This window comes from Cyprinodon tularosa, unplaced genomic scaffold (assembly GCF_016077235.1).
Source record: "Cyprinodon tularosa strain WSP-4 unplaced genomic scaffold, ASM1607723v1 ctg953, whole genome shotgun sequence".
In the NCBI taxonomy this organism is placed as follows: Eukaryota; Metazoa; Chordata; class Actinopteri; order Cyprinodontiformes; family Cyprinodontidae; genus Cyprinodon; species Cyprinodon tularosa.
The window spans coordinates 302,136-374,224 of record NW_024039733.1 but is presented as its reverse complement, the minus strand read 5'-3'; the positions used below and the strand labels follow the sequence as shown (position 1 = coordinate 374,224).

Sequence of the window (72,089 nt, the reverse complement as noted above, 5' to 3'; positions counted from 1 at the left end):
ATTAGTAAAAAATCTATTTAAAAGAATAGGTGCAACTATATACAGTGAACAAAAAGAATAATCAAAAATTGTTATTCGTTTACAGAAACACCAAAGAAAAAAAAAACCACAAAAAGAAACTCATTACAAACTAATATCAACAAAAATACTTTCCCTCTTAATTATCTACAGTGAAAAAATTAATGTTTATGCACAAAAATTAATCTAATTGTCCAGTCCTGAAAATATTTGCATTTACTAAGCAGTCCGGAAATGTCCTGAGAAAGGTGTTTGTCGATGCTTCTGAGTGTTTTCCTGTGATTTTCAAAAAGTCCTATGAACAGTTTCCAGCAATCCAGTGACTTATTTTCAAAAAGTTTGTAGTTCCTGCAAATGTATACTGAGTGTCATGCGAGATATAGGATAATATTGCTTAAGGTGTGCAGATGAAAAGAGTGTTGTCTTTTTTTCTGTGTTCCAAAAAGTCTTCTCCAGTCCCACTCTTTGTGTCCTCTGCTGAGGCCCGGTTCCAAACTTTCCATGATTTCGCCAATCTTGCCCGTAAAAAGAGTTATTCCACCTTTCTGTGTACCGTACAGGATATTGGACCCAGAAAACAGCTCAGACAGGTGAGTGGAATGCAACAGATTTTATTAATAATGAGAGGCACAGGGAGCGTGCAGGCGGCTCTCAGTCAGGAAATCCCCTGTGGTGGAGACAACAGGTTAGTGATCAGCAATAGGAGAACTAGAGAGGGACTGAGGCTGGATCACTAACCTGTTACTGGGTCTCAGAGTGGGCGACTGGCACCGTTTGGGGTCCGGGGCAGGAGTCCGTACGATGAAGGGGCTTGTGGAAGCGGTGGCCGTTGAGCGGCGGATGGTTAGCTGAGGACTGAGGCCGATGAGCTCCAGAGACAGTTCGTTTATTGATTCCAGAGATGGGGTCCAAGCGAAGGTACAGAGGGGCAATCCAGAAGAGAGGTCCAGGTCCGATCGAGGGTTCGTTTACTGGCAGGTTGAGAGAAGCAGAAGAGTTAGGCAGACTCGGTTACTCGCTGACTGAGTGGGGTTCAGGCTCAGAGGCAGGCAATCCAAGGCAGAACTGGTGCAAGGATTCAGAGGCAGAACTGGTTTGGATTCAGGGCAGGCTGTCAGGATCAGATAAGGGGTCTGGCAGGCTCGGAGAAAAAGGCAAAAACAGGTCAGGTAACAGGTAGGCAGGCAAAAATATAGAAAAGCTGGAAGGTACTCAATAGTTGGTTTGAGACGATCTGGCACTGGGAACAGATCCAAATGAGCTATATATAGAGGTGGGACCAATTAGTGATAATCGCAGGCAGGGTGGAGTGAGCAGGTGTGAGGAGTTGGAGATTAAGCCAGCACCAGTGCCGAAATCGTCACCTTTCTGATTCCTGATCCTCCACGGACGGGTTGGTCGTTGGATCGCCAACTTGAAGAGGGAGGATTTGCCATCGAACTTCTGGCCAGAGAAAAAACCCGTAATATGTAGCCAACATTTGGAAGAAGAATGTTTTCAAGATGACTTGGATAATAGCGCGTTGTGACAAACACCAGATACAGCACTGGGACTTGATCAACAGCCGATACCGCAGCGTGACGTCACTAACCAGTAGGTGGCAGTAGTGTTCTTTGACAAACATGGATGCCTCCAGTAAAGCACATTCACATGAAAATTACTCTGAATTAAAAACACTGATCATTTATTGAACAGGATGGAATCATTTCACATTTAAAGAACTTTCAGGAGTTAGAATTGATCGGACTTTTCCTTTCAACAATTCCTAATCCATGTTTATCACATTCTACCATTCCTGCTTTCTCACCACCGCCACCAATAATCTGATAAGATCACAACATAAGTGGTGCAGATGCCCAACTCTGTGTTTAACCCATAATCTGGGACACAGAGATGCATGACTGCAGCAACATGGGAACCCTGAGGATGCTTTGTTATTCACAAGCAGAGTGCTCCACTGAAACCATGAATTATGGATCTCATGAAGATGAATAATGAATCAGACTTAATGACCGTGGCTGGGGTAAGGTGTGCAGAGATGCAGAGGATTAGTCTAATCTGCCAAAATAAGATCTGCTTCTTTGTAAACACGTCTTTAGGATCTTTGTGTCTTTGGTCACACTCTGAATGCAGAAAGAACAGAATTAGATACTTTAGGTCCTGCAGGTGGTGCAATGGTTAAAACCCACGTATGGAGGAGGCCTTAGGCCTCGACGTGGCCGACCTGGGTTTGAACCCGGCCTGTGGTCCTTTGCCTCATGTCTCTCCCTCTTTCCTGTCATACTTTTATCTGTGTTTTTTCTACATTGATGGAATACAGAGAGAGAGAAAAATGAAAACACAAGACAAAAAGATTTAACCCTTTAGAGGGCAATAGTGTTGTTGGAATCCAGGACAATACCTCATTACCTTTGTAACATTAAGAAATATGGACTTTTTCATGGCAAAAATTAATGTCAATGTAATATATGTAATATATATATATATATATATATATATATATATATATATATATATATATATATATATATATATATATATATATTAAGAAAAATAACAAAAGTGCTTCTATAAGAAATTCATGAAAATCAAAGAAACACTTTTTTTTTGGTACAACATAACTTTGGTCAGAGCAATGAAATACACACATGTGCCGACTGAAGGTCGCTATAGATGTAGACCAACGTGGAGTTTAGTCAGAAAGCTGGTGGGTTAGTTTAGGTGGTCAGACCAGATCTGGAAGCACCAACAGATTCAGGCTTGGGTTTTATCTCTCTCATGTTTGGATCCAGGACGTACAGACCGTCCTGCTTCAGTTCCTACGGGTTCATAGAGGAAGCGTGTATGATGCTACGTTCAGACTGCACGCTACTGAAGTTGCAGAAGCAGCCGGTTTACAATCAAAGTCTATGGTTAAGGCACATGGCATTGAACACAGGAGCAGCAGACACATCTGGACTCACTTTACTGGACGGCTGACCTTAATGTGGACATCAGAAATGAAGCAGCAGGAGCTTTATTGCTGCTTCCATGGCGTGCGGTCTGGACGTAGCATTATTCTGCATGTTTGCTGGAAACAACAGACGGATCCTTTGTTTAATTGTCTCAGGTCTGAGATGCGCAGGCTTAAGACAGCAGGTTGTTTTGGAATATAAAAGCTTTTTAAACTTTTAGAGTTAGAGAAAAAGTGCAAAAAAACTGACTATAATAATTTTATTGCCAAACAAACACAACATCATCTGATGAACTGCATGCACCTGGTAGCCAAACAAGTTCTCCAGTCAAGTCAAACTCCTCATTCAAGCTGCAGCTTGTTGCTCAGTGTTTGTCATTGTTTATTGTTTGTTGTTTATTGGCTTCAGTTCTCACACACTTTAATGCTTTAATACTAACCTATTATGCTCACGTTATTACAGGGCTCCCTGCTCTGATGTAACAGAGTTTAGTTTCAGTTCTGGTTTTATTCAGGTGACTGGATGAGAATGTGGAAACACTGGAGGAGCTGCAATGATATAAGAGGGAATGGAGACCTCCTACTGGCCAAAATATTCAAACTGCTTCAGATTTTCTTTCTCAGGATTTTATATGACTGATCAAGAAAAACAGTTCTTACTCCTAAATATTATCCAGGGTTACCAAGTGTCTTCAGATGTGATTTAGCTGGTAGCTGGAGACCACCACTGTGTGATTTTATAGTTCTAGATGTTCTGTGAAGGCCTTAGATCGGGGGTAACCAATTAAAAATCAATAACCAGTAAAGGTCCGTCTGTTACTTTAAACAGAATTTAACCCTAAAATAAAATGAGGTGTTTATGCGTCCATGTTATACTTTGACTTTTTAAAAAAAATAATATATAAAAAACAACATTTTAAAATCTAAATAGTTTTTAAAGTAGAGAACAACAATCTTTCAGTTTGGTTTATAGATAATTTCCTGATTCCCATATTTTCTCAAACCCCTGAACTGATGGTTTGTTATTTTCTTTCTTTTTTCTGTCTTAATGTTGGCAGTGGGCTTTAGGCTGCCCTGCAAGGCTTTAAACCTGGGTTTAACCGGAGACTAAGCCATTCTCAAGCACATATCAAGGAGCTCATTTTGAGCCTGGATCCAGATTTATTGTTGATTCTGTTCATGGTGGAGAATCCTGCTTCACAGCAGCAGGTTGAGCCAAACATCCTCTAAATGTGCTGGGTCATCTTTGAGCACGCCATTTCACTTTTCTTTCACCAGTTCACCGCAGTTCTTCCAGCAGTCCACACTTTCTCTGCTCTCTTTTTCTCATGGTCTTCTCCTTCTTTCCCATCGCCCGGCTTGCCACAGGTTTGCCTGCTGTGTCTAAAAGTAGCAGCAGCAGCAACCCAGACTGACAGCTCATTGGCTCATTTGGATCACGTGCAGCCTGGAGCCGGACGCTCCCCAGGGCTTTACCGTATTAACAGGAGAAGAGGGGCAGGTGAAGTTAGACACAGTCGTTGGACAACATGTGGTAATTTGTAAATGGTTTGAACCCGGTTGTGTTAGGACTCCAGTCTGTGTGGTCTGTGTGTTTGTCTTCCTTCCTCCACCAGGAGTTCTGATTCTCCTCCTCACACACCTGCAAGGGGTTTCCTCGTTAACGGAGTGTTCTTAAGCTGCTGACTGCCACTACCTCGACGCCAGAGTGTTGCCAGTTTTAGGTACTCTAGCCAAGCTGAGTTTTGCTGAGTCAAACTGAGTTTTTGTCAACCTGAGTCTTAAAATGTTTTTTTGTCTTCGGCAGGAAATCATCCTGCAAACTGGATTTTTCGGACCTTCTCTCCCTGGAAGGATCAACTGAGCTGAGGAAACAAACCAGAGGTTTGGATCCACTTTTCCCTGAGGAATCGTTTGAGCTTCACACTGAGCAAGGGATTCATCTGCACAACAGTCCGTTCAAGTACCGCAGGAAATCTGAGTGGCAGTCAGTCTTTCTCCGTTCATCTACAAGCAACTGCATTCTGGTTATCCCTGTCCACCGTTTGAGACAAACACCGGAACACATTCCTCACCTAGTGGAGTCTAAGAGTCAACCTAATCTCTGGAAATGTGAGTCTGCCAACCTTTTCTCCTCTTCAAGTTCGAGAATTAATTCTCCCACTGAACCTGAACTAACCGCAGTGTCTTCCCCTCACCTTTCATTTCCGGTTGAGCAGTGTTCAGAGCAACACTGGAATCTCCACCAAACTTCTCAATAAACCTGTTAAACTCTTTCCCTGGTCTCTCTGGACCGGTTTATCTGCATGCGGGTCCGAGCTCTTGATAAAATCATGACAGGTTGGGTCCGGATTAGCCAGCAGGTGGGTCCAGATCCAGACCGCGGTCCGCTAATCTGTGACCTCTGCTTTAGACGTTTGCAAGAAAACTTTACTAAACAATTCAGTCTGAAGACCTGCAGAGAACAGACCGGCCTGTCATCTGAAATCAATGTTCCAACTCTAGACTCTCGCTCCAATGTTCAGCATGTGAACGGAGAGAAAGCTGAATTCAAACCTGAAACTTTTTAAAGGTCATAAATCAGATGAGAAATCTATAACTGGAGAGGAGCTGCAGAGATCCACGTAGAATAAGAAAAACTATGAAGGGCAACTAGAATGTTCTCACTGGAGGGAAAAGGAGAAAGGTCCGACTCTGTTCCAGGAGAATCGTAGGGGTTGTTCAAAGATCATTGATTTTTTTTTTTTTTTTATAATTATATTTATTGGTTTTTAACGTTTTAACAAACAAACAAATACAATACAAGACAAGAACAAAAGAACAATCCAGCTCTTAAAGTTAGATACCTATATACGAGCATATGCGTACACATACACACATATACATACCGACCAAAGAGAAAAGAAGGGAGAAAAAAAAGGACAGCAATGGAAAACAAATGGTCCGAACCAGAACATTTCAGATTTTTACAATTCGGACATCCTCAAATTATAAATCCTCTCCGAAGAAGAACCGAGGTTTCAAATCCTACATAAGAAATAAAAGGTTCCCAACCTTTATAGAAGTTATTTTCTTTATCGTGCAGTTTGCTCATCAAATAGTCCAAAGATATATAGTCCAGTACTATATTTAGCCATTGTGATTTACTTGGTGCCTTGTCAGAAATCCAATTCAGTACCACACAGTTTCTTGCACAAAAAAGATCATTGATCTAAGGGGAAAACTTTTCTACGAAGAAAAAAATCTCTGATACTAATATTTGTGGTATTCAGTGGATAAAATAAGTATTGAAAATGCCAACCTTTTTCCCAGTAAATATATTTCTAGAGGTGCCATTGACATTTTCACCAGATGTTGGTAACAATCACTACAAATCCACACATACAGAGAAATCAAACCATAGATGTTCAGAAATGTTTAATAGAGTGGAATGGCACAGGGAAGAAGTATTGAACACACTTACTGAAATGTATTTATGGCAATGACAGCTTCAAGACGCCTCCTGTATGGAGAAATGACTGGCATGCATTGTTCAGGTGTGAGTTTGGCCCATTCCTCCATACAGTCTGGAAGCTTTCGGGTGCCTCTTCAATGAACTCTGACCTTTAGTTCTTTCCATAGATTTTGTATTGGGTTCCAGTCAGCTATTAGCTGGGCCGTTCTAGCAGCTTTATTTTCTTGGCTGTGTGTTTGGGGTTCTTGTCTTGCTGAAATGTCCATCCATGTTTAATCTTCATCATCCTGGTAGATGGCAACAGATTTTTATCAAGAATATCTGTACATTTTTCCAGTCATCCATCCTCCAGTTATTTGCTAGAACCATCTGCTGAAAAACAGCCCCATACCATGATGGTCCCGCCTCCAAACTTCACTGTTGCTATGGTGATTTAGGGGCGATGTGCAGTGCCCTTTGACCTCCAAACATGATGCGTATTGTGGCATCCAATGTTCCCGGTATTTCACAGGCTTGTCTAAATGTTGTGCAGCAAACTTTAAATGAGCTTCGACATGTTTTTCCTTCAGCAGTGGAGTCTTATGGGGTGAGCTTACATAGAGGCTACGGTGGCTGAGTGCATTACTGATGGTTTTCTTTAAAACAATTGCTATATCCAGGACTTTCTGAAGCTCTCCACGTGTTCTTTGGCTCTTGGAAAACTCTTCTGATAATTCTTTTCCCTCCTCTGTCAGAAATCTTGTGAGGATCACCTGGTCGTGGTCGATTAATAGTGAAATGAAGCTCTTTCTACTTCCGGATTATGGCTCCATCAGAGCTCACTGGAACATCCAGAAGTTTAGAAATCCTTCTGCAAGGCCATCATTCGGGACTAAACCAGCTGATATTAATGTGCACTGATAAAGCCCAGGATTGCTTTCTAGTTACTGAGACATTAAGGCTGGTGTCTTGGCTTTCCGTCCTTTCTTCACGTGTTTAAAACTTTTCCCCTGTGCCATTTATCTTTATTACACATTTCTGGACATCTATGGTTAGATTTCTCTGTATGTGTGGATTCCATGGATTCTTACCGACATCTGGTGAAAATGTCAATAGCACCTTTAGAAATATATTAAGAAAAATGGTGGCGGGTTCAATACTTATTTAACCCGCTGTAATGATTTTTCTGAGGATTTAAAGAGTGAAAGTAGAGAGAAAGTAAAAGAGAGCCAGTCTGGCTGGGAAACTCTGCGGGTCAGGACGTCTTCCTGCAGGTGATCCATCAGTGGAACCGAGCTCTTAGACTCATAGAGGAAGCTCACAGATTCGGGATGCTGACCAAAAAAACAATACCCTTCATCACCATGGTAACCAACCAGCATAGAAGAGCCAGGAAAACAGTCACATGGATACCGTGTGAAAAACAAGAAACTCTGAAAATGGACTTAGTTACTCATAAAAAACACTTTACCTCCTTTTGGTTGAACTGAAGATTTTTCAATTTGCTTGAATTAAAGATTAAACCGTTTATGCAGCTTGTCTGAGTCTGAACAAGCAACTTATTTTAGAAATATTTAATTTTCATGTTATTTACCAGCATTAAAGAAAAGGTGATTCGGAGAAATCTGCTCATGATGCTTTTAGTTACGCCCAACAAGCAGAAGAAAAAAGAGGAATTTTAAAATCTGGGTAAAAACGAGTCATTGAATGCTTCATATTAGATTTTTTTTTATTCATCAGTAATATGAATGTAGTTTAGTTTATTTATGCAGTTTTAATTCCCAGTGAGCAGTTTGATCCAATAATAATGACATAATAAGGCCAGTTAAATATATTATAGTCTGATCCTAGTTTTAAAAATTTAACTCAGGCTCAGTTGATTATTTAAATTAGTGAAAAGTTTACTGTCTCCCAGCATATTAGTTTTATTTTAACTTGATTCCATAAGTCTGTTGTCTCCCACCTAGAAATGGTATTGCAGATGATCTATGCAGCCATTGCTGTCCACCTGCATGAACAGCAGCACTGCATGGAACGCTGAAAGGCTGCAGAATGCGTTAGCCTGGCTTAGATGCAAATAAACTACAGAAAGCTTTCATCATACATCATAACGTCCTAGTCAAAGCCCAAACCTTAATGGTGGTCCTTCTCGATTATGCTTAAAACATAACCTAATAAAATGTAGACTCAGAAGTGCTAAACTGAAGTCAGATTTTTTGTCATTAAACATTTTGAAAGCTCTGTATGTTTTTCCTTCTGGCGCACCAACATGCTTTACTTCTCTGTGAAAGGAAATATGACCAGATAATGGATTCAGACTCCTGTTGATCTGGATGGAGCAAGGGATCCGGTTTTCTATAGAACCAAAACATGCTGATTAACTGGGCCATCACACAGTTTGATCGGTTAAAACATTAATTTCACTTAAATTCAGTTTATTTCTGTAGCGCTAATATTCACAACACATCATGTCAAGGAGACGATGCAGTGCAATTGGTTATAACTTTCTGTCAATGAAAACCAGTTGATTTCATCGAGTCATTGACTTGTAAGACATGCTCTTCCTGGATGAGCTCATGGTCAACGACTTGCACTTTGTCGTTGACTCTTCAGCAATCCCTCACACCAAGCATGCAATCAGCAACAGTGGTGATGAAGCTACTATGATGAGAAAAAGCACCAAGAGAAGAACGTTAGAGATTAAAGTAATAGATTCTGCAGAATGGGAAAATAGAGGCAGAATGAAGCAGACTGATGGAAAAGGGGCCCCTATGTGCCATTGAAGTTAGAATAAATAAACAAATAAATAATAAATTAATAAATATTTAGGTAAAAAATATAGAGTTCATAAATACATACAGTTCTAGTAATAAAGGTTAAATATTAAAGCATAATTTTATGTGTTTCTTGTATATTGTTTGTTTGATACGTGGGAACGAGTCTTAATTACGGGGGGAACCAAAAGCTTGTGGCGGCGGCGGGTTGACGGAGTGTTACCTTTAAGGGTCGGTACCTTTGGATCTGTAATGTGGTTCTGGATCAAACTATCAGGCAGACACCGCGCTGATTCCTCTGCCTAAGCACCAGTGATAAGGACATTGGATAAAGGACTGAAGATTCTAACTTTCTCTCAAAGCGGCCAATGAGGTACATTTTAGTTTAATTTACTGCTTACTTTGTTTGACCGTTAAGATGTAACGCGAAGAATTTCTGTTGAGTCATATATTGTATGGCTGCTTTTTTTCTTTGTTGTCTTTACGGGGAAATAATTAGTTTTGTTTGCTTTTCTTTCTGTAGGTTTTAACAGTTCTCACGGCACACTATCATGCTTCTGGTGTGATTAAAGCCAGTAACTAAAAGAACGACTTGGTTTACTGATTTGGACTTGAGAGGGAATTACACTATGTCCTCCAGCAGTCTAAGGCTATAGCAGCAGAACTATAGAGATAGCTCAGGATAACCTGACTATTTTGGATGAGCTATAAGAAAGGTAGAGCCAAGGAGAAAAGATGCCTCAGTCACACTTTGATTCTTATTTCAGGGTTTTTCTGTGTGGGCTGTATGTTCATGGTGATGACTCATGATCCCGTCCTCTGTGCGGCTCATGGAAGACCATTAATCAGCCTTTAAACAACCGATCAGCTTTTGCTGAAGCTGAAGTATTGGAGATAAATCTCGGCACCTGTGGGACAGTTGATCATCAAACACTGGAGACATAGACAGCATAGTAGTAACACAGGATTATTCCCTTTATCTTTTTTGTTCTGCTTAGACCCCTGAATGCTGAAGTCCATTTCCTTTTACCGTTCATGAGAAGCCGGAGCTGAGAGATTCAAAGCTAAAACACTAACAAACACTAACAGTATTATCTATGTGTTTTCTCCTGGAAGAAAAACCAACCATCCAGGGAGAACATGAACACTTCCCCACAGGACTGCATGAAAAGCTGCACTGCTGAGTGTTGAAGAACGACATCTCTGCTTCATGGATATGATCGACACTTTCTAGCTGCAGAGGAAAACTTGGTCAGACTCTGTGAGCTAAAGGGTTTACAGAACAGGAACAAGAACAAAGTCTTTCTACCTGCCTCATTATCTTCAGTTTTAAAAGTTTTTTTTTAAACCAATGACTGATTTACATCAGGAAGTTCCTGCGAGGGAGCAGCTGCACCGGTGTTCGACTTAGCTGAGTTACAAAGCAGGGAATGTGGATGGCTTTTAGCAGGCAGAGCCCTGCTGTCCTACTGAGCTGGATCCTCGTATCCGTCTGTCCAGACGAAGCAGGCGGTCCTGGATACTGTGGTTAACGTCTCATTCTGGGGAGACACAGACATCTCAGAAATCCCTCTCTCCTGTGGGGCATTGGGAGATGCTACGGCTGCAGCTTCAATCCTTAGTGCTGCTATCACAGACATCCCAGGTCACCTGGAAGTTCCAGGAGTCTCCCTGATATAGAGAGTTGTTCACTGATGGCTGCCAGTCGGATAAATTATCCTGGATTTTAGACTCTGCGAGGTGGTGTCTTTTAATGCGAGTGAGAGCGAGCAGGCAATACAATAATTCATGCATCATGTGAGGATTAGAACTGCTGTGATTGAGCAGACAGCAAGAGAACGCAGGGTGAGAGGGGGAGGCTGCTGGTGAATCCTGTGCAGCGTTTCTGTCCAAAGCGATGCTCTGATCAACCAGCGTTCCAGGCGACTGGTTGATCAGAGAGCTGATTGGATCAGTCCCATAAGTTTCTCTGGTTCCTCTCTGACAGTCACCTAGTTACCACTCAAAGCTGTGCATCCTGGGAAACGGCAGAGGTTCAATCCCACAGTAAAAAATTAAAATATAGGACTGATTTTACAGCAGAATATACTAAAGTATATCCGCGTCTAGTGAAGGTGAGGAACAGTGGCGGATCTAGACCAAATGTACCAGGGGGCCAGGAGGGGGCCAGCGTGTTTTCATGGGGGCCCAGAAAAGCATGAAATAAAAAACAGGGCAAGAGATTCAAATATATGAAGAGAGCTGCATGAAGGGAAATTTATTTTCAATGAGGTTCTATAAAAATTCTATTTCTTATGAGGTCAATATATATTTATAATTTAGGAATTTTACGTTTTTGACTTGAATTATGTTAAAACTAATACCGTTTTTTGTACAATTTGAATTAGAACTCAAGAAAAAATGTTAAATTGATCAGTAAAAATTAAAGCATTTTTAAAAATTTGTTGTGAAAAAAAAAACATTTGACAGATGAAAACTGGGATCTTATCTCAGAACCACTGAAGCTATCACCTTATTGGTTTAGAATAATTAGTAAATCAGAATTTGTAAAGAAACAATGAAAACAATGAAATAGATCCAAAGGACCCATCAGTAACCATGTCTGTTCCAGCCCAGATCATCATTAGAATTTCTGGCCCCCGTTGGCCCCTGTCTAGAACCGGCCATGGTGAGGAATGATGACATCATGGCGAGGTGCACTGTATGCTGAAGTCCATCAAAAACAGAAAACACAACCGATGTTCAAGGCTACAAGATTGGAAGTATTGAAAATAAAAGACCAATATTGTTCTGATTAGTGTTTAAGAAATTACTGTTAGTTAATAAACTGTTGATGAAAAGCTGAATTTCCCTGAAATGAGTTTTTGGATCTTGGGATTTCTGCTATCAGGCATCAACCAGAGACCCCTGAACAAGAGAAACACTATTTCCTCTCTATTTTCTCTGTATTGCATCCAGATACGGATAAGGTTGCGTCTACAAACAGTGGAGAAGTAAGGTCCACCTGCTAAACATTCCACCTTTTATCAGATAATTGATCTGATGGAAGGAAACAGGAAAACAGTTTTATGACTCAAAGTCATGAAACGGGACAGATGGACCCAGAATTCAAGGCGAGTCAGACAATGGGAAGGTTCAAAATGTTTAATAACAGAAAAATAAGAAAACAGAACGGGACAGGGGCTGCAGGAGGAGGCCGGCGCAGCGCCCAATCACTGACGCTCTGGTTTAACTGTTCAGTCATTCTCTCCAAGGAAGGCAGGATCCAGCCGATGGACTGCCAAAGCAGAATCCTAACCCGTTCAATCTGTCCCTGATGCAGAAACCCCAGTGAGCAGGCAGGAGACCCATCCAGATCAGAATAACAGTTCAGAACCGGACGGTTCTGAAATCCAGGAGTCCGTAGCCCGACCAGGGGTTCCGCTCCAAACAGGAACAGACAGATCCAGGGTTCCAGGAATCCTCAGAGCGTTCAGCAGGTTTAGAGTTCTATGAGTCCAGCAGCGAGCTCAGACAGACACACTCAGATGGAGACAGGCTCAGTGGTAGAGAGGGAAATAGACATGGTACCAGGATAAATGCCGAACTTTAAACTGGTCACTACCTTAGAGACAGGCTTATGGGAATTAAAACTGAACTTCCGCTTTCCGAGCCAAAACCCTGAGGGCTCAGTGGAGAAGAGCTGCAGCACGACCAGGAGACAGGAGACGAACACCAAACCCTCCTAATCCACTGGGCTCCGAGACTCAGGACAAGAACCAGGAACTTAACCCTCATAAATAACTGACATGAAAACATAACACGGATAAACTAAGAATACAGGAATAAACAAGGAATAGACTAACAATGATCTCTCCCTGATAGCTGGGCTGAACCGTGTATTTATAGCAGAGGGAGCAGGTGAATACGATAAATGATAATTAGAGAACGGGGGAGGAAAAGCAGGTGAATGAAGTGAGTGATCAGATCAGCTACCAGGGCTGCGATCATGACGCTCAGCCACACAATGCAGGATGAGGACTCTACAGAGTCCCCTGAGACCATCAAACTAAGCGGCCTTCTTAGAACCTCAGGAACATCCTGAGCCGTCCTAAAGTAAAGCGTGTGAACCAGTGTTGGGCGGCGGAGACATCAGATATGTGCCTCAGAGAAAAAACCTTAAAAAACCATCCGTAACCAAGAATTAGTTTAACTGTATAAACAGAGCCCCTTTTTCAGCCAGAAGGACGATAATAAAGCTAGCAAACATCATCAGTGTGAGACTAAAACAGCTACGGATACAGCCAGAAGAAAAAAATTATTACACTGATGATAAAATGATGGGATGTTGCTCAACTTAATGTGTGTAAACTATTATTTTGACCATATTGATGCTATTAAATAAAACTACTTATTATTCAGAAACATCAATAAATCTGAAAATTTAGGACTGAGGAAGTTTGAGGTCTCAAACAATGACCTCCAGCATAGATTCAATTCTATTCTATTCTTTTTTTTTTTACAGAACTGTATTTTTCAGAGTTTCTAAATATGCAGAAAATAACTGGATCAAAATAAACTCAAATCGAATTTCCAGCAAGAAATTATAGATTTTTATACAGAGGAAAACACACAATAAGCAGCGATCTATTTTATGTGGAGGATCAGGAAAAACTTATTCAGGGAGCATATTTAGCTGCTATGTTGGATTATGCATGCTTTGCAAGCTGCTTGCCGCTCCCTTTCATCCTTAGTCATGCTTTGGATGTTCCACTTGAGGAGACGCCAGCAAGGGGGCGAGAACACAGAGCCCACTAATGCAACACAAAGCAGCAACGGAGAATATGGCAGCAGGGATGAGCAGAGAAAATTAATGCAACCTCCTCAATGTGGGGGAGACAGGAGTATGACCCAGATACGGACACAGCCTCGAGGAAGAGGGACAAAAAGAAGGAATCGGAGGTCTTCCAGGTCCAGTTCTGCAGGTGCAGAGAAGAGACACGTCGAGATGCTTCAGCCTGTCATGAGGCTGCAAACCATCACAGAGGGGGTTCACTAACTGCGACCTACAGCGGAATAAATGGTCTCCTGCAGGTGCATTCTGGTTTGATTACATGTTAGTGCAGTTTTTCTGGATTCCTTCCAGCAGAGGCAGTTTAGCCGTCTATGTGGGAATAGGTAACAGCTGCAAGCAAGATCGAAACATTTCAAGGTATCATCATTAAGACTTCCTCTGTGCAGAAAAACTGAGCTGAATTCATCTAAACAATGCGTGTCTGTCCCTTTAAAGGCACACTATGCAACATTTTTCAGTTAATTAATGTGTTCCATAACGTTTTGGATGATTAAATGAGTCATTTCAGGTTGAACAAAGGTTTTCTCGGCCGCCCTGGTCGTCTGTGGGGGAAATACTGCACTTGCAACTGCAGGAGCACCGACCCGCACCCACAGGCTCAGAAGTCTCGTGAGAGTCAGTCTTGCTTTACGGCGAGAACTGCTACACCCCCCAGTTAAAAGCATTCTCGTTGCTAGCACAGTGGCGATCCTTGTGCAGTTATGCTACGTTCACGCAGCAAAAGCAGCAAAATCGTGTCTGCTGCTTCATTTTTGCTGCTTGAACCAGTTAGTTCTGACGCTCTGGCTGTGCGGTGCAAAAGTGTGTCTGAGGCGCGTTGGGCGGAGCTTCACTATCCTTTCTCTGCCTTGCAGCTATATTTGCTGTGATCATTTGGAATAAAGTAGTTTTAATATGTGTTTAAGTGAGAAAATACACCTGAAAAAGTAATCAGTGCCGTCAGTTCATTCAGATTATTATCCTGCCTTCAATATTTTTTCTGTCGGAGCCGCTCAGACCCCCACATACCAGCGGTGCGCCGACAGCAGGAATCCCTTCATCAGCAGCCTCTGGCCGGGTCGCCTCCTCGCGGTTCACCGCGGCAGCTGGTAGGTGTTTTTCATCTAAATAATCCAAACTGCATATTCTGCCGGCAGATTTCTGCATTTTAAGTTAATTTAGGCATCAATAAACTGTTTAAGAGGAGAGATCATAGCCTCTGATCATCAGCGCTGTCTCTCTCTCCCTGCTTCAGCTGCTCAGACGCGCTGCGCCTGCTGCTCAGAACGCGCCGCGGGACCTTTTGCTGCGCCTTGACGCGCGTCAACCATTGACTTAGCATGTAAACTCGCTGCTTCTGTCGTGCCAGCTGCGTCCAGTGTGAACGCAGCATTAGTCATTCGTTGCGTTCGCCTGTCTGCTAAGCTCAAAACAACCGCGCCTGGCTTGACGGAGAAACCAGGAGAACAGCTGTGCATATTTACGACAGTGCACTTTTACTTTCGCCCTCTGGGGGGAGCCTCGCTGGAAAATCAACACCGGTTGCATAGTGTACCTTTAAAGACCAAAGGCATCTAGTTCTACTTAATCCATCCAAAAATTGATCAGTTTTAGAGTTAGTCAAGCTCTTCTGATCAGGTCAGTCACAGCGCGTTAAAGTGATCAGTTAAAGGAAAAGTCTGGTCAGCGAGGAATAATCAATGGATCATTATTTATACCTAAAACTAATACGTTTGTGGTGATTTAATGAATTTAATGTTAATCAGTAAAATAATGTAAATAATTTTCATCATGATCCCTGAGTCTGGGAGCGGCCATTTTAGCCCAAATATAGTAGCCCCTCCCTCCTGCCATCTTCCAGCAGTGCAGTGGCGGCTGGTGAAAAATATTTTTGGTGGGGCTGATATAGCCTAGTGTATGTCTCCAACTAATCCGGAATAAGAATTCAAATAAACAATTGGACAATACATACAATTTAACAGTAATGATTTAATTTACTATATAATAACTAACAGTGATGATTTGGGTCACTGTGACGGGGTTCTTTGGCCTCCAAGAATCCAGGCTCAGTCGGGTTACCGGTGTTGGTGATTTATTGAGCTCAAAAACTCAAAACAGGGTGCAAAAGAAACTAAACATAAGATCCTCTGGGCCTCAGCCTCCCTCCAGTTACCAGCAATGTAACAAAGAAACAGAAAACAAAAATTGCCGCTTTTCTTCCCACAGCCCTCATTAAATAGTTTAAGCCCCTCCCCTCAGGCTCTCTTATTTCTGATTTCTTCTCATGAATCAGTTTTGTCCATATATTACCTCCACAAACAATTGATGTACAAAAACAAATAATTTTTACAACTTAATTCTTTTACACAGATTCATTGACTTATTCAATTACACCAAACTGGGTTTGAACCCAGCAAAGACGCAGCCAGACTCAAGATGACAAGTCCCCGTAGCATAAACACGTACACACCCACACCCCCCACATACCCACACAAATACACACACACACACACACACATACACACACACACACACACACACACGGCTAACCCCACTGAAATATTAAGTGTGCACCCTCAATACGCAGCAGGTAACCAGGACAGCTTGTGTGTTTTAAGTTCATGGAGCTACTCAGTGGCGGTTCTAGACCAAATGTACCAGGGGGGCCAGGAGGGGGCCAGCGTGTTTTCATGGGGGCCCAGAAAAGCATGAAATAAAAAAACAGGCCAAGGGATTCAAATAAGTTAAGATAGCTGCATGAAGTCAAATTTCTATTCAATTAGGTTTAATTAAAATTCTAAATGTCTTAATAGATCAATATACATTCAGAATTTAGGAATTTTACTTTTTTTTAACTTAATTTAAGTTGAATCACAGTTTTCTATAAAATCTAAATTAGAATTTAAGAAAAACTGTTAAAATTAGCTGTAAAAAGTAGAGTATTTTTTTACATTTGTTTTGGGGAAAAAATTTAGCAGATGAAAACTGGGATCCTATCTCAATACCACTTATGATATATTTAAACAGTTAATACAACAGAATTAGTAAAGAAAACAATAAAATAGATCCAAAGGATCTATTGACCAATTTCTTTAAGTATTACGTCTTCAGTACAGGGGCCAGGACTTGATCTACAGGGGCCCTGGCCCCCGTTGGCCCCTGTCTAGAACCGCCCATGGAGCTACTGGTCTCAGCGCGAGCGGATTGGTCCTCACAAACACAGTATAACAGGAATGTGTGTGTCGTGCGAAAAGTTAGAGAGGTTGTTTTAAGCGACGAGGTGGATTCGTCACAGTCACAATAACCATGACATGAAATGTTCATATCCTACAACAGGGATGTTCTTCTGGCAAACGGGTAGATAAATAAGGATCTCACCGAATTTGGTGGAAGCTGCATCTCGGCTCGTTACATTCGCCATCTTCCCTTTAATTGTCTGCACCTGCGCTTGGGTGCAGAAGCCTGTTAAAGCGCAGTATTTTCAGCGCCCCAAGACCATAAAGTTCCGAGACGCTGATTGGCCATTAAATTCACCTAGCAATAGTACATGATTGACAGATTCTCTGCAAATGTGGGTCAGTCTGATAAGCGCCCCCAGAACAGAGACGGTAGGAGTCTGTCTGTGGAAATCCACAAATTAATGACAGTAGATAGGGAAATGTAGTTTATATAATTTGTTTTGCTTATAGGTACACAGTCTAGAGAGTAAAACTGACATTTATGAGTTAATTTCTAAAAATATATTTTACGTTTCTCTCTTCTTATCAGGGAGGGCGGTGCCCCAGCGCCCCCTATGGGCCGGCCGCCACTGCAGCAGTGACGTCACGGTGCGGTAAGCCTAGCGCCATTCTCCCCGCTTTGCAAGCAAAATCAATGGGAACTACTAGACACATCTGCAATCAACAACAATTATTGAAGATTTCCAGAGGACTTCACCATTGAAATTCACCAGAGCTATAGTGAAACTGACAATGCCCACGTGCATGGCAGCTGGATGCTGGAATACATCGGGTAAAAGTGAAAAAAAGAGTTATTCCACCTTTCTGATTCCTGATACTCCACGGACGGGTTGGTCGTTGGATCGCCAACTTGAAGAGGGAGGGTTTGCCATCGAGGCAACTCTTAAAGGCAGTACTACTGTAGACCTTGTTGCTATATATTTTTATTATATTCAGTGGTAGAAATCTAGAACTAATACTCATGTTTAGTTTACATTTCTGAAGTAGTTTTTTGAAGAAGACAGAATCAGGGAAGTAAACAATGGAGAACAACATGGAAGGAAGCCAGGTTATAGTCAGTGAGCTTTATTGTTTCTCTCTATTATCGAATGTAAACAGAGTTTAGAAGAATGTTTTCAAGATGACTTGGATAATAGAGCGTTGTGACAAACACCAGATACAGCACTGGGACTTGATCAACAGCCGATACCGCACCGTGACGTCACTAACCAGCAGGTGGCAGTAGTGTTCTTTGACAAACATGGATGCCTCCAGTAAAGCACATTCACATGAAAATTACTCTGAATTAAAAACATTTATTGAACAGGATGGAATCATTTCAGATTTAAAGAACTTTCAGAAGTTTTTATTCTGAATATGAGCGACTTTTCCTTTAATGGTTTATGGAGGGGTGGTGCTGTGTGAATGTGTAGCGTTGGGTTCCAGTCTGACTCTGAGCTCATTTCCACTTTTCCATTTTCACTGCTTTAATGTTGGTAAAAAAACGATGATGGGTAAAGGATGAACAAAAGGGGAGGAGAGCGAGGGATGCAAAGGTTTCCCCCAGAGAGACGAAGGAACAACTCCTCTTTAGAGGGGATGGAGCTGGGGGGGGGGGTCAAAGAGGGGTTAGCACCCCTGAGCCTGCGATGGAGGAGGGGGGGCAGTGTTATCTGCAGCGTCACGGTCTAAAGCTCCTTTCCATTAATGAATGAGGGACGCGTGGCCCAGCATGCTGTAGGCAGCTGCTGCAGTTTGACAGATGCTCCAGTCAGGATGGGGGGGGGACAGCAGCTCTCTGCTTTGACTCACTGTGACTCTGATCTGCTTTTATTAGTGCAGGTCGTCCTGCAGGCTCCTTTAGCTTTTTGAGGTAAATGATTTTCCAGAAATGAAAACTGATGCCTGCCTGGTTTGGCAGCCTGTTGGTGACGCTCATTGATGACATCACTCTGATGTTGATCCAGAGGCATTAGAAATTAAACAAGAAAGAAAACAAAAGGCTTTACTGTGCACTGATGATCAAATCCTAAAAGAAAATCGCAGCGGTTCAATTGAAAGGTCGTTGCACATTGATCTGCAGCATAAACAGAACTAAATTTAAGAACCTCGTTTGAAACTGTCTTAGAAAATGTTCTGAACGCTGAGAGAAGCTGAAGGGGCTAAAAACTGAAGGGGTATTGCTTCAACCCCCAACTGGTTTTACTTTCCTCTGAGTTCAACCAAAGAGCCTGTTTATGTGGTGCTGCCATCAAGTGGACGTTCGTCTTATTACCTCCCATCAATGGTGTGTCTGCTTAGTCTTTGACTTAGACAAACTTTATAGTTATTTTGTCTCCGCAGAGTGTATATACAATGACATTTTTTCATACAGCTTTCTGACAGTGGTTGAGCAGCAGCTTAGCAGTGAGAACGAACATTTCCGTTTCATAAATTGCAGCAGCGATCAAATGTACACAGCGTGGAAGAAAACATGGAAAGTTTAGAGCAGTGCAAAAATAAATAAATATATATGGTGCCGTATAGTGCAAGCATGATGTTATCAGTGTGAGGCAGAGTCTCGATTGATGACTTGATTTAGAGTTTTTCAACAGTTCCAGTCTTTGCAGCGAATCCTCATTTTAGGTCAGGAAGCAGCAACAGCTGTGTGACCCTTTATGCAGACGATTTCCCCCTCTATTTAGTCTGAGAAAATTCTGCTTCTATCTTTGATTCATTATTGTTCAGATGACAAAGTGAGTTCTTCAAGATTTTACACCTTCAAAATCCGCTCCTCTACCTAAAAACATCTGCTAATTTGTCGTCTGTGTGGGTTTATAAGCAGAAGTCAGAGGCTCACCCTCACAACAAGGCTGGTCTGGGAATGTAAACCAGGGCCTGCATGGACGTGAGAGCCGAGGAGAAGGCGCCATGGCTACAGCTGGAAACAGCTGCAGCTGCTGAACTGTTGGTTGTTTACCGAGAAGCTTCTCCAGTCCTGGAAGTTCACCAAACTACCCACTTCCACCCACCGCTGGATGATGATGCTGGATTTAGTGACTGAACAAACAGAAAAGGAATCGATCACTGTTGTTTTGAAGATAACTCTTCCACAGGGACCAGAGGCGCCTGCTGTGATAAGGTACTCTTTGGTTGGGTGGTATAGATTAGGATGATTCCTGTTCTGTTCAATATTTCACAGATCTTCTGCTCGGTCCAGAGGAGGAGCAGATAAGCAGTGCAGCATCTCCACTACAGCATCTGTGAAACCAAAACACCAACCTGTTATTACGTTGTTCATCTTCATGTTAAACCGGGCAATCCAACACTGCAGTGTTAATTTCATCAAGCAGGAAGATTAAGTAAATATTTCGTCACCGCCCCTTTTTCCCGTGACGATGACGACACGATGACGCACAAAAATTGTTTCCAGTAAAAAAAAATATGACAAAAATAAAAAATTATTTTTGTTAACGAGACAAAGACCAGACGAAATTTTCAAGCAATGGACGAATGGACATTAATAAATGTAATTGTTTATAATTAATTTGTAATTATTAATATAAGTGTTTCTTGAACTTCATAGAAGATTACTCATAGTTACCCTGTTTGTCCCACAGCGCCTCGTGCCGCTCAGTCAGTACTAGCAGAGGGCTAATACTCCTAGAATCACTGGTAGTAGCTAACCGTGGCTAGCTCAACCTCGCAGTCTTTGCTTGGGGCTCGGATAGCGGTGTACGGTTTGTTGGAAGAGCTGGGTGAAAACAACGCCTGGATGTATGGAGCCATTTTGTTTACAACGCAAAGAAAAACACAGGAGGAAGGACGCCACCAAAGAGTCGGCGGATTCAAAATGGCGGGGAAGAACACAACGAATCTCAAGCGACATCTGAGGAGCCAACATGCTGCCATATGGAAGAAGGTAAGGAATGGGGGGGCCTGTAGTAGCAGGAACAGGTGTGTGTGTGTGCCTTCCTGTATCTGTCTGTCTCTCTGTCATAGAGGAAAGATGTTCTACTGATACTCTGGATATTAATCGTTTAAATTTCTTCCTCCCAACTAGATTCCTGACACAGTGACGCCAGAGCCAGATCAGAGGTTGGGGAAAGAAGGGAAGTCTGTTTGAGGATGAAGACTTTGTTAATATAATGGAACAAGCTGACAAAAGGTTCAATGTGTGCAGAGGGATAAATGTTAAAATGAGAATCAGTGTCTGGATCATTCTATTATTTACAGTGTTGACTAAAAGGACTAAAATAGCATAAAATATGACTAAGACTAAAACTAAATCAGGAAGGCAATGACTAAATACGACCAAGACTAAAATTTATTTTTTTCATTGTCATGTGACTAAGACTAAAGAAAAAAATCTGACAACATTAACACTGATACACTGTGCGTTTTTTTCAATCATTGCACTGAGCTACAGTTCACAGCTCAAGATGTTCTCCCGCTGTACGTCCCGACGCTCGGATACGATCTACCTGCTCTCACTGTACGTCTAAAAACCAGGTGGGACTCAGCTCCGCAGTGAGATGGCGCTACTGGGACTCGTCTATCTGAAGCCAAACCAGTAGCCGAGGAACATGAAGCTCACTAGAGTGAAACGCGCTGCCTTGGATATTTGGGCAATTTAGTGCTGAAAGCCCTAAAAAGAAAAGGAGACGACGTATTTGGACAAAGACATGGCTGAGCTAACGTGGCTACTACGGTCTGACAGTTTACAGAAAGAACTCCATTTCACTCATTGCCCCCCCGCCATGCTGCTGGGTTTTCCTCTGAGAGGAAGAAGAAGAATCCTCGTTTGCCCACTGAGCGATTTGCCCACGACCACCTTACGACAGCCGAATGAATTTCAAACATGTTTGATTTTCTCCCGACCTTCTGATTCCTGATGGAGGGGGGTCGTTGGAGGCTGATCTCCCCTCGTTACCCCCTGTACACCACGCACCATCAGGATGAAAGTCGGCCCGATGAAAAGTTCTTGCACGTTCAAGAATGGACGACAAATCGTACAGTGTACACCATGCTTCATGTATTTGGCGTTAGTAAGAACTGCATCACATGATAGTATGAACATCATACTACTGGGTAGTATAGGCTTTAGGATTTCTAATAAATACTCTGAATGGAGCTTACCTTATGTGGATTAAAATCCAAACATTTCCACACTTACTCTGAATACCAAAGAAGGAGAGCTGATCTTCATGTATAATACGTGTAGAACAGGAACATGAAGCGGCGCTTGATCCATCTTAAATTCACTGATTCACAGCAAAGTTCTGCCTCTCACCTGGAAGCAGTGAGCTGAGTGAAGCAATGAAGGTCTCAAAGGTCATCAGTCATGTCACACAAAGCAAGAACCGACCCACTGCTTCATAATTATCCCGTTGAGTTAGCAGTGTGCGTCAAAGCCTCGGTGTTGGAGGCAACATCACTAGTTTGAAGCAGGCTGAGCTCCTTTCAAACCATCATCCTGAAATGGAAAGGATGGACCAACTGGAAATCTACCAAGACGAGGCCGTCCACCTGAACTTACAGGACGACCAAGGAGAGCACTGATCAGAGGTTCAGCCATGAGGTCCATGGTGACTCTGGACCAACTGCAGAGATCTGCAGCTCATTTGGGAGAGCCTGTTTACAGGACAACTATTCTCTGCACAATTGTTGCCTTTATGCAAGATAGGCAGGAAGAAAGCCGCTGATAAAAGAAAACCACAGAAATTCCCGCCTCCAGAAGCCATGGAGGAGACACAGCTGACATGTAGAAGAAGGACCTTTGGTCAGAAAGTGGTGAAGAACCAGTCTGAACACAGCATGGAGGTGGTGGCATCATAGTCTGGAGTTCTTCTCTTCAGCGGGGAAGATGGTCAGAGTGGATGTGAAGGTCGATGGAAACAAATGAAAACTTGTCAGGCAGGAAAACATGAAGAACAGAACATGTTCCTGTTTTAGAACGGCCCAGTCAAAGTTCAGACCAAGGCTCTGTGGCAAGATCTGAAAGGCTGCTGTTTACAAACGTTCTTCATCTAATCTGATTAACCTTAAACTGTTTGGCAAAGAAGAAAGGACAGAAATGTCCATCTAGAGGGTTAAAGCGGGTAGAGATGTAGCAGGTTTAACTAAGTATTGACTTGGTGGAGCTACGGGGGGCTGAATACTTTAGTTCAATGCCATGTCTGTTATTTATTAGTAAAAAATGATTTCAATCATTTTTAACTTTCAGTTGTATGAAACACCGTGTCTTTCACATTAGAGCCCAATAAAATGTTTATTTGTGTTTTAATATGAGAAAATGAGGAAAAGCTCTGAAAACTTTTACATGAAAGTCCAAACAAGAGAGAAAGAGCAGGTGCTTCAGTCTGTGAACACATCCGTCCTCTTCCCTGTAGCAAAGCTGCCCACAGCATGACGCTGCCACTGCCATGTTTGATCATGGGTTTGGTTTGAGGTTGACCTTCAAGCTAAGGTCATAAATCGTGTGTTTTAATGGTTCCCTCAACATGGCCAACAAACTGCGCTTCTTCTCTCCACTCCTCCAGATCTATGGTGAACATTGTGAAGCATTCTGAACACAAACAGAAGCTAAGCTGCTTCCTGTGTTTCTGTTCAGGAGTTTTAATCTCCTCCTGGAGGACCTGCCTGTAGGGTGGAGCCATGGGGCAGAAATCAGCCTGGAAACACGGAGCTGCAACTTAAAGTGTCATGAAGCGTAGGAACATTCTGTCCCTTAAGGTTTATTCAGTGCCGGTTCATTGATGTCATTTTATTGACTTGTTAACTTATAATGCTCATACTGCCCACTAGTGGTGTGGAAGGAAAGTAGTTTCAACTCTTGAATGGAGACCCACTGTTCTGCAGATGAATATTTGTTTAATAATTCTTTTGTGTTTATTAGAATTACAAAAATGTTGAGTTTTCTTGAATCTTTTGTTTCAGTAAACCCTGATATGCTTGATGTTCCAGTGATAACTTAATCAGATCTGATTCTCTCCATGAAAAGATGCTTCAAAGGCAGACTGATGTTGAATCTGTTTTGTCGCAGAAAGAACTGATCTGAAAGGACAAACCTTCGTAATCCATCCAACGTGAAAACTATACGATGTGAAGCTCAACCAGCTAGAGAGATAATAGTAATCAAGGTATTTTTTGCTGGCTTTGACATAAGATCTCTGTCAGGAAAAAAATTTTTAATCAATGACTTAATTACTCACGAAAATCTTCATTTGTTTGTTTCTAACAGAGACATGGCTAGATGCAAATAATTAGATGTTGATATTATTGGAGACCACACCTCCAAATTACTATTTTTCCCTCAGAACAGATTATCTAAAAAAGGAGGCCGACAGACAAACGATTATGTCATGAAACGAGGACAGATGGACCCAGTATTCAGGAGAGACAGTCAGTAGGAAAGTTCAAAAGGTTTATTAAAATAAAAACAAAACAAAAGCGGAGCTGTGGCTCGCGGACACTGCAGGCGGGGGGCGGGGCACCACCCAATCTCAGACACTCTGGTTTAACAGTCCAGACCACGAGTGTCACCAGTGCTGCAGTCCCAGAGGTGATGCTGGAAGCTGATCCTGGTCAGGGATCCAGAACAGACAGAAACAGGCAGGATCCAGATCAGGCAGGAACAGAACAGGTGGCAGGATCCAGACTTCCAGGCATCCACAGGCTCCCAGGAGGGTTCAGAGTCTTACTGGGACCAGAAGCATGACCAGGTGGTCACGCACAGGAGCAGACAGGATCAGGTGCAGACAGGCAGGCACAGTGGAAGAGGGTAGCCGAGACAGGACGTAGGAACCGGAACTTACAGCAGGACTTTAAACTGGTCTCCACCCTGGAGCCAGGCTTACTGGATAAAAACTGAACCTCCCCCCATAATGAGCCAAAAACCCAGAGGACTCCGCAGGGGAGGAACAGTGGACAATCAGGAGACGAGACAAACAGTAAAACCCTCTTTCCACTGGCTGCTAGGATCCAGGACATGAACCATAAAGTAAAACTGAAAAGAAAGACTGACAGAAAGACAAGTAATGATCTGGCCCTGAATGCTCAGGCTGAAATGAATATAGACCACAGGAAACAGGTGAGAGGAATAATAAATAAATTATAATTGAGGCAGGGAGGGAAGAGGGCAGGTAAGAGGAATTATTAACCTCTTACACCCTAAGGGGGTATAAATAAATTTCTGCCTGACAAAAACACACAAAAGTAAATCACTTATAGCCTCAAAGCTATTAGATTTAAGAAGAAACTTTTGGTACCTCTGTAAAGGTAAGATGTCATAGAATGGTTTTCTGGTGTCAGCACCATTGTAGCTTTGACCCTGCCTGAAATATTAGGGACAAAATACAAAATATTTTGCATTTTTTGAACCTCGCCAAAATTTTCTTTGAAATAAACATTGCAAAACACTACCAAAATATTATTTATAGCACAAAAAAGTAGTACAGACTTTCAAATCTAAATGTTGTGTAAAAATATACCAAATTTGGACTCAATCAGATGAATCGTATTTATTTTAGAATGGTATTAGTGAGAAATTTCTTAGGCGGAGAGGCCATTTTGGCACATTTATCCATAAATGTCACCAAACTGTGCCAAATATGTTTTTTACATCAATACTGGGGGTTTGTTAAAATTACGAGGTCATGTAGCAGCTGGACCCACCGGTGGGTCCGTAGGGTTCAAGGGGCTAATTAGGGGAGAGCAAACAGGCCAGATCATGACAGATTAGGCAATACTAGGCTGCTGCCTAGGGCCCCAAGTTCCTGGGGGCCCCATAAAACTCTGATTCCATGTATGGTTAATACAACTATTCCTTATTTGTGCAGATTAACTATGTTTTTCATAAAAATCCTTTGGCTAAAATACTTAATATTATCAGAACGCTGATAATATTAAGTGTGTCTCAGTGCAGCTCTTCTTCTGGCCAAATTTATTAGTCCAACCACCTCTCTCTTTCGGAATTAAATTTAGATCCGATCGGACCGAATTGGATTAGAATCTTCAGTCTGACATGTTTACATGAAACATTTTTGATCTGATCAGGTCTTCAATCCGATTAGTTGTGTCCATGTAAACGTAGCTACTGTCAAACCGGAACTGGAAAGTGAGGGTAAGACACTGCGGTTAGTTCAGGCTCAGTGGGAAATTAGATTCTTTGACTTGATGAGGAGGGATAGGTTGCAGACTCACGTTTCCAGAAAAAGGTGTCTTTTATTGAATCCAGTCAGTGTGGGATGTTCCAGTGATTGTCTTGTTGATGGAGGGCGGACAGGGTTTACCCAGACCGCGGTTGTTCCTTGGTGAACGGAGAAACTGACTGCCACTTAGATTTCCTGCGGTACTTGAACGGGCCATTGTGAAGATGAATCCCCTGCTCAGAGAGAAGCCCAAGACAATCCTGGGGAGAAAGGTTGATCCAAACCACAAACCTGAATCCTCAGCTCAGTTTGCTTCTCAGAAGATCCTTCCAGGGGAGAGAAGGTCCGAAACATCCAGTTTGCAGGATGACTTCCTGCCGAGAGGCAAAGACAAAAAGCAGCGAGGTTAAAACTCAGGTAAACAAAAACTCAGATTGACTCAGCAAACTCAGCTTGGCTAGAGTACCCAAACTGGCAAACACTCTGGCGTGGCGGTAGTGGCAGTCAGCAGCTTAAGAACACTCTGCAGGTAATGAGGCAACGAGCTGCAGGTGTGCAGGAAGGCCCAATGAGGACGGGGCACCACCTGGTGGAATAGGAAAGGAAACACAAAAACAGACCACACAAACTGGATTCCTGACAGCAACAATCTTTCAGTCTAATTTGCTGATTAGTCTGCAAATAGTTACAACTCTTTAACATTTAACCCTTAGTTTCCCTCATCCAAATTGCAAAACTAGAAAACCTCTTCTGCTTCTATGTCGTTGTTTGGTCCACTCTATAAAGCCTTGAACTCAACACTAACTCCCACATTTTGAATTGAAAGAGCTTCCTGGACGCGAAGCAAAAGGTCTTCAAACCTGGAAACAAAGTCCAGTGGATTGATTTTTAACTTTTTTGGTGATGTTCTTTTCTCTACTTCATTAATTCGTTCCTGGAACCCGGATGCTTTAATTAACCAGCCAGACCTTAAACGTCTCTGAAACCTTATCTCAGACCTTTCCATGTTCATGATGTTTGGTCATAACCGCTGTATTTAAACTGAGAAACAATACTGACTCCTTCACCAGAGTTTAAAGTTTAATTTTGGACTAAACTGACCTAGAGAGAGAAAAAGGAAGAGCTTCATGGTAATGAGATGCAGACCCAGCAGGTAGTTGGTCTGAAAGCCCAGAGGGCCCACTTTCCCAGGCTGCAGGGAGCAAAGGTCTTTCCACATCCTGTTTGCACGATGGAGCCTTGATGGTGCTGACTCTGAGGAGGAGCATGTTTACAGAGATTCCCCAGACAGCCCCTGTGTTTTCCTCCGTAAAACAAACTCATTAGTATGTGAGGTGATCAACCGCTCCAGAATCCACCGGATCCTTCTGATCGCCCCATTTTAGCCTCATTCTGGAAACAGCAACACGTCTGTTAGTGTAAAGAAAGAACTGAGCTGACAGCTTTAGGCCCCGTCCACACGAAGTCAAAACGAACACGAAACGCTAATATTTTCCAGAACGTTTGTCGTAAAGACGGAGACGTAAAATAAATGTGATCGTCCACACCAATGCATGAAAACGCTGCAAAATGTATGCCAGGCCTGTAAGTGGCGCTGTGGTGCCAAAGCAAAAATAAGCGACGAAATGTTGGGCATGCGCAGTAATATTTATACATGGTTGCCCTGCGGGTCCATTTTGGTGGTTCAGTCAAATTCAGGTGCTGAACTATGTGGTCGATATTGCTCTGTTCTTCCTGGAGATATTCCAGAAGAAGAAGATTCTGTTGTAAGCCCGACAGCAGGGTGAGTAGCATGAGCAGCAACCATTCAACACAGTACGGCGCCATTGTTGCTGTGATACTGTGTCGCGCATGCGTGTGTAGAGGCGACGCTATGACGCATGCGTGTAAAAAAAAAAACGGTTAGAGCTTAAAGATGGAAACGCGAAAACGGCGTTTCGAAATCTTCCCACTCTGAAGGCTGAATAAAAAAAAGATTGTTTACAGACCCCCGAAACGCCGGCTTCGTGTGGATGAGAGGCTGGTTTGGTGAAAAATTAGTGCGTTTAGGCCAGGGTTTGACTTCGTGTGGACGGGGCCATAGACTCAGGATCCACCAGACCAGAGGACCTCTGAACCCATAGATTAATATTCATCATCTACCATTAATGGTTTCCAGCTAATCCTGGACACCGGACTGGGATTAAGGGATTAAAAACTGGTCTTGTTTTAGCATTTAGGGTTAAGGTGTCAGGAAATTAGCTTTAGTTTTAAGTGGACATTCTGTCAATGATGAACCTGTTTGGTTCTGTTTTATTTTATAATTCATGCCCTTCATAACTGTGAGACGCTGCAAATATGGAAGAGTTGGTGCTGAGAGCAAAACAAAACTTTCTGGACTACAGAACACCCCTAACATGGTGTTGGCAGCATCATGCTGAGGGGCAGGGTTGGTGTAGAAATGGGCGGAGCTAAGGGGAACATGCAGTGGTCCTCAAACAGCCACACAGACCCACAATGCAAAGCTTATCCATGTGTTGGAACGGCCTAGTCAAAGTCCAGACCTAAATCTGAGGTAGAACCAGTTGGAAGATTATAAAATCACAGATTTCTGTGATGAGCTCAGAGTCCAGTCTAAGTGAAGAAGGACAAAGACCTCCAGAATCAGAACCGGGCGTAGTACCATAAACCGTCCGGCATCTGAAAGGTCTGCAGGATTACCAGCCTGACGACCTTCCCCCAGGAATCAGGCGAACCTGTAGAACCGGAACCAGAACCAGAACAGGTCTGGTAATGGACTGCTGCAACAAACCCTAACTGGATTTTTCATTCTAACAGAAAAGTTGGTTTGTTTTCATGTCCAGAGTCACTGGGAGTTATTGGCCAGTAGAACCAGCAGCTGTTTGATGTTTGACCTGTTTTTTTTTGGGGGGGGGGGGGGGGGGTATGTCCTTATTTAACCTCTGCTGGCTGCCTTGGTGAGATAACGGCAGCTCTCTGCCAGTCAGCCTAATGGAGGTGCTGGGAGGAACATATCTTTTTATCCCCCCCCCCTGACCCCGTGTTCGAGCGCCATGAGTGGAAGGAGGAGGGAGATGAAAGTCTGTCCTGGTTTTGGTTCCATTCTGCTGTCAAATTAAGCTCCTTCTCTGGTTTGCCAGTCAGCTCACATGTTCTCTGTTGTTTGTTTGCCCAAATCTCCCCCCCCCGGTCTAAGCTCCATCCCTCTCCCAGCCTCCCTCCCTCTTCCTTTCATACAGCGCTGTCGCCCGCCCACCAGTTGATTCCTGCTCAGTGTTAGAAGGTGACGGGAGAGGAGGCTGAAAAGGACGTTTCCTTCTGCGTCTGTGAATCCACCATCACTGTGAGTATCTCACTTTAGCTGCTCAGACCAACAGATGGACAGGAACTTAAGGGATAACACCAGGAATAGACACCCCACCACCACCCGCACCCACTTTCTTTCCAGAAGGGGGGGGGGCGGGGGGGGCGTGCAGGACAGATAGGATCACAGATTGACCTGAGAGATTTCTAGAAAAACCTCAGTGAGAGAAGGAGGGATATGCACCGAAGACAAACTGGGCATGCAGAGTCAGAACATAATGGCAGGGAGGTTTCTGTCCATGTAGGGAAAAAACAGCTGAGCAGAAATGTAAACATGAAGGCTGATTGGTTGGACAAACATTTCTGTCCTGTCAGAGTTCTGCTGGAAAAACTGGACAGAGCAAAGATTGAATCACTTCTGCAACAATCAGGAGGGCGGATCATAAAGTGGATTTAATCAAACCAGCTTTAAACAAAAGTCAGAAATTAGGAACAACTGCTGCAAATCAGAGTTCGATGAAATGCAGAAACACTCTTTAAGAAGACATCGGTCTGATGGACACCTGCTGGAAAAAACTGTGAGGCAGAAGGAATAATCGGGAATAATCCAGACAGGAAAAGTCAGAGCACCTGGAGCGCTGCCTGAGATAAGGCAGACAGGATCTACATGCCTGCTGAGAGCGTCTGGTGGACATCACTGTCTGGTGGACATCACTGTCCACATCAAAGCCTCAGCTTCTCCTTCCAGCAGCAAGGATGGAGGAAAGTGGAAGAAGATCCACAGATTAAAAGGGAAATATAAACCCAAACCTGAGGCTGGGTGTAGATTACAGTTTCATGTGTGATTAACAGAGTCAGACGAGTAAAGAAGGGATTTGGTCGTCAGCCAGGACACCTTTCTATGAGACGCCTGCGTCACGGCTGTGAAAAAACAACATGGCGTCCGGCAGACCTGAAGAGAGACGGCAGACTACAGAAGTTTATAGTGAATGAATAATAAAAGTAAAGTCAGTCTTTCTGACCTGAAGTCTTTACCTTCATTCACTGCAGGTTTATGGTTCTACAATAACAAAAACCACCTTAAAAAAATTTATTCATATTTTGATTTACTGTTAAACTCTGGTCAGCGAGGAATAATCAATAGATCATTATTTATACCTAAAACTAATATGGTTTCAATGATTTAATGAATTTAGTGTTAATCAGTAAAAAAACTAAAAACAATAATTTTCTTCACGATCCCTGAGTCTGGGAGCGGCCATTTTCCCCCAAATATAGTAGCCCCTCCCTCCTGCCATCTTCCAGCAGTGACGTCACGGTGCGGTAAGCCTAGCGCCATTCTCCCCGCTTTCCAAGCTAAATCAATGGGAACTACTAGACACATCTGCAATCAACAACAATTATTGAAGATTTCCAGAGGACTTCACCATTGAAATTCACCAGAGCTATAGTGAAACTGACAATGCCCACGTGCATGGCAGCTGGATGCTGGAATACATCGGGTAAAAGTGAAAAAAAGAGTTATTCCACCTTTCTGATTCCTGATCCTCCACGGACGGGTTGGTCGTTGGATCGCCAACTTGAAGAGGGAGGATTTGCCATCGAACTTCTGGCCAGAGAAAAAACCCGTAATATGTAGCCGACATTTGGAAGAAGAATGTTTTCAAGATGACTTGGATAATAGCGCGTTGTGACAAACACCAGATACAGCACTGGGACTTGATCAACAGCCGATACCGCACCGTGACAATGTCACTAACCAGTAGGTGGCAGTAGTGTTCTTTGACAAACATGGATGCCTCCAGTAAAGCACATTCACATGAAAATTACTCTGAATTAAAAACACTGATCATTTATTGAACAGGATGGAATCATTTCAGATTTAAAGAACTTTCAGAAGTTTGAATTCTGAATATGAGCGACTTTTCCTTTAAAACAACAATACTGTTACATGATAAACAGCAAGGTACAGTGCAACATTACTTTATTTCACTTTCGTTACAAAAAAATGACTGTAATACAAAAAACATTTAGTTTCAAGTAGAATTAAAAAATATATATATATACAATTTCTATCAGAAATATACCTGTAAAATTTTTAAATTGTAGAAAAAATTCAAATATTTTCCAAGTTATTATCTAATCATATATTCAAAAGAGGGAGAAACAGCACCCCCACCCAGCAGCGGTTAGCGGTATTACACCAAACTATTACAAAGAAAGAAAAATCTTAAACTTGAATGCCATATACTGAAGTAGTTGGAATGCCCCATAAATGTTCAAATATGCTTAGATTCACATCAAACCTGGTAATATTGATTAATATCAAAGGATAAATAACTGTTCCAAATTTGGCTTGGATTGCTATAAAACTTTTAGAAAAACAACAATTTCACTTTAACACAACATAGGATCATCTCTTGTGATTTTGGTGCAGATCTGATTATTAATGAGGAAATGAGAGCCAATCGTATTTTCATGGCGAGACGGCTCACTTCGCCGTGGCGCCACGGCAACACCATTTGACTAAAGCTATCTGTGCTTTAAACGAAGTTAGGACAACATGTCATCTGTCAGCTGACACAGTTTTAGGTTGATGAGGTCAATTAGGACAGAGAGGGACCATTCCTAGTAAAAAAAGTGACTTCCTGATCTCAGGGGGCGTGGCTTCAATAATGTCAAACTTTTACTATACAGTTTTGTCGGGAACCCAGAGAGGATTAATACTACCGAGTTTGGTGTCATTTCAGTTTCATATGTAAAAGTTATTGTGTTTCGAAAATCTTGGCGAGTACGCCAACGTCGAGGCCTGGCCACACCCCTTTAAAATGCTCCGAAACTCAAACAGTTAATAAGTTTAGATCTGACATGCCTTATCTGCATACATGCCAAGTTTAAAGCCGATGGCTCACCGTCTCTAGGAGGAGTTCGCGAAAGTTCAACGTCAACAAAATTGAAAGATTGCCAAAATGGCGCTTACAGTAATATTGACCCTAGAACTTACCTGGTCAGGATCAGGTGTTCCTCAGTAACCTCAGAGTGTCTCCGCCCTCATTAAAGATAATCATGTTATGTCATTTCCTGATTTATTCAGCAGAGTTTAGCTGAGTTTTCTACGAACAGTTAAAATAAAATCACTAGTCTTTCTTTTTCTTTTCATTTTATCTGTTATATTGATCCAGTCGTTTAAAGTTGGTTCGTCTTGTGATTACGATCTATTTAGTTGGTTTCATTCTCTCATTCTTTGTCTTATTATTCCTTTACTGCAGCAAACTCTGGTTCAACCTTCATGATTCCAAATAAGCAGAGATTGGCAGCTTCCTCTGGTTTCTATGTGTGTCAGAGGGAGCATCTGACAAATTAAAGTTAGAAGAATTAGAAATGATGTTCACAGTTATAAACATGATCCGCTGGTGTTTCAGATGCTGCGTCTGACCTCAGGTCGCCTGGGAAGTCTCCTAGCCAGGCGTCCCACAGCATGTCTGACCTCCAGCAGCAGGGCGAGGATGCTGAGCCAGCAGAGCCACGGTACAAGAACAACTGACATTCCTTAATGGATGGTTTTATAATCATTAACAGAGCCGGTTTAAAAGAAACAAACCGATTTTTGTTCGACACTTTTCTGCCGAAATCCAGAGAATTTAGAGAATTCAGAGAAACAGGCAGCCAGAGATCATAGAAAACACTTTTCATCAGGATCAGTTCATCTTTCAGGCTGTTTTAGTGGCGCCTCGTAAGAAAACAATAAACTAATCTAGAACTATTTCAATCAGTTTATTCATGTTGAACATTTTAAGTCATATTTGAGATTACTGCACATATCAGCAATTCATATTAAAACCTGTTAAATAAAAAAATTAAAAAACTGAAAAGAATTACAAAAAAGTTAAAATCAATCCCCTGGACTTTGTTTCCAAGTCTGAAGACGTTTCTCTTCCATCCAGGAAGATTTTTCAATCCAAAATGTCAGAAGTAGCGTTTAGTTCCAGGTTTTATCCAGCAGCCCAACAAACTTTTTGGGACTGACTCTGGATGACTGAGAATCTTCAGCAGCACTAAAAACAATCATTGGATGTTTGCGTGGACAACCAGCAGGGGGCACTGTTGGTCCATTTAAACGAATCACCATCATCCTGGTTTGATTTGTAGGGTAGATGAGTGTAATAGTAATAATAATAATCCTTTCCTGCTGTCCTCCAGAGGTGTCAGAGACGGTGGACATGTCCCGGCCGATGTACTACGACAGGCTGGACAGTCCTCTGCCTGACAAACCCTACAAAGATGTTCTGAGTGATGCTGAGCAGAGCCTGAAGCAGAAGGAGAAGGGGCCCTGGGCTGAGCTGACCAATGAGGAGAAGGTTGCCTGTAAGTTGGTCCAACTCTCAAACAAACATTTTCATAGAGACTTTTAACTTTTATTGGCAGTTTAAATCTGTCCAGATGCAGAAAGTAGAAACCTTTCTATCCAGGAGCCCCTGAGGTTCTGAGGTTGCTCCTGAGACGCCTTCAGCCACCCAGAGAAAGTCTTTTTCTCTGAGCGATTTGGGGGATTTTATTTGAAAAACTAACCTAAAGTTTTCTTTTGCATCATAAATGAGGAAAGATTCACGGTTTGATAAATAAATCAGATCATTTGCAGAAGCTCTACGCTGCAGGAGATCTTAGGTATGAATGGGGGGGGGCATTTCTATAGCTCCAACATGGAGGGCATTATGCAGCATATCAATAAATTACTAAGAATCTGGTTTAATGTCATTTATATCACAGTTCTGAGGGCTTAAAGAGGATGCTTGGGTAGCTGAATAGGAAATATTAATGAAAATCTAAAAAGTTTTGGTTCCCAGTAGGGCTGAAACCATCGCATTAATGTGCGTGATCAATTGTTGAAATAATTGTCGACTAATTTAGTAATCACCTTACTTTAATCCATACTTGCATGCCGTTCAGTTGCAGCTTTGCCTTCACTGCTTACATCAACATGTCCGTCCTGTGATTGGGTAATGGGCTGCAGTCCAGCAGAAATGGAAAAACAATCTCATTCCCTTAAAGCAGGAGAAATCAGCCTCCTGCTGGACGAACCAAAATCCAGACATCTGGCCACCCAAGGTATGAAAGAAGCAGATATTTGAGCCCAGCTTCAGTTTGTGGATTTAGGTTTAGACTTTGACTAGGCCATCCCAAAAACATGGATTAGTGTGATCTGGGAGGAGAACCTCTGCATCCCTCAGATGTTCATCCTTCTGTCGGCTGCTCCTGGGGCGTCATGGTGCCGATTGTTCACTAACGAACCCCCCCCCCCCCCCCCCCCCCCCCACCCCCCACAGGTTGCTCACTGGATTTATTTAGGGCTGTGAGAGTAAAGGGGACTTATTATGCATGAGCTCAAAGTCTGTAGGCGGAACCCAACAACATCTGAAACCTGAAAGGGGTTTGAAGAACCTGAAGAAAACCCTCAGAGAAAACTGAACCATGGAAGATTCCTCATTTAGGTTTACTAATAGTTTCCTCTCTCAGGTTTTCTTTAATTGTTTATTTGAAAGTAAAACCTGAAGGCAGAGGTTGACCAACCCCCCCTCCCCTCTCTGCAGTGTACCGCCTGATGTTCTCCCAGACCTACGCAGAGATGAAGGCGCCTACAGGAGAGTGGAAGACTGTGGTGGGTGGGATCTTCATGTTCCTGGGCTTCACCGGCCTGGTGGTCTGGTGGCAGAGGATCTACGGTAAGAGAATCGTGTTTGTCATGTGTGGCAGTGAGAGGAGCGGAGTGGATGACAGTCTGGGTGTTTTTCCAGTCTACCCTCCCCATCCCAGGACCGTGGATGAGGACTGGCAGGCCATGCAGCTGCAGAGGATGCTGGACATGAGGATCAACCCTGTGCAGGGCTTCTCGGCCAAGTGGGACTACGAGAGGAACCAGTGGAAATGAAAGGAGGGAGCGACTGGCTGAGTTCAGCCTGTTATCTCCCTTCATGGCTGCAGCCGTCCTCATGTAATCATATAATGATCATACAGTGATAATAAAGCTTCATCAGAACTCTGTTTATCCTGTTTTGATATAAGGAGCAGAAGCTGATCAGTGAACAGACATTTCTTTCTGCAGCTCAGAAATGTTCTGTTTCTGCATGTCTTCTCATTGTGTATGTGTGAGTTCTCTCTGGGTACTCCTGCTTCCTCCCACAGTCCTAAAATATGACCCTTAGCCTAATCCATCTCTGAGTCTGGCTGCCTGGCTGTTTGTCCTCTTGGTTTGTTTGCATTCCTTGCTGCTGAGTCACCAGAGAGACAGGGACAGGTCAGAGTTATTTCAAAAGTTAAAATCAATCCTCTGGACTTTGTTTCCAAGTTTGAAGACGTTTCTCTTCCATCCAGGAAGAGTTTTCAATCCAAAATGTCAGAAATAGCGTTTAGTTCCAGGTTTTATCCAGCAGCCCAACAAAGCCTGGTTTTAGTTTAGAAAACATGCAAATAGAAACGGATGAACGGGTCCCCCCCTTTGGAATGGGGGTCGTTAGAGGGAATAGTTGGCCTGGCTCAATAGGTGAACTCTTCTGTTCCCCTATAAGGGGTTGGGGCTGCGATGATAGCGGGAAGGAATCAACTGTATTCGCTGCATTGTAGCTGAAGGCTCCACTGCAGCTTCCAGATGTGTAAAACACCGTGATATTCAGAGGATGAATGATGGAGTGTCTGTCTGAGGACTCGAATGATCAAATTGATCTAAATCAAGGTTGTTTTTCCACAGGAAATCCTTCCACAGAAGAAATGACATCACTTCTGATTCGACGCCTAAAGAGGAAAATGACTCTTTATGGCTGTTCTGTAGAAATGACCTCATGAAGGTTGAGGATCTGCTAGAGGCTCAGATGGAGTAAAATCATCCTTCCTTTGTTTTTACCTTAAACCTGTTTCCTCTCATCATCTAAACCTCCTTCTGTCTTATTGGAGATTCTATCATCAATCTGGTTTAAACTGATTGACAGTCACTGTTTAGCAGTTTGGATTTGACTTTATGTGTTCGCTCAGAGGTTTACAGACACGTCCTGTTCCCTTCAGACAGAAGCAGAACGCCCTGATGGTTTAAAGGTTTCTAACTTTTTATTTCTAAATGTTTATTTCACCTAAACTGCTTCAGAAGCCAGAGAGGAGATTCATGCACCTCCAGGACCTGAACTGATCCATGTGTTTAGAGGGGGGAGCGAGGGAACGTCTGGGAGGAGAAAAACTAGAGATCTGATGAAGGTTTCTGCTTACAGAGCTTCATCAGAGCTGAAGGGCCCTCAGACGGGTCGGGGCCCCTCTGAGGGGTCAGGGCCCAACGCTGACGCATCTGGCTGTAAACTGAAGGATCTGAGGAAGTCCAGTCTGCTCCGCCCCTTCCTGTAGACGCCGCCGTCTCCTCCACTGATCTCTATTTATTCCCTGCATTGCTGATTGCTCTTTGGCAGTACGGGGTTAAAGTGAAGCCACCAGCCGCCATATTGGTACTCCCTAGTTAGACCGGTCTCAATGTAAACAATCTGTACTCTACAGCATCAAACAACCATGTTCTCATTTTCAGCTAAAGACTTTTAAAATAAAGATAAATTCATCAGTTTAACACAGACTGGCTGTTTCACAGCATCAGTAGATTAACTTTAACTTAGAATAAAACAATCGGCCAATCACATTGCAGAGTCACTATGACGTCCATTAATCATGTAATATAACATGGTGTTAAGTAACAAAGTACAAATACTTCATTACTGTACTAAAGTACACTTTTTAGGTATCTATACTTTACTTCATTACTTCATTTCTTCCTCCTTCTTCTTCTACTCATTCCATTTTCACACCAGTATCTGTTCTTTCTATTCCTTACATTTTTAAATCAATCGTTACTCGTTACTCTTGGCTTCGGTTTAATGTTTCTAAATCTTTATTTCCCGTCATGAGCTCCATCCAATGCAGATCATTGGCTCCACCCACATCTAGTGAAAACTAGTGTGATTGGATGAGTCATAGAAGGCAAACACTCATTGGTTAGCTAAAGGAAATCATCAGAAGCCAGCAGGTGTTCTTCAAACTGCTAACGTGAATTGTCTATGCCATGCTACAATGTGGGATTCAGAAAAAGATGCTGAAATGTCTGAAAGGTCGGACACAGGCGAGAGCGTATCGGGAGACGGAGACCAACCAGACCTCCCTCATCCTCGGCCCTATCTCAGAGGATTATAGAAATAGAGCTTTCAGTTCATATAGCGGCATCTGGATGGTTTTATTAAAGGTTACTTTATAGTTTTATACTTTCAGTAGTTTTTGGAGCACATACTTTTTCACTTTTTCTTGAGTAAAGAGGTCAAGTTGATAGTTAAACTTTTACCAGAGTGTTTTTAAACTGCATGATCTATACTTCTACTGAAGTAACAAATGTGGGAACTTTTGACACCGCTGCATTTTATACAATAAATTAATGTGTTAATGGAGCATAATAATACAGATGTGGCAAAAAAACCTAAGTTGATATATTGGTCAAATGTTTTTTCAATCAATATAACCTGTAATATCTTTCAGCTCATTAATTTTTCTAATGAGAAATAAACCAAACTCTCCAAAAACGACAGAATCAGTCATTTAATTAAGAATGACTACATTAACATTTCCCAGTGAATTACTTTCTATTTTCTAACCTCAGACCCAATGTCAGTGTCTAACTCAGTCAGTGTCTTCCAGTCAGTCTGAGATAGCCAGACTAATGTTAGTCTGCAGACTAAACTATAGGATCCATCGGCAATAGATGGATTTATTGCTTAGTTCATCCACTGACTGGGAAATTACCAGTGGAACGTCTTCCTGCAGACAGAAAACTGCTGGTTTTAGCAGCCAGATGCTGCACAGGGGGGGGGGGGGGATTTTTCTGCATGTCTCTGTGGGAGCAGGGAGTACCAACATGGCGGACGGCGGCTACACTTATTTAGAGCAATCATCAATCCAGGGAATAAATAGTGATTAGTGGTCTGTGCTCCAGTCTGGTTTCCAGGACGACGAAGCTGCTCCTCAGCTTCAGCCAACAGGTTGATGTTTTCAATTCAGTTTATTTATATAGCGCCAAATTCACAACACGTCATCTCACTTTACAGTTCAACCAGATCATACAGTCCAATTGATCGTCCATCGGCTGCTTTTCCATCTAAGGAAAAGCAGCCGATGGACTCAACAGTCTCTCTCTTCTTTCAGTGGGATGAACTTCAGCAGGAACCAGTCTGGATCTCTCCACCAGTTCAGGCAGGAGGAATGGAGCAAACTCCCGGTAAACTGGGAGACGATGTTGATGGAAAAATGAGACATTTTATCAGATCAGTGGAAAAAGCATCAAGTCTGCAGGAATGACAAAGAAAACTGGATCTCCTTTAAAGACGCTTTATTGGCTTCAGTGTCACTTCAAAGTTTACAATCTAAAGACACACTAAGAGACGGTTGGACATAAACAGGAACTCTCTGTCCATTGGGCCCGATCACCCAGAGCTCCAGAACCACATCTGGACCAGAGTCTGGACACTGCGGCTGGAGGATGAAGGCAGATTCAGGGAAACAAAATGCTTTTCACATTAAATATAAATTAGTTTTAAAAAGCCATCAGTTACGCTCTGGATTTAAATATGTGGCTAAGCTAACCCGCTACTCTAATCAGTTTAAATAACAAGCATATGGACAGACGGATGGGGGGGGCCGGCGCCGTAACACCTCCTTCAGAGATGTCCAGAACCAACGAGCACACACTAGAAAAATAGCTCTATAGATATAGTGGACTGGAATGTAGACAGCAGACCCTGTTAAGGAGGACGGAGCATCTCCAACATCTAAAATCTACTTTCCTCTTTGAGATGTTTGATAAAATGATGCAGATCAGGAGGGGGGGGGGGCTGTGAGTGACGCATGTGAGGAGCTGCAGTGACAGCAGTGGGAGCCAGGGAGGAGGAGGAGAGACGGCTGGAGATCTGACAGATTCCAGACGCCAGGGGAGGACTGTGGTAACGGTTCCAAGTCTACTGATGAACGAGACGTCAAACATGGAGGTCAGAGCAGCTGATTGATCTATTTGCTACGTAAACGGGTCCGAGTGAAGCTCCACAGTCAAACCCTGATGGCATCATCTGGTTCGACCATCAGCGTCCGTCTTCTGCTCGCTTTGAGCTTCAGCAGCAGCTTCCTCTCAACCAGACTGCAGCTCTGCAGGATACAGGAAGCGAAGAGCGGCTCCTCCTGAGGACCAGGCCACAGACGGACCGATGTTCTCCATGGAGGACAGGAGAGACGTAAAGCAAACAGACCCAGGAGTAAAGGGAGGCGAGGAGTGCAGCAGCAGCCAGGAGGCGCTGAAGGAACAAGGCTTCCATTAATCAGAAGGTTTCAGAGCCAACGTCCTGAAATCAGATTCACTTAGCGACGGGGTCGGATAGCGACGGGTCGGATAGCGACGGGTCGGTTAGCGACGGGGTCGGATAGCGACGGGTCGGATAGCGACGGGTCGGTTAGCGACGGGGTCGGATAGCGACGGGTCGGATAGCGACGGGTCGGATAGCGACGGGTCGGTTAGCGACGGGGTCGGATAGCGACGGGTCGGATAGCGACGGGTCGGTTAGCGACGGGGTCGGATAGCGACGGGTCGGATAGCGACGGGTCGGTTAGCGACGGGGTCGGATAGCGACGGGTCGGATAGCGACGGGTCGGATAGCGACGGGTCGGTTAGCGACGGGGTCGGATAGCGACGGGTCGGATAGCGACGGGTCGGTTAGCGACGGGTCGGATAGCGACGGGGTCGGTTAGCGACGGGGTCGGTTAGCGACGGGGTCGGATAGCGACTGGTCGGATAGCGACGGGTCGGTTAGCGACGGGGTCGGATAGCGACGGGTCGGATAGCGACGGGTCGGATAGCGACGGGTCGGTTAGCGACGGGGTCGGATAGCGACGGGTCGGATAGCGACGGGTCGGATAGCGACGGGTCGGATAGCGACGGGTCGGATAGCGACGGGTCGGATAGCGACGGGTCGGATAGCGACGGGTCGGTTAGCGACGGGTCGGTTAGCGACGGGGTCGGATAGCGACGGGTCGGTTAGCGACGGGTCGGTTAGCGACGGGGTCGGATAGCGACGGGTCGGTTAGCGACGGGGTCGGATAGCGACTGGTCGGATAGCGACGGGTCGGTTAGCGACGGGGTCGGATAGCGACGGGTCGGTTAGCGACGGGTCGGATAGCGACGGTTCGGATAGCGACGGGTCGGTTAGCGACGGGGTCGGATAGCGACGGGTCGGTTAGCGACGGGTCGGATAGCGACGGGTCGGATAGCGACGGGTCGGATAGCGACGGGTCGGATAGCGACGGGTCGGTTAGCGACGGGGTCGGATAGCGACGGGTCGGATAGCGACGGGTCGGATAGCGACGGGTCGGTTAGCGACGGGGTCGGATAGCGACGGGTCGGTTAGCGACGGGTCGGATAGCGACGGGTCGGTTAGCGAGGGGTCGGATAGCGACGGGTCGGTTAGCGACGGGGTCGGATAGCGACGGGTCGGTTAGCGACGGGGTCGGATAGCGACGGGTCGGTTAGCGACGGGTCGGTTAGCGACGGGGTCGGATAGCGACGGGTCGGTTAGCGACGGGGTCGGATAGCGACGGGTCGGTTAGCGACGGGTCGGTTAGCGACGGGGTCGGTTAGCGACGGGGTCGGATAGCGACGGGGTCGGTTAGCGACGGGGTCGGTTAGCGACGGGTCGGTTAGCGACGGGTCGGTTAGCGACGGGTCGGTTAGCGACGGGGTCGGATAGCGACGGGTCGGTTAGCGACGGGTCGGTTAGCGACGGGTCGGTTAGCGACGGGTCGGTTAGCGACGGGGTCGGATAGCGATGGGTCGGTTAGCGACGGGTCGGATAGCGACGGGTCGGTTAGCGACGGGTCGGTTAGCGACGGGGTCGGATAGCGACGGGTCGGTTAGCGACGGGTCGGTTAGCGACGGGTCGGTTAGCGACGGGTCGGTTAGCGACGGGTCGGTTAGCGAGGGGTCGGATAGCGACGGGTCGGTTAGCGACGGGTCGGTTAGCGACGGGTCGGTTAGCGACGGGGTCGGATAGCGACGGGTCGGTTAGCGACCCGCTTCACGTCTCGTCCTTTGGGCTTCTACAGTTCATGTGCTGCTACAGTAGTTCCTGCTGTCTTCAACACTGCTGCTCCTAGAGCTGCTTCCCCTAGAGCCGCTGCTCTCAGTCCATAAAAGGACGGACGGGTGGGTGGGTGGGGGCCGGGGGGCTTCTTCATATGGCACTAATCAAAGCTTCTCTCTGCAGGAACAACACTGAGTTCAGGGCTGCTGTCCCAGCAGGTGTCCTGTTGTCCCAGCAGGACAGTCCTGTTGTCCTCAGACAGAAATGAATTAAACTGATTCAAACCTTCAGAAAATAAGACAGAAAATAAGATCTTTAATAAATCTGAACATGGAGGATAAAGGAACAAACGGCTCAGTCTCAGCAGAACCACCATCGCCCGACATCAATACTTCAACTTCGATTTCCTGTCAGCCGCCAACATCTGCGGCTCCTCGGTCCGCCGCAGGAGACGCTGGTAAACATCATGATCAGGACCCTCCTTTAACGTCCACCATAGTGATAGATGGCGGTGGGAGGGGGCGTCCTCTCACAGGCGTTTGTGGGCGAAGATGGAGCCGGCTATGAGGGCGGTCGCCACGCTCATCCCCAGCAGCAGCCAGTTCTTCAGGCTCTCCTGAGACCTTCTGCTCTCAGCCGCTGCGTCGCCTCCGAAGATTTCAGCAAAGCGTTCCTGGAGGATGAAAACAAACACGTTTAAAAACACTGAAAATAAACGTGCTTCGCCACACCTGAGCCAACCTTAGGATGGCGGCGGGCGGCGCATCCGTTCTCCAGGTCTCAGAGGGATGGATGCTGGCAGACGGTGCGACTGTCACAGCAGATCAGTCAGAAGAAGCAGCTGCTGCCCCGACGGCGGCGTGAGCTCGCTAATGAACAGAACGCCGCTGACATTCAGCAAACACGCTGAGGAGGACGATCAGCCGCCGCGTGACATCACCGCACGCAGCGCGTCCGCAGCTGCATGTCGCCTCCTCTTATTAATGCTCTCTACATAATAATAAATTATGACTTTTTCATTTATTGGGGGAATAATAGTGAACACAGTCGGGGGGGGGGGGCGAGAATAACTAAATTTACAGTCATGTTTATCACTGTTTTTATACATTTTTACTTTTTTTCAAGGCTGCACTTAAAAAAAATTAAATTGTCCAGATTGTTCTAGATGAAAGTTCTTTTTGTTTTACATCTGTCTAAACAAAATGACAAATCTAAGAAGTTATTTCTATCTTTAATGCTAATACACATCTTTAAAAAATGTTTGATGACTTTTCTGAGACAATTTTAATGTTTTTTCTCTGACGTCATCATGTGACACGATCAGAGCAGTAAATCTGATTAAATCATCTTTATCTGCATTCTAGATGTTTCTTTCTTTAGATTAGGCGCTATATAGCATAATGTTAGCATGAAAACATCAAACTAAAGCACAGACTGATAAAACAGAAAGGATTTTAAGGCATTTATTTCTCAGGAAATCTATTATTAATCTTTAACCAATTATATTTGAGTATTTTTGGGGAGGGAAAAATGTGATTTAGATCTTTTTACCAAACTAAAAATGGAGGGGAACCTGGATGTATATCTGGATAGAGCTGATGGCGTGGAACGGAGGGCGCTTCCGGGACGGATCGGGTCGGGACACGCTGTTCTTAATTGGGGCAGTTCTCAGACTGAGGCTGATGACGTTTCACGAGTACACGAGCACGTGAGAACGCACAAGTACACATACTGAGAAATGGTGAAAGTGAAGCAGACCATAGATCCATAACACACAGATTGGTCTGTACTGTGGTTTCAATTCAGTGCAGTTTATTTCTATGGCATCATGTCATGATCATCCATGATTGGCTGTTCAGCAAAAACCAGCAGAGAGTCAGAACCTGACTGAAGGTTCTGGACCAGGAGGCCTCCGCTCCATGAAATCACCTCCTCTGTGCAGTAACTGAGGTTACTAAACGGTCTCCATGGAGACGGATAAACGGAGCGGTCCAGATCAGGATCTATTCCCATCTTTCCAGTTGCTCTGATGGTTCTGTTCCAGTGTCAGACCTCCATGTGGGTCAGCAGTCCGTCCAGGTCTTCATGGACCCCCCAGGTGTAGCAGACTCTGGATCAGGACTGGATTTTCTGCGGAGTATCGTACAGCACGCCGTCTGGCCCGCTCCAGAAAGTTTTGCACTAATAGAAGCTGATTCGGACCTTTCTTACGGCTCGGCGCTGCAGCAACCGAAGCTTGGCTCTCCTGGGACGCTTTAAAGGCTGAACGATATTCCATTAGAAGCCATTATGGGATGGATCAGAACTAATATGAGATCAGAGCGCATTGATTAACGCTCTGAATTATTCAGCAGAACCAGTCGGCCCATAATTACCGTAAAGTATGCCGTGATGTCAGCGTCTAGCAGCCAGGTGAGACTCAGACCAGAGATGTTCTGCTGGATCCTTTAAGACAGACTGATGTAACCTCCAGCCAATCGCTGCCCTCCTCCTAATGTCAACGTCTTTAATAAAAACACGGGATCAATAGGGGGGGGGGGGGGGGGTCCACTGCTGAGGGGAGTTCTGAGGAAACCAATCTTCATTATCACCCCACAGGATGAGAGCGTGCTGCTCCGTGATAAGCCTCAGACCCAACAGACGAGGACGTCCATCTGACCGCTTGGCCCTAAATGAGCTTCTGTAGGAGCAGAGGAGGAAGGAGGAGAACAAAGTTCTGATCTCCTGGTTGGTAGAAACACCTCCTCTACTGTTCCTTTCTTCCAGCTAAGGAGACCAAACAGAGTTCTGCTTTTCTCTGCGCCGTCTGACCGCAGCGGGGAGCTGGACCTGAAGGGGACCCTGAGCTCTGGGGTTCTGGACCTGAAGGGGACCCTGAGCTCTGGGGTTCTGGACCTGAAGGGGACCCTGAGCTCTGGGGTTCTGGACCCTAAGGGGACCCTGAGCTCTGGGGTTCTGGTCCTGAAGGGGACCCTGAGCTCTGGGGTTCTGGACCTGAAGGGGACCCTGAGCTCTGGGGTTCTGGACCTGAAGGGGACCCTGAGCTCTGGGGTTCTGGACCCTAAGGGGACCCTGAGCTCTGGGGTTCTGGTCCTGAAGGGGACCCTGAGCTCTGGGGTTCTGGACCTGAAGGGGACCCTGAGCTCTGGGGTTCTGGACCCTAAGGGGACCCTGAGCTCTGGGGTTCTGGACCTGAAGGGGACCCTGAGCTCTGGGGTTCTGGACCCTAAGGGGACCCTGAGCTCTGGGGTTCTGGACCTGAAGGGGACCCTGAGCTCTGGGGTTCTGGACCCTAAGGGGACCCTGAGCTCTGGGGTTCTGGTCCTGAAGGGGACCCTGAGCTCTGGGGTTCTGGACCTGAAGGGGACCCTGAGCTCTGGGGTTCTGGACCCTAAGGGGACCCTGAGCTCTGGGGTTCTGGTCCTGAAGGGGACCCTGAGCTCTGGGGTTCTGGACCCTAAGGGGACCCTGAGCTCTGGGGTTCTGGACCCTAAGGGGACCCTGAGCTCTGGGGTTCTGGACCTGAAGGGGACCCTGAGCTCTGGGGTTCTGGCCCCTAAGGGGACCCTGAGCTCTGGGGTTCTGGACCTGAAGGGGACCCTGAGGTCTGGGGTTCTTGTCCTGAAGGGGACCCTGAGCTCTGGGGTTCTGGTCCTGAAGGGGACCCTGAGCTCTGGGGTTCTCGACCCTAAGGGGACCCTGAGCTCTGGGGTTCTGGACCCTAAGGGGACCCTGAGCTCTGGGGTTCTGGTCCTGAAGGGGACCCTGAGCTCTGGGGTTCTGGTCCTGAAGGGGACCCTGAGCTCTGGGGTTCTGGACCCTAAGGGGACCCTGAGCTCTGGGGTTCTGGTCCTGAAGGGGACCCTGAGGTCTGGGGTTCTGGTCCTGAAGGGGACCCTGAGCTCTGGGGTTCTGGTCCTGAAGGGGACCCTGAGCTCTGGGGTTCTGGACCCTAAGGGGACCCTGAGCTCTGGGGTTCTGGTCCTGAAGGGGACCCTGAGCTCTGGGGTTCTGGACCCTAAGGGGACCCTGAGCTCTGGGGTTCTGGACCTGAAGGGGACCCTGAGCTCTGGGGTTCTGGACCTGAAGGGGACCCTGAGCTCTGGGGTTCTGGACCTGAAGGGGACCCTGAGCTGGTCCTAAAAACCTGCCGGACTACTTTCGGCTTGACCAAAGCTGGACGATAACTCTGCTCACAGGACGCTGCCAGGGGTAAGTCAGTGTGATTGCATGCCACTGGTGATGGGGATGCCATACAGATTCATGTCAAAAATACCGAACTATCCCTTTAACCTAGTTAACCAGCAGCTCCATTCGTTCAGCTTTGAGCTCCATGTAAACCCACAGAACCAGACGCCTGCTGAGCTTTCATTCCCACGGTGATAAGGCCCGGTTCATTCCTCTGAAAACATGTGACTGGTTTTAGGCTCTGCTGAACTTTATCCTTTAATGCTTCTCATTTCTCAGCGCTTACTCAATGAAAATATTTGTTCTGCACAGCAAACCCATGAGCCGCTCAATCGCAGTAATGAGTGTGAGGAATCTGTGCACGGCAGGAAGTGCCCAGAGTAAAGTAAATATTTGGCTGAGCAGAACACTGGTGAGCTGTGGTGACGACACGGGCAGCAGGAGGCTTCCTGTGAAACATGAAGGTTGCTCAATATGTGCTTTCACTGTCACAGAGGGAGAGTTATTAGAAACAGCTGTTTGTACGGATATGAGTCAACAATGCTAAAAATGTGGGCGTAGCACCTGATGTTTGACATGACAGAGACAAGCCCAGACATGTCACCAATCAGAGGCCATTTCTCCTGAAACACTTTCCTAATTACAGAGAAAACACTATCCGTTATCTCTGCTTCCATCCTCCGCAGAAACACAGTGAGCTAGCAGGCTTTAAGATGCTGGAAGTTTTTCCTCTCCACTGTCGCTACAAGCATGCTTAGTGTGAGGGATTGCTGAAGAGTCAATGAGTCGATGCAATCAGCTGGTTTTCCTTAGATAGAAAACTTTGAATCAATCTGACTGGATGATCTAAAGTGCCTTGAGATGATTGTGAACTGGCGCTGTAGAAAAAAACGCGCCATTATCCATGATGGCGACGACCAGCACACTTTGCGAATCAGAGAGTATCGGATTAATGACGTGTTTTTTCTCTGGCCAGAAGTTCGATGGCAAATCCTCCCTCTTCAAGTTGGCGATCCAACGACCAACCCGTCCGTGGAGGATCAGGAATCAGAAAGGTGGAATAACTCTTTTTTTCCACTTTTCCCCGATGTATTCCAGCATCCAGCTGCCATGCACGTGGGCATTGTCAGTTTCACTACAGCTCTGGTGAATTTCAATGGTGAAGTCCTCTGGAAATCTTCAATAATTGTTGTTGATTGCAGATGTGTCTAGTAGTTCCCATTGATTTAGCTTGGAAAGCGGGGAGAATGGCGCTAGGCTTACCGCACCGTGACGTCACTGCTGGAAGATGGCAGGAGGGAGGGGCTACTATATTTGGGCAAAAATGGCCGCTCCCAGACTCAGTGATCGTGAAGAAAATGATATATATTTTAGTACTTATTAAAACTAAATTCATTAAATCAGAGCGAACGTATTAGTTTTAGGTGTAAATAAGGATCCATTGATTATTCCTGCGGACCAGACTTTCCTTTAAATAAGAAGGGTCCACTACTCCAGTGTTTTTCTATCCTGGTCCTCCAGGCACTCTGCCCTGCATGTTCTAGATGTTTCTCAGCTTTCACACACCTGTTATCAATTGAAGCAGATTATCAGGCTTTGCTGAAGCTCAGAAACATCCAAAACATGCAGAGCAGGAAGCCTTCAGGACCAGGGTTGAAAAACACTGGATTAAAACATCCACAACCCATTTGATCCCATATCTGGATCAACAGCAACAGAAACCTGCAGCCCTGATCCCCCTTCATCCCCCGTGATCCTCCGCAGCGCCCCGATCCTCCCTGATCCTCCGCAGCGCCCCGATCCTCCGCAGCGCCCTGATCCGCCCTGATCCTCCACAGCGCCCTGATCCGCCACAGGGCCCTGATCCTCCACAGCGCCCTGATCCTCCACAGCGCCCTGATCCGCCCTGATCCTCCACAGCGCCCTGATCCTCCACAGCGCCCTGATCCTCCACAGCGCCCTGATCCGCCCTGATCCTCCACAGCGCCCTGATCCTCCACAGCGCCCTGATCCTCCACAGGGCCCTGATCCTCCACAGGGCCCTGATCCTCCACAGCGCCCTGATCCGCCCTGATCCTCCACAGCGCCCTGATCCTCCACAGCGCCCTGATCCTCCACAGGGCCCTGATCCGCCCTGATCCTCCACAGCGCCCTGATCCGCCCTGATCCTCCACAGCGCCCTGATCCGCCCTGATCCTCCACAGCGCCCTGATCCTCCACAGCGCCCTGATCCTCCGCAGCGCCCTGATCCGCCCTGATCCTCCACAGGGCCCTGATCCGCCCTGATCCTCCACAGCGCCCTGATCCGCCCTGATCCGCCCTGATCCACCACAGGGCCCTGATCCTCCACAGCGCCCTGATCCTCCACAGCGCCCTGATCCTCCACAGCGCCCTGATCCGCCCTGATCCTCCACAGCGCCCTGATCCTCCACAGCGCCCTGATCCTCCACAGGGCCCTGATCCTCCACAGGGCCCTGATCCTCCACAGCGCCCTGATCCGCCCTGATCCTCCACAGCGCCCTGATCCTCCACAGCGCCCTGATCCTCCACAGCGCCCTCTATCATACACATGTGGTGCTAACGCTGATAAAAAGTCAGATGAAGGTTAGAAAGAGGAAACCACATTAGCGCAGTTTACTACTTCTAGTGCCTTTACTGGATCATGGCGGGCGTAAAGAAGCCGGTGGATGAATCAAACCGCTGTGGTCATCACCTTATCGTGGCCACGGGTCATTTTCATACAGATCACCTGCAGCTGTGAGCTTCTTTGCATCTGCAGACATCATTCAAATTGTGACTTTTTCTGTTATCCGTCTCTCAACTTCAAACCGGCCGTTAGGAAATGAGGTGATTTTAGGATTCCCTCTGAGACTCCGGCTTTATAATCAACCTGATCCCAGCCGGTCGGAGCGCTCCATCTTCTCCTGACAGGTAAACCCTATCTTAGCTTCTCCTTTGGTTCACACGGTCACGCCTCCTCCCTTCCCTTCATCTCTGCCGCGTTCCCAGAGGAATCGGATGCTAGGCAGCGTTTCTTCCTGTTTTATACATCTCTAACTTTCCATTCCTCCGTCGGCTCTGGAGGAACACAAAAGGATGAAGGAAGGATTATCTCATGAAAGGAGAGGGGTGAATGGAAAAAAGGGGATGTATAAAGCTGGTTGCCACGGTGACTGAGAAGCAGCTGATTAGCAAGTGTGATGTGTGAGGATCTGCAGCTGATAAATGGTGCCGTCCAGCATTCGGAGAAAGGAGCGTCTGCAGGATCAGAGCAGCGTCTCTAGATGCTATAAATCTAAACGTCTCTATTTATTTCAAACACTGAAACTTTTACCTTAAAAATCAACAAACCTAAAAGGTAATAAAATCCTAACAAATGATCACTACTGATGGTTGTTCTACCTTGTGCTCGTTAGTTTAACCTCTTCGGGGCATGAAGCATCAGTTAACCCCGTCAGATTGAGACACGCTGCCGTTGACGGTTACAAACATTCCAGGAGCCGACGAAGCACATGACCCCAAACTGCCTGCATGATGCAACGACAGCGGTTGGAGGACGCCAAGCTGGAGTCTGAGGCCGTTGGAGAGGCGAGGCCTCTGTCAGCTGATGCAGACACATCTGACTCAGCAGACTTCTAAACTCATTCATGTTTGAAGAACAATGACTCGACAAAAATAAACGGGATCAACCGGTTCCGTTCTGGAGGGGCAACGGAATGAGCCCACAGAACCGGATGGAAAAACCCTGCAGGCCGTGCTCCGCTGTAGGAAACGCAGACAGATCCATCACATGATGCTCTGATGGAGCTTAATGTGGGCCGGCTGCGAGGGGAGGGGGGCATTAAAATGATCTATGAAGTGTTTAAGTTGGTCTAAAGTGGAGTGGCACCTGAAGTCGTTCTCCTTCCTGTCAAAGGCAGAGAGTTCATTATCCTGCAGTGACCTGCAGAGTGGAGATCAGCAGATGATCACTTCCTCCAATTACAACACTGCTGTCACCATGCCAACCAAGCATGGCTGCAGCCCGCATCATCATCACTTCACGTGCTTCTGGTTATTGAGCAATGTGTTCCTGTCCCCCCACCCACCCCACTGGAGAAAGCTGTTTACATCAGGGCAGACTGAGGAGACGCCGAGTTCCTGCTGGTGACATCACACGGAGCAGAGCAGCCGGCGACGCCGCCTCCTCTGAGTTACACTGACAAGCAGCCCGTGACGGGATTAAAGGATCGGCGATGAATAGACCTCCTGACAGCGCCGTGACGGGACGGGGAAGTGATAATCGACACGTTCAGGTCCACAGATACACGATCTGACACGCATCATCCAGGACGATGGTCACCGTCCATCCCGTCAATTCAATCGACTGAGACGCTTTCAAAGCTCCATTTATTCTCCTGGACCGCCTTAATCAGCCAGCAGGAACAACTGATCAATTACAGGCTCTGACCAGCAGATGGCGCTTCTCTTTAGATCTTAATGTCTGCAAATCATGACAGAATATTTTAGTACAAAGATTGATGCTTAAAAAGAAATTGTAGGGGACAATCCAAGGGCCCATCATGGATTAGCCAAGGGCCCATCATGGACAATCCAAGGGCCCCATCAGGGACAATCCAAGGGCCCATCATGGACAATCCAAGGGCCCCATCAGGGACAATCTGAGGGCCCATCATGGACAATCAAGGGCCCATCATGGACAATCCGAGGGCCCCTCAGGGAATCAATCCGAGGCCTCAGTGGAGATCAGAGGATGGATCACTCCTCCATTACAACACTGCTGTCACCATGCCAACCAAGCAGGCTGCAGCCCATATCATCACTTCACGTGCTTCGGTTATTGAGCAATGTGTTCCTTCCCCATCCCACCCCACGGAGACAAGCTGTTTACATCAGGGCCAATCTGAGGAACGCCGAGTTCGCTGTGACATCAGCACGGACAGACATCCGGCGGCCCGCCTCCTCTGAGTAAGACAAGCCCCTGACGGGATTAAGGATCGCGCATGAGGACATCCTGACAGGGCCGGACGGATCGGGAATGAAATCGACACGTCAGGGTCCACAATACACGATCTGCACGCATCATGCCAGTGACGATGGTCCCGTCCATCCGTCAATTCAATCGACTGAGACGCTCAAAGCTCCATTATTCTCCTGGACCGCCATAATCAGCCAGCAGGACAACTGATCAATTCAGGCCTCTGACCAGCAGATGGCCCCTTCTCTTTAATCTTAATGCCCTGCAATCATGGACAAATTTATACAAAGATTGTGCTTCAAAAGAATGAGGGACAATCCAAGGGCCCATCATGGATTAGCCAAGGGCCCATCATGGACAATCCAAGGGCCCCATCAGGGACAATCCAAGGGCCCATCATGGACAATCCAAGGGCCCCATCAGGGACAATCCGAGGGCCCATCATGGACAATCCAAGGGCCCATCATGGACAATCCGAGGGGCCCATCAGGGACAATCCGAGGGCCCATCAGGGACAATCCGAGGGGCCCATCAGGGACAATCCAAGGGCCCATCATGGACAATCCGAGGGGCCCATCAGGGACAATCCGAGGGCCCATCATGGACAATCCGAGGGGCCCATCAGGGACAATCCAAGGGCCCATCATGGACAATCCGAGGGGCCCATCAGGGACAATCCAAGGGCCCATCATGGACAATCCGAGGGGCCCATCAGGGACAATCCAAGGGCCCATCATGGACAATCCGAGGGGCCCATCAGGGACAATCCAAGGGCCCATCATGGACAATCCAAGGGCCCCATCAGGGACAATCCGAGGGCCCATCAGGGACAATCCGATGGCCCATCAGGGACAATCCAAGGGCCCATCATGGACAATCCGAGGGCCCATCATGGACAATCCAAGGGGCCCATTAGGGACAATCCAAGGGCCCATCATGGACAATCCGAAGGGGCCCATCAGGGACAATCCGAGGGCCCATCATGGACAATCCGAGGGCCCCATCAGGGACAATCCAAGGGCCCCATCAGGGACAATCCGAGGGCCCATCATGGACAATCCGAGGGGCCCATCAGGGACAATCCAAGGGCCCATCAGGGACAATCCAAGGGCCCATCATGGACAATCCGAGGGGCCCATCAGGGACAATCCGAGGGCCCATCATGGACAATCCGAGGGGCCCATCAGGGACAATCCGAGGGGCCCATCAGGGACAATCCAAGGGCCCATCATGGACAATCCGAGGGGCCCATCAGGGACAATCCGAGGGCCCATCATGGACAATCCGAGGGCCCATCATGGACAATCCGAGGGCCCATCAGGGACAATCCGAGGGCCCATCAGGGACAATCCGAGGGCCCATCATGGACAATCCGAGGGCCCATCAGGGACAATCCGAGGGCCCATCATGGACAATCCGATGGCCCATCAGGGACAATCCGAGGGCCCATCACGGACAATCCGAGGGCCCATCACGGACAATCCGAGGGCCCATCACGGACAATCCGAGGGCCCATCACGGACAATCCGAGGGCCCATCACGGACAATCCGAGGGCCCATCACGGACAATCCGAGGGCCCATCATGGACAATCCGAGGGCCCATCATGGACAATCCGATGGCCCATCATTGACAATCCGAGGGCCCATCCTGGACAATCCGATGGCCCATCAGGGACAATCCGAGGGCCCATCATGGACAATCCGAGGGCCCATCATGGACAATCCGAGGGCCCTCATGGACAATCCGATGGCCCATCATGGACGATCCAAGGGCCCATCATGGACAATCCGAGGGCCCATCATGGACAATCCGATGGCCCATCATGGACAATCCGAGGGCCCATCCTGGACAATCCGATGGCCCATCAGGGACAATCCAAGGGGCCCATCATGGACAATCCGAGGGCCCATCCTGGACAATCCGATGGCCCATCAGGGACAATCCGAGGGCCCATCATGGACAATCCGAGGGCCCATCCTGGACAATCCGATGGCCCATCAGGGACAATCCGAGGGCCCATCATGGACAATCCAAGGCCCCATCATGGACCAGCTAGGGGCCCATTATGGACCAGCTAGGGGCCCATCGTGGACCAGCTAGGGGCCCATCATGGACCAGCTAGGGGCCCATCACGGACAATCCGATGGCCCATCAGGGACAATCCGATGGCCCATCAGGGACAATCCGATGGCCCATCATGGACAATCCGAGGGCCCTCATGGACAATCCGATGGCCCATCATGGACGATCCGAGGGCCCATCATGGACAATCCGAGGGCCCATCATGGACAATCCGATGGCCCATCATGGACAATCCGAGGGCCCATCCTGGACAATCCGATGGCCCATCATGGACGATCCGAGGGCCCATCATGGACAATCCGAGGGCCCATCATGGACAATCCGAGGGCCCATCAGGGACAATCCGAGGGCCCATCATGGACAATCCGATGGCCCATCAGGGACAATCCGATGGCCCATCAGGGACAATCCGATGGCCCATCAGGGACAATCCGAGGGCCCATCATGGACAATCCGAGGGCCCATCCTGGACAATCCGATGGCCCATCAGGGACAATCCGAGGGCCCATCATGGACAATCCAAGGCCCCATCATGGACCAGCTAGGGGCCCATTATGGACCAGCTAGGGGCCCATCGTGGACCAGCTAGGGGCCCATCGTGGACCAGCTAGGGGCCCATCATGGACAGTGGGAACATTTTAAACAGCTACTACTGTAAATGTGATGCTGGTGTGTAATCAGCTTCAGATCATTAGGGAGGCAGAAACAGTGAAGTTCTTCTTTATCCCAGTCAGGCTGCGGCATCATGACCCCCCCTCCCCCCCGAGGTTGCTAACTTCTCCGAAGCCAAAGAAGTAAAGGTCTGTTCCTGCATTTTATCAATGTCCTCATCATTTCCACGAGTTCCTGTCTTCCTGCTCCTCCTCCTGCCCCTCCATGCCGTTTGCATCTTTATCACCGAGGCCTCTGAGAGGGAGGAGGATGCCTGACGCTAAAGGTCCTAACAACCGGCGCAGGAAACGGTTATTAATGTGAGGAAGGAAACACTGCTCTGAGGTATGCTGCTAAAGATTCCTCCAGGTCAGAGTCAGTCCAAAAAACGTTAAAATCACTCTACTGGAATTTGTTTCCAAGTCGACGTTTCTCTTCCAGCCAGGAAGCTTTTGCAATTCAAAATATCAGCAATTCAACGCTATTTCTGACATTTTGAATTTGAAAAAGCTTTTGAACTTTTTTGGATCTGCTCTTTTAGTTCAGGGCTTTTTAATGGGGAGGCAGAAGAACTGGGGCAGTAAAGTCCTGGAGAGACAATAGAGCAGAACTACTTTATCAAAATGATCACAGAGCCAAATCCCCCAACTATTGTGAGGAGATATGAAAAATGCATGTTAGATTCTGTCATCCCTGAAGAACAGCGCATCCCTTCCACTCACTCTGGAAAAAATGAGCATTGTTACAGAGCTGCTCTCTGTGCCTCCTCCTGATGTGAGCCGGGCGACGAAAGCTGACAGGCGGCAGCGATCCTCAACGAGAACCAGAAAACAAACAAATGCTGGATTTGATTCTTTTATCAGTTTTAGCCATGTTCAGCACTCTGCAAATTTATAAGATAAAATACCACAGATTGAAACTTTAATTTCTGTCTGTTTTAGGGTACAATAATCTTAAAAAGATCAATAAGATCATTAAAAAAAGTAGTGATTCAACAAATAAATTCATTCTTAAAGTCGTAGGGAAATCAAATTTAAAGTCAAATCATTCTGGTTTAAACATCTATATAAATGTTCTCTTTATCAGATGATATTAACCCAATAACCCAATAGTTCGAAAATTTCCATAAATAAAAAAAAATCCTGTCCTAAAATCTATGTTTTTTTTCCTGTTATTTTCTGCAGGCCAGTTAGTTCTACGTCAGCCTGAACACCTAAATTTGGCCAATCATATATCGGTCATCTGTCAATCACATTTTTTCTTGATTCATGTGTCGCAGCTAATATACGCAACGGTTGAAACCAGAATCCTTTCCTTTCCCATTGAGTTGCGTCCCAGTGTTCACGGGGATGGACGTCTGTGTCTTCGGCAGGCGTAGAGCTAACAGAACTGGCAGCGTTGTGAGGCGAGGGCTCAAACATGTATGGCTGGATGCATGTTTTCTAAACTAAAACCAGGCTTTGTTGGGCTGCTGGATAAAACCTGGAACTAAACGCTATTTCTGACATTTTGGATTGAAAAATCTTCCTGGATGGAAGAGAAACGTCTTCAAACTTGGAAACAAAGTCCAGAGGATTATTTTGAACTATTTGGAACAAACATGGAGAAGCAGCATCTATGCTCCACTGATCTGGAACAAACTCCCAGAAGACTGGAAAAGAGTCTGAGTTCTTTGAAGTCACAGTTAGTTTAGTTTAGAGCTGCCTTTGACTGTTGAACTGTTAACTGAGAAATTATTAGTTTAAACTGTGATCCAACTGTCTGTCTGGTTTTACTACCTGCTTTTATCATCTTTTGTTCTGCTTGTATTTGTCTCTAATTGTTATCTAATCCTTGTAATTGTCTTTGTACTGCTGCCCATCTGATCCAGTTAATTCTCCTGCTCCCAGTCTGGCTGATGTCACCAGAACAGACTAAAGCAGAGCATCTGACCGTCCCTGTAGCTCCAGCTGGCTTCAGCTTTTAGGCAGAACCTGCAGTCGCCGTCTAATCAGCTGAATGAAAGCTCCTCCTGGTTCCCAGGTCCAGATTAAACCGGATCTTTGCAGCATTTGCTCCTAAATTGGACCTTCTGGGTTTGTTTTGTGGTTCTATTACATGCTGTGCTTTTTAAATAATCTGGCTGCAGATCTAAGCACGGTGCTGGCGTAGGAATGGTGTCGGGACCTGGAGGAACTGGTTTTCAGCTTCATGGACTCTTTCCAGGTAGAAGAAAGCTTCTTAAACATGAGGAAATTAAATGATTAAACCCCCCCACAGTGGAAACGCGTGTGACCGCTCATGCCAGGAAAGCACGTGCCAGAGACGATCCTTTCTCTAGTTTTTGGACCTTGAAGGCGACGGCCTGGGCATGTTTGTGTGTGCGCTTGTTGAGCCGGAGGTGAGACCATGAATTAAAGAGGAGATTAATGAGTCAGGACAGGCAGGCTCAGACTCCAATCTGTTCCCTGCTGCACTCTGGGGGCCGTTTCTCTACTGAACCCCATTCTGTCAGAAAACACGCACACGTATGATACGTGTAGAGCCATGAGACACAGCAGGATCACCGAGGACTCTGGACTGTGTGTTTTAGAGATGGCAGGGGGAAGAAGAGTCCAGGATAGCAGGTCCCCAGAACCAGCAGCCTGCCCCCTGTAGGCCCGCCCTGACACATGACCCACAGACCTGCCATCTGTCTGCATGAGCTGAAGGAGGAAAAACAGGCATGATGATTGAGGCGAACAAAGAGGAGGGGGGGGGGCTGTTGCATACTATGGAGGGAGATCCCACAACGTCTGTCAGAAAGGTTTCCTCCAAGCAGACAAAGTTGGACAACTTGAAAGAAGCTTTTGATCAGAAACAGAAGATGAATATCTCCTGCTTTCCATCCTCCTCATTGATGACTATAAAAGCAGAGGCTCTGATCGGCTTCTAAACATTATCATGAAAGACTCAGACTGCTTCATCATCTCAGCTCTCAACTTTAATAGAAACCAGCAGATCTACTAATCTCATGATATGCTTCATTCTCTCATCACAGAGACGAAGGCAGAGCTCATGGAGAGGAGGATGGATGGATGGATGGATGGATGGATGGATGGACGATGGATGGATGGATGGACGATGGATGGATGGATGGATGGATGGACGATGGATGGATGGACGATGGATGGATGGAGGATGGATGGATGGACGATGGATGGATGGACGATGGATGGATGGATGGACGATGGATGGATGGACGATGGATGGATGGATGGACGATGGATGGATGGATGGATGGATGGACGATGGATGGATGGATGGATGGATGGATGGACGATGGATGGATGGATGGACGATGGATGGATGGATGGATGGATGGATGGATGGATGGATGGATGGATGGATGGACGATGGATGGATGGATGGACGATGGATGGATGGATGGATGGATGGATGGATGGATGGACGATGGATGGATGGATGGATGGATGGATGGATGGATGGATGGATGGACGATGGATGGATGGATGGACGATGGATGGATGGATGGATGGATGGATGGATGGACGATGGATGGATGGATGGATGGATGGATGGACGATGGATGGATGGACGATGGATGGATGGATGGACGATGGATGGATGGACGATGGATGGATGGATGGACGATGGATGGATGGATGGATGGATGGACGATGGATGGATGGACGATGGATGGATGGATGGATGGATGGATGGACGATGGATGGATGGACGATGGATGGATGGATGGACGATGGATGGATGGACGATGGATGGATGGATGGACGATGGATGGATGGATGGATGGATGGACGATGGATGGATGGATGGATGGATGGATGGATGGACGATGGATGGATGGATGGACGATGGATGGATGGATGGATGGATGGATGGATGGACGATGGATGGATGGACGATGGATGGATGGATGGATGGATGGATGGATGGATGGATGGACGATGGATGGATGGATGGATGGATGGACGATGGATGGATGGATGGATGGATGGACGATGGATGGATGGATGGATGGATGGATGGACGATGGATGGATGGATGGATGGACGATGGATGGATGGATGGATGGATGGATGGATGGATGGACGATGGATGGATGGATGGATGGATGGACGATGGATGGATGGATGGATGGATGGATGGACGATGGATGGATGGATGGATGGATGGATGGACGATGGATGGATGGATGGATGGATGGATGGACGGATGGATGATGGATGGATGATGGATGGATGGATGGATGGATGGTGACGATGGATGGATGGATGGATGGATGGTGGATGGGGATGGATGGATGGGATGGGATGGATGGATGGATGGTGATGGGAAAACGATGGGATGGATGGAGGCGGATGGGATGGATGATGGGGTGATGGATGGACGTGGATGATGGATGGATGGAGATTGGATGGAGGTGATGATTGATGGTTGGAGGATGGATGGATGGTATGGGATGGATGGGAGATGGAGATGGATGGATGGGTGGGTTGAGGATGGATGGATGGAGTAGTGGATGGATGGATGAGTGGATGGATGGATGGATGGATGATGTGGATGGATGGTATGTGAGGCATGGATGGGAGGATGGATGGATGGATATGTATGGACGAGGGATGGTGGGTGGGTGGATGATGGGGATGGGTATGTTGATGGAGATGGATGATGTGGTTGGATGGAGGGATGATGGATGATGATGGATGGATGATGGATGGACGATGGATGGATGATGGATGGATGGATGGATGGACGGATGGATGGATGGATGGATGATGGATGGATGATGGATGGATGGATGGACTTCCTGTCCTGGTGACCTGATTTCCCCACTAAGCTCTGAAAGTAGAGCAGCAGGTCGCCATCAGAGCGCAGCCTCCTCAGCTCACTGCAGACATCCAGGAAAACAGCAGAACCAAAGCTGCCAAACCCACTGACCCACATCCTGCTGCTTTCAGTCGCTGAGTCACTGGCTGCATCTCTCAATCCTCATCCTCCCTCATCCCTCCCTCATCCCTCCATCCTCCCTCATCCCTCCATCCTCATCCTCCCTCATCCCTCCATCCTCCCTCATCCCTCCATCCTCATCTCTCCATCCTCCCTCATCCCTCCATCCTCATCCTCCCTCATCCCTCCATCCTCCCTCATCTCTCCATCCTCCCTCATCCCTCCATCCTCATCCTCCCTCATCCCTCCATCCTCATCTCTCCATCCTCCCTCATCCCTCCATCCTCATCCTCCCTCATCCCTCCATCCTCCCTCATCTCTCCATCCTCCCTCATCCCTCCATCCTCATCCTCCCTCATCCCTCCATCCTCATCCTCAGCAGAGACAGTGGGAGATCCAATATGGAGCGCTAACTGCCGACCCTCCAACAGACATAATGTAGAGCAGCAGCTTTGATGGGCTGGAGGGCGACGGCGAGGAGGAGCTTCCTCTGCTCTGCATGCAGGTGTCATCTTTCACCTGAGCGAGCCCTGCGCCCATAGAGGAGGTAACCACAGGCACACAGCAGGGCTGCTGTCTGGATCGGTCCATGCAATGGATACAGAACCAGAGGATACATGGAGTCAGCAGGTTGATTCTTCCTGCCTGCTGCCATGAAATAAATCAGCTGATAAACAGAAAACGCCTCCTCACATCGTCACAGCTCCTCCATCCAGGATGGAGGAAACTTTCCTGGGAGCAGACAGAGCTGAGATAGAGGAGGGTCGGTCTGAAGGAGCCTGATGTTTCAGCTCCATCCTTCCTGTCTGGCATCTCCTCTACTCATCAATCCAGGGTTACAAGTATCCTCCTGCTCGCGTTTTTTCCCCCCAGCATTTTTCCAGCCAAAAAAACAAACAGTTTCTTCTGGAAGAAAGTTGGAAGGTCAAATTTACTGGAATAAATTGAATAATGGGATTTGGTAGGAAACGCCTCCAAAAACAATCCGATTAGATTTTTCAGCCATATGCCAGGAGCAACCCTCACTATCATCAGAACAGAGCTGCTTGGGTTGGAGTGAAGCCAGAAATGATGAAGCCAGCAGCTTCAGATGCATGAAACAAGCTTTGATTTAGGAAACTGAATAACATAGATACACATCTAAGCCAGGAAACTAATCAAAAAATATATAAATTTAGCCTAAAGGTGTCCAGTTATTTTCCATGCTGTACAGAAAAACATTTGATCCTGATGAGGTTCATTTCACCAACCCTCCATCCTGTTAGCATTAGCATCCTTTTTGAGCCTAAATTGAATTTCATCCATCAGTCTGCAGCTTCTGCAGCTCCTGAAATGTTCAACCTGCATTCTTAGCGCTCAGGGTTGGAAGTTTCTCCTGGATGGCATTTCCTTTCCCAGGGGTTTCCAGGGTTTTTCTTCCAGTCAGGAGAATAAAAAATTATTTCCTTGAAGGTAAATTTTACTGGAATGTTTTCTTTGTTTTGGTGAATATTTTGCTTTAATCAGGCCCAGATCCAGTAACAACCTGGAGGTTCGCCGTCTATAAACCAGGGGGGGTTTGGGGGCATGAAGAGCAGAAGAAATGAAAGAAAAAGAAAACCAGCCGGTGGAATCATGAAGATACACGGTTTTTACTTTGTGACCGATTGTTTCATCTAGATTTATATTCCATATACTTAATAAATGATATAACTTCTCAATCTGTGTCACTGTGTTTTCTCCTCATGTAGCCTGGTTTTCAGTGGAACTATCCCAGTTCTCTAGCCCAGTAAACTAGCCCCGCCCACCAGCGGCCACAATCATCTTCGCCTGCAGTGGTCCAGCCTCCATCAATGCCTCAGGCCCTAGAACTGGCGGGCCAATCACAGCGCAGAGATGTGTTTTGAATGTCTGGATGCAAAGTGGGCGGGGTTTGAGGGCGGGACGACAAAGCTGCACAAGGCTGGAGAAAACAACGAGGAAGATGGCAGCGACTACTGGACAGCTCTGGTTTGACTCAGCTTTGGAATCAGTTCTGGAAGGATCAGGCTTTGGGTTTTCATTTAAACCTGAGCAGGAAGAGGCTCTACGCTCGTTCATTTTATAGAAGGACGTATTTGCCGTTTTACCCACAGGCTGTTTGTTTCCACTCCCCCACCAGCTTCCTGTGGCGCTTCCTACGTCACAGTCAGCTCCTCATTGGTCAGAGCGTTGGCCAATAGGAGCAGACATGGTTTGAAAAACAACGGGTTGATCTCATCAACGATCTTCCGATGTGTCATTCATCGGAGCCAGACTAGATTAAACATTTAATCTCACATTTAGTCTGGATTATCAGCTACCAGTTCTCCATCACCAGGACTTTTTCCACAGGTTTGTTCTGGAAGAATCTCAACCCTGGATCGGACCAAAGGGGGGGGGGTCATCTAAACCCGCCTCACTCTTTGAGAAGAAGCAGGTTGGTTTCTATATTCCCCTTCCTGTCTGATCAGATCAAGCCTCATGAGGTTTAGTATAAAACAGGATGTGCAGCCGTCCTCCTGGGCCTGACCGCCTGCATCGCTGCTGTACGCCTAGACCTGAACAACAAAGACCTTCTGCTGCTACCATCTGAGACACAACCCCATCAGCCCACAGCTGCTCCACAGCCAGACCGTCTCTCACAGCGCACGCCAGCAGGCGGCCACCTCTGATGTCACCAAACTAATGCATGGCTTTAATATATGCACGCAAAAACAATGGAGGCGCCGCAGCTGAGCAGATACTTTCACCTTATCAGTCTGCACCAACCGCCGGCGACACGGCCGCCATTGATCTGGTGTCAGAGAGGGTCGGCGGCAGCGCCGTCACCATCCGATAGAGGAGACAAAAGGCAGAAGTTGTGTGTTGATCCTTTGTGTGCAGACACACCTGTGTGAGCGAAGCCAAACACGCTGGAGCTCATTCCTACCTTGGTCTGTGTGTACGTGGCCAGAGTTTCTTTGTTTGAAGGAGTCACATGACCAGTCTGACTTGGCGCCGTCCCCTCCCCTCTGCACTGCGCCACCATACAATAAAGATGCTCATATATAAGTCAACAACATGGCGCGGCAGGCATGTGGCGCCGTACGCCCACCGGGGTCAGCTAACTTCATTAGCAAACACTGAAGGAAAGGAGGCATGATGGGAGGAAAGGAAGGATGAAGCCAAAGGCCACGGTGGCGAGGACGGCGCACGGCGGGGGGAGCAGGGACACGGATGGAGGTGGTCACAGGGGGGGGATAAAGATGCTTTTCATGTTTTTACTTCAAATCAGTGATAAAAACCGCAGCATGGAGGCGGGGGGGATCCCATCAATACCATGAAGAACAACATGGTGGAGAAATCAATCGCTGGGAGGAGGAGGCGTGGAAGAGGAGGAGGCGGAGGAGCGGGACAAAGAGGGGGGAGGTGGAGCAGAAAGGTCCCATGGGTGAGATTCCTGCTCCTCAGACCATCGGATGTTAATTATTGTAAACATGTCTGCCACCAGGAACAGCTGACTGGGAGCTCTGGGCTCCCCAGTCAATGAACGGGTCAGTCGGGTCGCCCCATAGAGGGATGATGGTTCGAACTAAATCCTGGTTCCTCCTGTTCTCCAGTTTCTGTTTTAAAGCTTTGTGGAACCATCACCTCCTTCCAGGTTCCTCAGAGACCTGGAGGTGTTTCCGTCACCGAGTCTCATCAGAAAACGCTTTCAGTCCAAGTCCCAGCAGACTTCAGCCAATTCCTCAGCCGCCATCATCTCCCGGTTGTCATGGAGACCAGCCGATGCATTTCTAGGTGTTTATTTCTACGGTGCATGCCACTCTGGGTGACGTCACGTAAATAAAGCCTCTCCTCACTCAGCTGGAATGTGTTTCACTTCATGTTCAGACCAAGTCAGTCCAAATGTTTTTATTCCATTTAAAGTAACGGATGGTCTGAGGGGCCTCTGATTGGCCCCCAGAGGGCGGGACTTTGAAACAAACCTCAGCAGTAGCAGAGGCTGCAGCTTTCAGGACCCGACAGCGGCTTGAAGTAGGCCACTTCCTGCTGACCACGGCCAACCAGACGTTCTCCTGAAACGCTGCGTTTAGTTTCTGGTGGAGCGATCCAACTCAGCTCAGTGATGCGTGTTCTGATCCGACAGCGTTAGCGGCGGCGTGAGGGTCGCAGCGAGGAGGAGGAGCCGGTTTAATAAAGGGGACTTTAGATTAAACTTGTAATGTGTTTGAAGCAGTTTATTTCCTGACGTTCTCTGATGATGAACCCGGTCAGCGAGCTGAATGTGTCCCAGCAGCCGCTCTCTCCTCCTCCAGCCCCCCCCGCTCTGTGACCTGAGTGAAAGTGGCGTCAGCATAAAGCCCACAGACGCACTAATGGTTACCCCTGAAACGCCATCAAGCTGCAGCCAGGCGTCCCCAGACCGCGGCGAGTCGCCTTCATTAGCTCCCAGAGAGGAGATCAACCAGGAGCTGCTTCACATATTATTCATCTCTAATTGGTAATAACCCCCCCCCACCCTGAGGCAGCTCAATCTCCACTAAGTAATCACTGCCGTGGCCTCGGCTGGTGGAGGCGGCATTATTAGGTCGATGGCAGCGTCTCTAGCTCTGCTGTCTGCCAGCAGGTTCATTATTCCCCCCCCACCCTGCGGAGGGACGATCTGCTGAGCCCTTTATCTCTCAGCCTGAGACGCAGCGTCCCGGACAGGGAAGCCTCCGAAACGGGATCATTTATTCTCAGACTTCCTCTGTTGTGCAAAACACCTTTTCACTTTCCCAGCTCCGCCCCCCCCCCCCCCCAGGTTGGGCGTCTGTCTTTGCTTTTCCTTTGCGGTTTAAACAGCAGTTTGAAACGTCTGAAAGCGGCTTCACTGCAGCCGACAGGCAGGAAACATTTCTACTTCTCCAGACCAACGTCTAGATGGGAATAATTATTCATATGTCAGAAAGATTATTTCTATTATTATTGACGCCTGCAGTAGAAACAATGACTTCACTAATCAGATGCTTTCAGGCATGCTTTAGGAACATTATGACTGTAAAAGAAGGCAAACCTTTAGGTCCCTCTGTTACATTTTAAAATAAGTTTAAATTTAAATGGTGAGAAAACGACACAGTGAGGCTCAATCAAAACTAAACTTCTCCATTAAAGTTATTCTAAAAAAGTTAAAATCAATCCACTGGACTTTGTTTCCAAGTTTGAAGACGTTTCTCTTCCTTCCAGGATGATTTTTCAGTTCCAAATGTCAGAAACAGCGTTTAGTTCCAGGTTTACAGAGCGGACCAAAAACAAAGTGGTTTTTTTGTTTAGAGAAGATGCAAAAGTCTTCCTGGATGGGAAGCAAATCGTCTTCAAACTTGGAAACAAAGTCCTGTGGTTTATTTTTTAACTTTTTTGGAAAGAATATGACCTGAATGACTGAGAACGTTCACCAGCATGTCACCATTAAAGGTTAACAAACACATGTAGACTGACCAGTTCAGTCTACAATGATCCCACTGCAGCAACTGCAAAATAATAGACTTTCTAAATAAACCAGAGAAATCGTCTCCATGAAGCCAAAGCTGATCAACAGACATATTTATATGTCCTAATTATTGCTGCATCTAACCATCATTTTGCAAATCAATTAATCTGTTGATTATATTTTCCATTAATAATTGCGTAGCAGAGTTTCCTTAAAGAAGACTTTTTACAAATTAAAACAAGATGAAACTAAAATGTCTCCACTTTAGGAGGATAGAGCATATTGACAGTGAAAATATTCATTTTACTGCTCTAAGTGATTCGCTCCGTCAGCTAAAGGCACATTTTAGTCTCTATACTCCAGTTAACGATGAATCAATACTAAATTATTTATATTAATTAATCTGAAGGTTTCAGTCCTAATTAATTAGCTGTGCTTCTGCATAATGAAAACATTAAATAGGTTTAGCCGAGGTTCTTTATCTCTAATCTAATAGATTATTTGAAAAGTTCAGAGATTTAGAACTTTTTTCTTCAACATAAAGAACAAAACTCAGATCTGAAAAGATCAAAGTTCTGCTCGTCTTATTTTAATGCTGATAATTAAGAAACTAGAGTCAATTTGTTGTCGGTTTATGTTTAATATAACAAGAAGTAAAAAGTCTGTGGAGCTAGTTTATACAGCGCTGAAGAATGTTGCTATAGAAACAACCTGCTTGGGGGGGCCAATGATGCCCCCTTCTAGCTCCGCCCCTGTATCTTAGACGGTTAAAGTTATGCTAGAAGGGGAACGGGGAAGGGGAAGAACGGGAAACATTGGAATGCATCAGGAGGTGAACCTAAACGCCATAAAGCTCTGCTTGGTGCGATGGCTGCCAGCGCCATCGCTGCAGCTCCAGCGCAGCGGCTCTGCTTACAGCGGCTCCTCTGCTGCTTCCTCTGAAGGAACTAATGAGCAGAGACGGTACGGGGGGGCCCCGCTTCTTGCGCCAGAGTGACATTTCATCAGCTCACAATAAGAGCACACCTGCCTCACAGAGACGCCGACGTCTGCCAATGGCTGGGCTCCTGTGACGCGGCGTCAGGGGAGCAGAGGAAGAAGAAAAAGGAAAGTCTGATTGAGTTTTTACTGCAGTTCAGAGAAAGTGGAGGCAGAGAAGAAGAGAAATGATGACATAGAGGGGAAAAACCTCAGCGCCGTGGCGGTAAAGCACCTACTGGAGGAAAGCTCTCGCTTTGACTCCCACCATCATCAGGAGAACCCAGATGAGCGCCGCGGGGCTGCTGGGCTGAAAACCCCCCAGAAGGGAAGGATGTGGCATCATGTGTCTGCAGAGGAGAAGTGAAACCGCCCCTGATTGGCCGGATCCATTCAGAGGTTCTGATGAAGTCATCCCGGGCCGGGTCATAGCGACCGCAGCGCTACTCACAGTCATTCTAATGCGCTCGTTGCTAAGCAGCGCGAGGGACGAGGAAGCAGGAGAAAAGACAGATGTGTCGATTAGCAACGTCGCTAAGAATACCAGCCGTGATCCAGATGGACGTTCTCCCAGAACCCCACGCTCCATCAAAAATAAACACCTCCTGGACATAATCCAGGTGTTTCCGAGCACAGAAGGCGTAGCTGCTAATGCTAACTGCTCAGGGCTAACAACCACTGCAGCCATCGCTCCATCTTTACAGACGATGGCTGCAATCTGGCAGCAACAATCAAATCTAGAAGCTAAACGTTCTGATCTGTGGAAGAGACCGAAAAACACTCTTCAGTGTGAGAGACGACACTGAAGGAAGAGGGTATCCCGTTTGCTAATCATTAGCGTCCCGTTTGCTAATCATTAGCCTGATTAGCGTCCCGTTTGCTAATCATTAGCCTGATTAGCGTCCAGTTTGCTAATCATTAGCCTGATTAGCGTCCCGTTTGCTAATCATTAGCCTGATTAGCGTCCAGTTTGCTAATCATTAGCCTGATTAGCGTCCCGTTTGCTAATCATTAGCCTGATTAGCGTCCAGTTTGCTAATCATTAGCCTGATTAGCATCCAGTTTGCTAATCATTAGCCTGATTAGCATCCAGTTTGCTAATCATTAGCCTGATTAGCGTCCAGTTTGCTAATCATTAGCCTGATTAGCATCCAGTTTGCTAATCATTAGCCTGATTAGCATCCAGTTTGCTAATCATTAGCCTGATTAGCGTCCAGTTTGCTAATCATTAGCCTGATTAAAGCCCAGCTTGCTAATCATTAGCCTGATTAGCATCCAGTTTGCTAATCATTAGCCTGATTAGCATCGAGCTTGCTGATCATTAGCCTGATTAGCGTCCAGTTTGCTAATCATTAGCCTGATTAGCATCCAGTTTGCTAATCATTAGCCTGATTAGCATCCAGTTTGCTAATCATTAGCCTGATTAGCATCCAGTTTGCTAATCATTAGCCTGATTAGCATCCAGTTTGCTAATCATTAGCCTGATTAGCGTCCAGTGTGCTAATCATTAGCCTGATTAGCATCCAGTTTGCTAATCATTAGCCTGATTAGCGTCCAGTGTGCTAATCATTAGCCTGATTAGCGTCCAGTTTGCTAATCATTAGCCTGATTAGCATCCAGTTTGCTAATCATTAGCCTGATTAGCGTCCAGCTTGCTAATCAATAGCCTGATTACCATCCAGTTTGCTAATCATTAGCCTGATTAAAGCCCAGCTTGCTAATCCTTAGCCTGATTAGCATCCAGTTTGCTAATCATTAGCCTGATTAGCATCGAGCTTGCTGATCCTTAGCCTGATTAGCATCCAGCTTGCTAATCATTAGCCTGATTAGCGTCCAGTGTGCTAATCATTAGCCTGATTAGCATCCAGTTTGCTAATCATTAGCCTGATTAGCATCCAGTTTGCTAATCATTAGCCTGATTAGCGTCCAGCTTGCTAATCAATAGCCTGATTACCATCCAGTTTGCTAATCATTAGCCTGATTAAAGCCCAGCTTGCTAATCCTTAGCCTGATTAGCATCCAGTTTGCTAATCATTAGCCTGATTAGCATCGAGCTTGCTGATCCTTAGCCTGATTAGCATCCAGCTTGCTAATCATTAGCCTGATTAGCATCCCGTTTGGTGGTAGCAGGAAGAGGGTGACCTTTCCAAACCACTGATTCCCAAAGGATAAATATTTGTGTGAAAGTGCTTCCAGATATCAGCAGCATTTAGAAACGGACCAAATCGGTTTGTAATATTATGACGTTCTGGTTCATTGATTCTGTGGAAATGTTTGGAAACTCAACATCAACCGACCCTTGAACCGTTTGGTGGATCAGAAGCTGAAAAGTTTGGGAATCTCTGATCTGATGTGATCTGGCTTCACGCCGCGTCTGTGACAGACAGCTAATGGTCCAGATGGCTAATCGCTAATGGCTAACGGAACTTGCTGGACGGGTCAGAATCTGATCAAACTGTCACAGAAAACTACAGGTCAGAGGTCAGTCAGATCCGTTCTGATGAGGAAGATGGATCCAGATCCACTAAACCCATGATGATGATGATGACGGTGACCATGAACATCATGTTCTCACAGCAGTTGGGGGGAGGCGGTGGAATGGTTTCCTGTCAGCAGAGTTTTTATTTCAGCATCAAACACCGAGACGGTTTGGAGTGCGCCACTCTGTGCTTTAAGGTTTGCCTCTGGTTTCCATGGAAACAACCTTCGACCTGTTGTTCTCCAGCAGAGGCCGACTATAAACGGCCCCTCCCCTGCTGCTCTATATCATAAAATCAGATGAACGGGACAAAGAAAGCAGCTGACCCAGCCGAGGTGAGCTGGGAGCAAAGAAAACAAAGGACTGTCTGTGAAGCCTGGACGCCATCCTTCGCCCCCCCCCCCACCGTGGACTCAGCCCACTGAGCGCCCAGCTGCTGATCAATCAGCTCCTGGCTCAAACAGCTGCTGACCGCTCTGTACTGGGCCCGAACCCAGACGGTTCCGTGTGCTGACTCCAGCAATACGCTCCGCTCAGGAACGCTGACAGCAGCATCACAGCTGGCTGACAAACAGAGCGAGCAGAACGGCGCCAATGCACGCCGCGCCGCTGGACGCAGCGAGAAGCTCATCCAGTTCACTCTGAACAGATCAAAACATTTATCGTTTGGACTGAACCCAGCGTCTCTGTCTGTCTGACCTTTGACCTGCGGTTCTAGGGACGCTCCAGTAGAGCAGCGGATCATCAGAGGATCTGCGGCCGTTCTGAATAATCACAGAAACGGGTTCCAGCCTTCATCCTTCAGACCATCATGGAAACAGAACAGAACTTTCCCACAGAAGCGACAGAACCGAGCCTTTCTGAGACTCACCCATCCTCCTTGGCTCTGGATCCAGGGATCGATCTGCTCATCCAGGTAGACGGTCATCCACTCCACGATCCGCCCCACCAGGGGACTCATCTCCTTCTCCACGCATTCCACGCACAGCGCTCCGCCGAAGGCGAACAGGCCCACGATGCGGCCCCAGTTGACGCCGTCCCGGAACACCTCGTTCATCACGTTCTCGAAGCTCTGGTAGGCGGTGGCCGGCGTGATGTGCAGCGTGCTGTGAAGGTCGTTGAAGGCGCGGGAGTAGCGCAGCTCGAACTCGCAGGCCGTGTCTCTCAGCGCCGCCTTCACCGCCTCCATGGCGGCTGTGGACGCCTGCTGTCGCCGCGGGGAGCCTGGACTGGTCCCGTTAAAAGTCCCGTTAGCGTGCGTCTCCGGCGTACGCTCGTCGTCCTGGTCCGCCCCCTGGGCGCCGGTGCCGTTGGGCGGCTCGTTAAGCATTATGTGGTTGACGGGATAGTTCCTCTGAGACAGTTTGAACTTAATGTAGAAAAGGACCAGTTCTCTGTTCTGAGACATCCTGGCTGTGATGCGTTCCTCTGTCTTTGCTCTGGTTGGTCAGGCCCAAACACTCCAGGGGGGGGGGGGTTCTTCCTGACGTTCCTCTGTCTAGACCAGCATGGCCCGCCGGCCGGCCGCCGCTTGGAGGAGAAACGGAAGGCTGACAGCTCAGGCCCTGCGGGAAAACAACAGGAGAAGGTCAAAGAGGGGGGGGCATGAGGACAGCCATGTAGTCCAAACTGAGTCTGGACAGGTGGGGTCAAAGGGCGGCTCTCTGATTGGCCTGCCGCGCACGCAGCAGATGGTAACGAGGAGTGAGGAAGGCGGCTCATCCTTATCACCGACTTCCGGTTCGAGCCCGGCTCCACGCAGCCTCTGGGACGGGTTCAGGCCCGTCACCATGACAACGCTGCTGGACCAGAAATGATGGCGACGAGGAAACAAAGTGTCGTCGGTCTGGGTCACCGATCCACAGAAACCATGGCAACCACAATTTATCAAACAGGTAACATCAATCATGCGATTAATGGATTGTTGTGACAGGTTAGCCCCTCCCACTGCCCATATTTATTAAACCAGATGTTGTGGAAATAAATCAGATACTCGCAGCATCTCTCCTGTAAACAGATGTTCTGAGCAGAAGCTAAAAGCAAACAGCTTCGTCTGACGCTTGCTGGGATCAAGGTTCCACATTTAGAAAGTGAAACAAAGACAGAAATCCCCGATCAGTTTCTATGATCGATGATTTCTGCTCCCACGGAAAGAGTTGCTGCTTTGTTTGGTTTCAGCTTCATGTCTGAACAAAAGCCTGAACGCCACATCCGATCTTTATCGTCCGATCTTTATCATCCGATCTTTATCACCCTCAGAACTCGGGTTCTGGATTTCATGGCAAACCCTGGAAACAAAAACAATGTTTTGGTTTTCTTTCCTTAATTAAAGGAATTAAAGCGGTAAACAGAAGCTCTGCTACTCAAACATATGGAAACGAGCACTGATGTAATCCCTGCTGTAGGAGGAGGCAACCGTACTTTACATTCCCCTCCGATGGTTTAGCTGAATGACACGACTACAGCGTGGAACAATAAATAAATCAGTGCAGTGGATCCTCGCCACACAGGAGCGACGACCATCCTGACGCGTCTCCTGGGAATCATGGGAGATGAGATCTCCTTTACGGGGGCTGGCATTTAGGGCCGATAAGGAGCCCGTTAATGACGGGATCAGAGCGTGGGATGGGAACCATGCGAACGCTCCTCACACCTCCCTCTGTGAGGTCAGACGCTCCCACCCAAGGCAGCGGGACCAATAAAGACCAGAGTCCTCCTGCTGGGCCATGAAGCTCATCCTGAACTCCAGACCACAGCCAGCAGAGCCGTGTTTACAGCAGCCACATGGTCCACAGCTGCCAACACGTGGAGGGGGGGTCAGCAGAGGAAAACATCTGTAGCTCTACCGTCCCACATCTGGGCAGATGTCCATCTATGAGGAAACCTGGACTCTAACTCTGACACAACCAGCCGAACCTTTCTGACCCCCCCCCCCCCCCCCCCCCCCCCCCCCCCCCCCCCCCCCCCCCCCCTCCAATGATCTAGATCATAGATTAAAATCCCACAGATCAGTAATCTTAATCCCTCCGGATTGGACAGAACCTTACCACAGCTGGATGAAAATAAAACGCTCCTGGTTCGCTGCTCCTCTCAGACGGTTCCGACCGCGTCTCTGCTGGCTGTAGAAGCTGTAGAAGCTGTCAGCCCCCCCCCCCCCCCCCCGCCGCCTGGTCCCTCCCCTGTTGCGCAATAGGGCGCTGAGCTGCGCAGGATCCAGGTGGGAGGGGGGGAGGAGCCACTACAGGCTGAACCGTTCTTCTGGTACCAAGATCTATAAAGTTGTCCTATCAATGACCAAAAGCCTTGCACTCATATCTCTGCATGACGTCACGTTAGCTCACGGCGGCTCATCTCTGAAGATGACTCCACCTCCGCTGGGTCATTCCCCGGCTGATGGCTAAGGAGCGCACCCAGCGTCGGTGGTCGGGGTTCGATGTAAACCCAGAATAAACATAATACTGAATATAGATTCTAAAATAGGTCGATAATAAGCCGAATAAAATTAATCAGGATGGCGGTGAGCGCGCGCTGCCGTCCATCGCTTCCGGTTTGTTAGAAGACCTCAAAGTTCAGAGAAAAAAAAAAAAACACTCATTTTTCCAGAATAAAAAATGTTTCCCAGAGTCTGATGATCGGAGGGGTCCCTGAACGCATCACAAGGCCATCCTGACTTCAAACGCAGCGAGGAGCTTTAATCACGACACGTGAAGATTAGGCCACGCAGAGACAGCCCCGTGGCAGAAACACGCAGCTTTATCCACGGCAGAAATGAAAAGTAAAAGCTTTAAAGTCTGCGGTGAGCGGCGGACAGGATCCAGGAAACATGGCTGTCATCCTCCCAGCGGAGCAGCGCGAGCCTCACAGAGGAGCAGAAGAAGAAGAAGCCGTTAGTAAGACCCGCCCACAGAAACACGTTCAAACATTCACATTAAACAACATTAATTTAACAAATGAGCTTTTATTTTCCTCCAGCTCCTCTGATTAGCAGGGAAAGCCGCCCACAGCAAACACTTCCCTTCTAACGGAATTCCCCCTGTGGAAAAACCCCACAGATATAGAATAACACGCGTGGATGAAGGGGGGGTCCTACCTGTGCGGTGCTCTCCACAGAATCATGACTTTGGGCGAACTATCCGAACCCCGGTAGGACCGCTGAAGACCCGGACCCTCATAGTTAGCCTGCTCGCTAGCTAGGAAGATTCCTGGCTCCCGGAGCCCCGCCCACCGCTCTACGTGCCACGTGACCGCAGGGGCGGAGCCACAACATTTTCCTAAGGGTGTCCAGGCGATAACCAATGCAGACTGACTCCAAGAGGACCTGCAGAGACGCATCCTTTTCTGTTTACCCCATAACACAAAATCTAGTTCTGAAAAGTGGATACATTCAATAATTATCCTCTTTATTGTTATTATATGGATTAGCATCATTAACCAGTAGGGCTGGCTATTTTTGCCAAAGTCCTGAATCGATTGGATTTTGATTCATACAGTTCAAAATACTCATATATTTGTTTTTTCCTGTCACATTTAACACAAAGTGCAAACTTGTAAATCA

General features: G+C 46.6%; 2 protein-coding genes across 2 annotated transcripts; one reads left to right on the top strand and one right to left on the bottom strand.

Annotated features, from left to right (window-relative positions):
- Window positions 1–29,549: 29,549 nt before the first annotated feature.
- LOC119776741 lies at window positions 29,550–35,682 on the top strand. The gene is made up of 5 exons (XM_038275327.1): window positions 29,550–29,683; window positions 33,066–33,171; window positions 33,844–34,008; window positions 35,232–35,363; window positions 35,436–35,682. Exons 2-5 carry the CDS (start codon window positions 33,066–33,068, stop codon window positions 35,567–35,569), a joined length of 537 nt encoding a protein of 178 aa, XP_038131255.1. The 5' UTR covers window positions 29,550–29,683; the 3' UTR covers window positions 35,570–35,682.
- Window positions 35,683–42,060: 6,378 nt separating this feature from the next.
- On the bottom strand, window positions 42,061–71,776 carry bcl2l1 (BCL2 like 1). Its single transcript, XM_038275337.1, has 3 exons — window positions 71,625–71,776; window positions 68,406–69,099; window positions 42,061–42,447 (listed from the first exon to the last, which is right to left on the bottom strand). The coding sequence occupies exons 2-3, from the start codon at window positions 68,940–68,942 to the stop codon at window positions 42,304–42,306; spliced, it is 681 nt and encodes a 226-aa protein (XP_038131265.1). The 5' UTR covers window positions 68,943–69,099; window positions 71,625–71,776; the 3' UTR covers window positions 42,061–42,303.
- Window positions 71,777–72,089: the final 313 nt, after the last annotated feature.

What these genes read in the sequence shown, in the direction of transcription:
- LOC119776741 (XM_038275327.1), top strand. Translation starts at nt 33,066, where the DNA reads ATGCTGCGTCTGACCTCAGGTCGCCTGGGAAGTCTCCTAGCCAGGCGT. An exon ending in GCTGAGCCAGCAGAGCCACG is followed by an intron (nt 33,172 to 33,843) that starts GTACAAGAACAA and finishes GCTGTCCTCCAG; the next exon opens with AGGTGTCAGAGACGGTGGAC. An exon ending in CTGGTGGCAGAGGATCTACG is followed by an intron (nt 35,364 to 35,435) that starts GTAAGAGAATCG and finishes GTGTTTTTCCAG; the next exon opens with TCTACCCTCCCCATCCCAGG.
- bcl2l1 (XM_038275337.1), bottom strand. Translation starts at nt 68,942, where the DNA reads ATGTCTCAGAACAGAGAACTGGTCCTTTTCTACATTAAGTTCAAACTG. An exon ending in TCCAGAGCCAAGGAGGATGG is followed by an intron (nt 42,448 to 68,405) that starts GTGAGTCTCAGA and finishes TTCATCCTCCAG; the next exon opens with GAACGCTTTGCTGAAATCTT.